Here is a 72,089-nt window from a genome sequence, read left to right on the forward strand (position 1 = left end):
TCAGAGATTCTGAGATTTAATCATAAAATTATAGAACACTTTTTACCCCTGATACTTGGCACCACACCAATAGAAAAATAGAGCCAGTAGAATACAGAATAGCAGCTGAGAGAGGAGCAAGACACATACTCTACTTAAGGAGTTCTTAGGGACATCCAAAGACAACAGGAGGAAAAACCAGTGCATAAAACCAGAAGACACTGAAGCACCTAAAACAAGCACAGCAAACATTAAAAACAGCCCTGTTCTTACCAAGACCAACATAAACCCTTTAACCAGAACCCTAAGTACCTCAGTTCCTATTACCCAATATGTCCTGTGTGGCTTTTAACCAAAAGCAAAGCAAAACAAAACAAAAAACAAAAAAACAAAAAAACAAAAACAGCAGTCTGAAGACTTAAAACAAGATCAGAACCAGACTCAGATTCGAGACAGATTTTGAAATTAGCAGAAAAGAAACTCAAATAACTGACCAATATATTAAGGGAGCTAATAGAAAAAGTAGAGAACATTTAAGAACAGATGGGTAACATAGAGAGATGGAAACTCAAAGAAAGAATTAAAATGGAGAGATCATAGCCAATGTACCAGAAACGATGACTGTGTTTGACAGGTTTATCCACAGAGTATACACCCCGTGAAAACCATCACGGCATGCCACGGGCACCTCCCAATGTGAAATGCAAAGGCAGAATGAATGAGGAGAAGAGCCAGAATATCCACAGCAGCGGGGCAAACAAAAAAGACACGAGTGAACACTGAGGTAATACCAGGAGGAAAGGAAGAGGGAAGGTCATTTAGTGCTGAGAGACTGGAAAATGGCACAGTCTTCTAACTGTAGATATAGAATGCTTTATACTTGTATGATGCTCATTTTAGAAGTCATTGCTTATATGTTACAATTTGAATTAGAAATTAATCTTTGGGATATTTATATATACATATCCAGCATTTGGGGAGTAGTTCAGTGTTCTAAAAAGTTAACAGTGTACAGGTTGGCCTTAAAATAAATGATAAAGGTGAGTTATTATTTGAAAAAATTTCAACATAAAAAAACAACTGGCACTAACTAACATTTTTCAGAGAAAAATAGGAAACTTGTGAATAATAGATGTTAATGTATTGAAGAGGAGAGGAAAAGAGAGTGAGTTACCGACTGATTGAGGTCAGCCACTTGGTGCTGGCAACTAGGAGAGACATTTTTGTGTTCTATTCTAGTTAAAGATCTTGTGTACCCTATCATGCTGTGTAAAATCACCATACCTGTGTGCACATTTTAGCTGCACCTAATTTAGCTCAATTGGAAATTCTTCCTATGTGAATACCTGTCCATTATTCCATCATAAATACCCTTAAATGTTGTCTTTGTACCTAAATTAACTCGCATCCCTTTACTATTATATCAAACTGTAATTTATTTTTCTCATTATGGAAGCTGTATTCTACAATTCGAAAAATACAGAAAAAGAAAAGAAACAATTTCTATACGTAGTTTTATTTCTCAGCACAATCCCAGTAGCTTGATATTTCACCTATTTTTAAATGAAATTGAAATGCATTTATTTATCTATTTATTTATTTTACTCCTAGAAGGCCTTCCTTGGTTCCTTGATTTAGACTCATTTCTACGTAGTTGTTTCTGAGTCATCTTGCAATTCCGTCTTCCAGGGCCTAAAGTATTTCTCTTTGAAGGTGTCTAATTTCCTACAATCAGCTTCTCATCTCTTCCCTCAACCTGATTGGGCTGTAAATTCTAGAAAAGCGAGGACTCTTTCTGTCTCAGCCTCTGCCTCATTTCTAGCAACTAACAAAGCACTAAACACACAGTAGGACTAATAAATATTTGTTCCATATGTAATGATTATAAAAGTGTATTTCCTCCTTTGGCAATTAACATAGTAGTCTAAGTATTTCTGTATATACAGTATTTACTCTTTAAGCATTTTTTTATGTGGTTTACCATCTGTTCATTTCATAAAAATTGATTTCAAGAGTGTTGGCTGCTTTGACTTAACATTTATCACCACCATAAACCAGGATTCTTAGCACTGTAATTGCCATCAATTACTACTATCGTATCCTATTTTCTCTTTACTTCTAAAAACTGTAGTTAAATCTTTGGAAAGATGACATAAGCCAAGTTCTAATTCAAAGACTAACGATCATGGTACTAAAACTTTCTCTGGGGTTCTTTTTGCCTGTTGGTTTTTTTTTGGTAATTTAATGACATCACAGCATATATTAAGAGACCCTCTGCCTTCTTTTTACAAAAACAGACTCTGCTATTCTAGTTAAATGAAAAAAAAAAAAAAAAAAAAAAAGATTTTCTGACTCTAATCACTGCATTTTACATAAATGTAATGAATAAGGCAGGAAGAAAGTTTCTATCTTTGAATTTGTTGTATTGGTCTTTTTAATACCTGGGGAGGAATATGTATATATTCACTAATATAATTAATATGATTAGCAATGGTAATCATATTACCACTGAGGTCCCTGTTTAGTGGCACAAGCAGCTGTGTAAACCAAAACTTATTACACACTTCAAGGGCATGATTATTAATAAAAACATGTAAAACATGGAAAGAGAAAACTTTTGTTTTCCCTATGTGGACTTTTATTTTAGAGAATATTACCTGAGAAGTTCTCCAACAGTTAGCTATGGTCTGAGACTTGGATGAAATTCAGTGATAGGTAAGGGGAGCTTTGTCCTATTTAAAAATAGTATTTATAGCTAAGCACATAGCAGTGACAAATCTCTACTTTTCTCAAAGTGATAAAAAGTATTTATGGAGTTCATTTTGTACAATGTTGATGAGGGATCATCCAAATTAACAATTAGAAATCATTACTCTTAATGTATTAAAAAGTCTGAAAACTAAGTTAATATATAGACAACTATCAAGTGTACAAATATATATAAACACTACCTCTTGACTCTTATTTTAAAAGCTGCTTGGAAGAGAAATAAATTGCGAGGTGATAATTGATTATATATCAAAAGGGGACTTCTCTTCACCTTAGGGAAGACTAAAGCCTGTATTTTCATTATTGTCTGGGAAACATGAATAAGTTTAAAAAACATGTTTTTCTATACTGGAGTGATGTATCTTTCATTTAGAAGTTCTGGGTCTTTTATGGAAATATTTTTACCTGAATTTATCTGAAATTTCCTTTTAGCCTCATCTTCAAAGTTAGGACAGATCAAAGTGTCAGGGTGCTAAATCAAAACAAGCAATGTCTTTTAAAAAACTCTTATTTTTGCTGTAGTTCAAAGCAAATTAATAAGTATTATCTCCTCAACATCATTATGAGAAAGCAAAATTTTAAAATTGGCTCTCTCATATGCTTACTCTGAAGAGCAAGAGAACTTCACAAAAAACAGAAAAGCAAGAGTCTGTACTGTTCTGTGCGGGGAAGAAAACAGCAAATGTACGTGCTTTAGAAAGTAATTCAGGGACCTAATGGAAAGGCTTAAGGCTGCCGGCTCACCTCTTCTTAGCACTCGCCACTTCACACAGGGATGGTACTCTGTGTTTTTTCCTTCCTGTCCCCTCCCCTAAAGGAAGGGACAATGACTCACTCATCCTTGTTTCATTAACACCTGGAACAAATATCCTCTACATAGTAGCTCCTTAATAAGTGCTTAAAGAAGCAAAATGATTTTCAAAAAGACTCTTAGCTAATAGAATGGTATGCTTTAGATATGAGGTACCCCTCAAAGCTCATGTGAGAGATGATAAAGTTCAGAGGTGAAGTGATTGGGTTATGAGAGCATAAACCTAATCAATGGATAAATCCACTGATATGGATTGACTGGGTGGTAACTGTAGGCAGTTAAGGAGTGACTGCTAGAAGTAGGTTACTGAGGGCGCGCCTTTGGGATTTATATTTTGTCCTTGGTGAGCAGAACTCTTTCTGCTTCCTGGTACCATGTCCGGAGCTGCTTTCCTCCACCATGTCCTTTCACCATGATGTTCTGTCTGGCCTCAGGCCCAGAGTCATGGAGTCCGCCATCTATGAAGTGAGATCTCTGAAGCTGTGAGACCCAAGAAAAAATTTCCTTCTCTATATTGTCAAGGCTTTTGGTCACTGCATCATAAAAGCTGACTAAAACATGGAGTGTTTTTGAGTCACCGTGCCATGGATAAGACAGAACGGTCCTGAGGCTCCGTTTGTTCCTTGGGAAGCCTAAATAACTTGTCCATGAACAATCGAATAACATTTACACTGTTTTATTTTTTTTCCTTCCATGCAAATAATTGCATATATTTTACTTCAGAATATCAAAACCATTCAAAGTGACACTGTCATATTAGAGACGTGAAGCTCACTTTAATCTTCCGTTTCCTTGGAAAACACAGTCAGATTTCACTACCAAGGCAGAATGCATAGACTGAATTAGCCATTTATCATATTCGAAGAAAACAACACAAAACTCTAAATAAAACTGAAGTCTTTGGATGAGTATTCTATTTTCACATAATCTGTAAAGAACTTAAACAATAGAGCTAGATAAGTGATACCACAGGGGGACCAGAATGTGTAGTTAGAAAAGTCGGTTCTTCATGGTCCCAAAGCTGCCAAGCGTTAACTGAGGGAAACAAACCAAAAAAAGGAAACAAACAAAACACACACACCAAAAAACCCCCATACTACCGACAGAAAGAACCACAATAAAACTGACACAAAAATGAGGTTGTCAAAATATACATTATGGTGTGTGCTCACTGATTGAAGTGGTGTCCAGTATCGTAGTATTCAAGATTAGTTCCAAATCCAGAAATTCCGCCATTTGGCATAACACAGGTGGCCCTGAAGGACACTGAAATGAGTGAAATAAGCCCAAACACAGAGGGAAAAATACTGTATGATCTCACTTACACGTGGAATCTAAAAATGTCAAGTATGTCAAAGCAGAGAGCAAAACAGTGGTTACCAGGGAGGGAGTTGAGCAAACTTGAGAAAGTTGTCTGCCACAGTGTACAAAGATGCAGTTATACAGGATGAGTAAGTCTAAGATCAGGTGAAGAGTTGTGTAATTAGGGTTAGTAATACTCTGTTTCATACTGCAAATTAACTAAATGAGATTTCAGGTTTTCAGTTCACGGCATGAACCTTCAGGTTCTCACCATGAAGGAAAAGAAAGAAACAGGGAGGAGAGGTGAGGAGAGGAGGAAGAAAGGAAGGAAAGAAGGAAGAGAAAGAAAGAGAACGGTAATTGTGAGGAGATGATATGTAATTCACTTGACCACACAACATATACACATGTTGCAGCCAGTTTTTCATTGCTGTGACCGAAAGACCTGACAAGAACAGTTTAGAGGAAGAAAAGTTTCTTTTGGCTCACTGTTTCAGAGGCTCAATTTGTAGACTGCTGACTGCATTGCTCTGGACCCAAGATGAGGCAGAACATCATGGTGGAAGTGTGTGGTAGAGGAAAGCAGCTCAGAACATAGAAATCAGGAAGCAGGGCTAGGAGATAGCTCAGTCGGTAGAGTGTTTGCCTCGCAAGCACAATGCCCTGGGTTCGATCCCCAGCACCGCAAAAAAAAAAAAAAAAAAGAAACCAGGAAGCAGAGAGAGAGTTCCCCTCATCAGGGACAAAATGCGAACACCAAAGGCATGCCCCCAATGACCCACCTCTTTCAGTCACACCCTACCTGCCCACAGTCACCCCCAATAAAGCTATTTCAGTGAATTAACACACTGGTTATAACTATAAAAATCTAATCATTTCACCTCTGACCATTCTTGAATTGTCTCACACGTGAGATTTTGGAGGACACCTAATATCTAAACCATAACAACATGTATATCAAAATATCATTGAAATCAAGCTGCACACCTTAAATATACAAAATTTTATTAAAAAATTTATAAAGAGAGACATGCAACGAGGATGATAGGCCAAGAGAAATATTAGCTCAGTGTTCCTAAACTATTATTCATTCATTGTTATATTCTCCAACTTAAAAGATCTGTGAGAAAGTTGGATCTTCGTGAATCTCTAAGCAAAAATGAAAAGTTGTAACATCTTTGTTCTGAGTTTACTGGGAATCCTGAGGAACAGAAGAGAATGTGGGCTTATGGGATTGAGCAAAAGACCTTAGATGGTCTTTTGCTTACTTAGTACCTACTGTGTACCTACTGTGAAGCATTAGTTGGAAAATTAGCTCTGTTTGTTATGGCATGATGCTCATGAGACCAAGGTCCCGTGCTCCCTCTTGACTTCAGGGTACGCTGGGTGTGCTCTGCACTGTCCTCTGACTACAAGAAGGGCTTGGTAGGGCTTTACCTGTGCAGAGGGTTTGCAGAAACTTCATGACCCATAATTTCTGCTGGATGCACACTCTCAAAACATACAGGTTCTGGTAGCTACGGCAGCATCATCTGAACAAATACATATACTTGGTGTGAACAAAAACCAAATTTCTTCTCTTCATGTTTGTTTTATTGACATTTCCTTCATGTCAGCATTAGAGAATGCTGGGTGGTACTTTAGAGAAGCATTTGATATTATGCGTAAGAAGTCATACAATTTTCATGTGCTCTAACTTGAGAGTTTCCTTTTTGAAAATTTAGCTTGGAAATAATTCAATAACTAACAAAGACCTATCTATAAAAATGAATTGTAGAGTTGTTTATGTTAGGCAAAAAATCAAATGCAAGCTGAATGAAATGTCCAATCATAACCGAATACCTTTCTCAATATTAGAACATTGTTGTATAGAATGTTAGGCATGAATAAAATAACATATAATTAGGCCAATTGAAGAAGAATATGGGGAAAATTTATGAGAGGATGTTAGAAGAAAGTAGCAGCATGAAAATGTTAAGTACATTATGAACACAGCTTTTGAATATTTTAATATTAATGTAACTATTTGAATACACACACAGAGAAACAAAAGGTAAGAATATAGTTAAGAAAGAGCAGCCAGGTTTGTGGGGCAGAGCGCTGTATAGAGCGGAGCTCAAACACAGTCTCCAAGGTCACGGAGGCCTGGCTTTGACTTTTGGTTCCTCCGTGGACTACCTATGTGATCATATGTGCGTTATTCCAACACATTGCACCTTGGTAGGCTTCTCTTTGATTATGGAGTCACAGTACTCCTGGCCCCAAAGGCAACAGAATGAAATGATGTACACAAAGGCCCTGGTCATACCCTGGAATCACTGTTACTAAACTATTATGGAAGTAATTATTTTACCCATTACTTCATACTTTCCCAGTTTTCCCAATGATAGACGTCACATGTAGATATTCACCCTTTGTCAGACGGGAGTTACAAGCTTAGACTTCAGAAATATGCTCGCCTGAGTTGACTGGCTCTTTTATTTCAGTAACGTCAGGGGATTTCTCCATCTTCTGTGTTTGTCTGCTCTTCTGTAAACAACCCACTCGTAGGATGTGGCACAGAATAATATAGGATGAGGTTTGTAAAGCACGTGGGGCCCTTTTAACTTGAACTTTGCCACAATTCCACAAGGTAATTACATATATGAGATCAAACATCTTACAGTTGGGAAAACGGAGGCCTAGGTCAGCGAGGCCTTCAAAGACTCACCACTAGTAAAAGGTGGAGTCTGGATGTTGACGCCTTTAGTCTGACTCTAAGACCACTTTCTTAATGGACTCAGCTCACCGAGGCTAATCCTGACTGTAATGGTTAATTTGAATTGTCAACTCGATTGGATTAAGAGATGCCCATGATTAAGAAAGAGGCTTCTGGGTGTGTCCATGAGGGCTTGTCTAGGAATGATTGGAATGTGGAATAGGAACTAAGGACCCTCCCTAAGCATGGGTAGTACTGCCAATAGGATGGTGGATTGGATGGAATAAAGGCTGGAAGAACAAGGAAGCTGTGGCAGATGCCAGCTCAGCTCTTCTTGAACGGGTTCCTGATCGCTGCTTTGATCCTCTGAGGATATCAGACTCTCATTTCTTCACTCACTCCTCCAGAGTGGACTCTGCCAGTGATTCTCCAGGTAGTTTCCAGAAGCGTTGGTCTTGGACTAGGGTAGTACTGTTGATCCCTCTTGTTCTGGGCCTTCCGCCTCTTGGACTGCGCAGCTGATGGTTCTTCCAGCTCTCCAGCTGCAGACGGCCATCGTGGACTCTCCACTTCGGGTCGTGTCAGCCAACCTCACAGATCCCTTTTAGAATCACACTTCCTGTGGATTTCGTTCCTCTAGAGACCCTGACTCATACACTGATTGTTTGTAGACAGCCTTTTTGTGCAACCACAGCAGCTTGAAGAAAAAATTGCAGGGTCTGGGAAGCAGGTGTTGCAGGCTTTATCATACTGGCCTGTAGGGGTGCTGCTGGGGGTGAGGGAGGAGTGGAAATCTCTGGGGTCTTCACGGGTGCTGGGTTGCCATCCTCTTTCTTCTCACCAGGGCTCCTGGGTCACCTCTGGCCTGGCTCTCCTGCTTGGTTACCCTGGCCATGATGTCCACCTACTTCTTCTCTGCACTTCCACTCACAAGCCATGCATGGGTGAGACACTCAGACTGAGCTGGCACTGAGCTGTGGCACTGGACAGCCCCAGCATCCCGCTGCTCCTCCCTCAGAGGAGAGACTCTGCGGCTCAGCCCCTTGTCTGCTTCCTCTCTCCCACGCTGCAGGCTGTGATCTCCTGAGGGTCTGGGCGGCAGGAGAAAGGGGTGCTGAGACACCCCACAGTCACTCATCCCTGCAGAAGGAGAGGCCTTTCACCAGGTGCTTCTGCAAGGTGACATTGTGCAAGGAAATGATAAGTAAACAGTCATCCCCAACGTGGCATTAAAAGGCACACGACATTTAAATCAAAACGTTGTTAGTGTCTTCGTTCAGAAAATGCTAAGCAGAAGTGCGGTCGTCACATGCTGGGAGATCACAAATGGCTTCCCTTTACACTCAGCCTTCCCTGCCTTTGCCGTCTGGAACCATGTCTGTCAGTCTCTCAGCTGAAGGCAGGAGGTGCTGACAGGTGAGCACCACGCAGTAGGTTTCTAGTTAGTTCACTATTTACTGCTCCAAATTTTGGACTGAATTATTTTATTTTAAAATGGAGAGCTAAAGCCTCATATTAATCTCTAAAGTGGTGGGACCCAGAAGGCTGGCAGTGAGTGGCTCTTGGGTCACAACCGCTTAGCTTGAGGAGAACTCTGTATCTTTTCTGTGGTGTGTGTGAGTGTGGGGGTGTGTCTGTGAGTGTGCACGTGCACGCGTGCCTGGGCTCTCCTGACCAACGTCTGTGTTTGTGAATAGTGCTTGGAATTCCCTTTCTTCCCATAATTTCATGAGCCAAAATGTGATGGTTTATCTTTTTCCTTGTTATCCCTGAAGCGTCTCTTTTTCTTGGCTTTCATTTTTTCCTTCTGCTTCTTGACTATTCGGTTCCGACTTCTGTTTCTAGATCATGAAGCTCTACTCTAAAGTTGGTAACTATAAAAATGCCCAAATTGTCATTCTTATCTTTGAATTATCCTTTAATAATCAATTTCTAATTGCCAAACTTATATTGGCTCTGAGCACCTCATTGTCATCTGAAGTTTAACATTGTTGGGACCAAACTCATTAATTTCCCTCCTCATCAACTTCCTTGATGTTTTCAGAGCATCGCAGTTCTACCCAGAGAAAAAAACAATGTGCATCTTCTAAATTCCTATTTCTTGCTTTTCTACATCATATGTTAAATCAAGTGCTGATTTTCATTTACTTGTAGTTTATAATGTCTTTGAGATTTCTATCTTTCTCCAACTAAGTGGACATTGGTATCAGACTTATATTTGAAGGATGAGACAGCCAGTCTCCAAGGTGATCCCTAAAGATCCTGCCCTCCTGAGACTCATGTCCTTGTGAATATTTTCCCATGTTTCTTAGCCTAATTCTATGTGATAAAAAGAATTCAGTAGAACTGATGGCACGTCACTCTAATATTCTGTTATAAAAACACCAGAGATTCCAACTTGGCCATGCCTCTTCTCTTGCCCCTTTCTCTTGATTCATTTCTGCCATGTCATGAGGAACTTTATAAAGTGGACTTTGTGGTCGAGAACTGTCCGTCAGTGAAGGATTGAGCCCTAACGCCAACAACCACATGTGTGAGCTTGGGAGTAGATTTCCTCAATCCCAGTCACACCTTTCAACAGCTTGAGCCTTTTCAGATAGCTTATTTGCAGCTTTAGAAGAAAGAGGTGCATCACTAGAGACCAACAGCCAAGCTTCTGACCTACAGAAGCTACTGGAGATAATGAGTCTTTGGTTGTCTGATGTTTGTTTTCACAATGCTGAGGGTTAAACTTGAGGCCTTGTGCATGCTAGACAAGCGTTCTCCAACTGAGTTACTGTTCTGAGTCAACAATAGATAAATAATACAATGACTGTCTAATACAAATGACATTTTTCTGATTAAATTTTCTTGAAAAATAAAAAGAATGGAGAGTGACCAGCAGATTCCTGTTGAAATCATTCATTTGTGGAGAGATAAGTGTGTCCCCGAGTGGAAGGGGCATAGCAGCCATGGGACCATGGAGAGTCTCTATCCATGAGAGTCCATTGGAAAACATACAGGATTGAGTCATGTGAGAGGTTAAGGGATACCTACGTTGACCTGTTCACCCAAAGCCACCATCTCCTCTGCAATCTTTGGACCAGCAATGGAAAGGATCTGAAAATAAGAGATTCATAAGGTCGTTTGGCAGCTGGAGGACTGAAGTCTAAGCTCAACCTTGCTGAGAGCGAGAGGGAGGAGGAAGTTGCTCCTTTCCCTTCTAACTTCCCAGTTATAAAACATTAATGGACAAGACTTTCCCTGTCCAGATGGCAAAACTGGCATTGCTACCGGCAGGACGTCTGGGGGAGTTGGTGTACCGGATGGTTTCCCTCTAAAACAAAGTATTCTTGCACTGTTTCATGTTCAAGAATATATTCATCAAACTCCAAGAGTTTTGGCCAGACTTCAGACAACAGGTAAGCTTCTAAAACAGAAGGCAAGAGTGCTCCATTGCTAAGCTGGCAGCATATGCTCAGGACCACACTGCCTGGCAGAATCAAGGGGAGCCCAAAGCAGCGGCCATCCTTGGAACTTTCAAGCAAGCCAACAGCATCAGCAGCGGTAGCTAATGGCCAGAGACTTCAGAAGTTATGCCAGTCCTATCTCTAGTTTTCTTTCCTTAGACATGTGAAGCATCCCAGAGTTGGTTCATCAGCAGGGTATGGAAGGCATGATTAATTTTGAGTTTAGGATTTTACTGCAACATGTCACAAGTTTCACACAAATGTTTACATTCTCTGACTTTCCATTTGGAGCTACCTCTATGACTGTTATAGGTCATGTATGTCTTACATGCTTTATAGATTTATATGTACTGAAAATGAAAACCACCATGACATTAATAAACTGGAACGCATGAGAAGAGTTTTCTCAAGGGCTCCCACTTTCCATGTTGAAGAGTTGGTGATATAAAATATGGTCCTCAGTGGATTTTATTTTTCTTACTATAAAGTACACCCTTCCCCACAAAAATAGTATCCTGGTTTTTGAGGCCGTTTTCCTCCATCTTCAGGACATGCTTGATGTAACTGTGTCCCAAAGCAGATGTGCTGAATTGCCAGGAGAACCAAATTAAAAGTTATTCAAAGTAACTAATTTCAGGTTTCAAAACTTTCCATTTCTACTTTAAGTATGATACATTTGTTAGAGAACTAATTGACAAGAGAAATTCGAGATTTTTCTTAAGATTCAGCACATACGATGGGAACTCTCATTGCATTCAGTTATAATTTTAACGAAAGTCCCTGCCTTGAGTGATTTGAAACATTCTCTTCCAAAGGGAGAAAAAACAAAAAGATTTAAAAGGAGAGGAGGCTAATTGATGAAAGGTTTACTTTCTCTATTTTTTAAAAACTTTCCAGTGATTGGTGACTGAATAAGAGAGCTTAGTTTTTGCAGGAGGCACACAACCTGAATAGTCTAAAATCAACTGCCGGTGTTCAAGACATGATGCTGGAGCCTAGCCAGGCCTCTCCAGATGCTAATATTGATCATTTCCTCTGGAATACAGGTACAGGCAATTACAAATTAATCAAAATGATTAACCTCTGCAATCCTTTAGCCTACGAATCACTTTAAAAGATATCAACGAACAGCCCTAGGAGACTATTTTAGGTAAGATTTTACTTAACGTTAAAAGTGCACAGAAAGTTAAGAAATAGCCAGATACTAACCTAAAACATTAACTAATTTTGAGTTAAATAGCATTGATGATATTCAAAGGTTTGTTTCATTTGTAAGAGGCACAAAGTTGCTACTAGAAGTAAAACTGGCAATTCTTACGTAAGAGTGGATGGAACCCTATGACTGCATTTCTTAAAATTTATTCTTTGGAGACATGAATATGGTTCCAATCAGCACAAGTTGATTTTTAGTAGTCAAATGTAAGTAATTTAAGATGAGAAATTAATGGACACATATCTAAACCAGTGATTCTCAAGTTTGATCTTTGCCTCAGTGAATACAAGGGACCTGGAATTGTTGGAAATATAAATTTATGGGTCCCTTGCCAGATCTACTGAACTGGAAGGTTATAGGTCTGGACCAGCGATATGGGCTTTCCAAATGTCTCCAATTGCTCAAAATAAAGAACTTCCTAAACAAATATCAGTGAGAGAGCTCTACTATTAATGTTAGCACTATCATGCTTCCAAATCTTTACATTGGAGAATCTTCCCATAAACCTAAAGTTTATAATACTCCCAAAGTAAGGGTTTTAATAGTTTATATTTTAAGCTCAGTGAAGTAACCAAATCTTGAATTTCACAACCTTCCAGGAAGCCAGTATTGTCTGTGTGTGGGAAGGGAAACACTATGGGACAGTGAAAAAAACAGTATAGATGATTGGTGATTAGTTCTTTGAAATATTATTCATTAGTGACTGAGAAATACCGTAGAGCAAAATGAGGCACTGACAATTTTAGAATTTCCCATTCGACTATAAAATATATATTAATAACACCACTGCCAAGAGTTATCCTTGTTTGAGTCCACAGACTCAACTTTCCACAGTTCACGGAGGTTATGAACTGCCCAATGTCAAAACAGTTGGAAGGTCTGTTAGGTTTGGGGATTCTTTAATTCCCACTAATCATGAACAAAAAGTAACAATACATGGGGCTTTTATGTCTTAACTATTACTCCAATTAATCAATTTAATGGTCTAATTTTCCTTTATATTCAAAATGGATTGCTGGTCTTTCATCTCTTTTTAACTTTTCTCTTTTATATGTTGTGCCTGTGTGATTTTTATTTGGGGGTGAGGGGTGGGAAAAAAGGAAGACTTTAAATTCTTCTAATTTGTTGCTGTATATGAAGAGAACTAAAGCTCTTATTTGTTATCCTCTGAATACCCACTTCCACCAATCTATTATGGTACTGTATACTATATAATAATCCATTAATATAATAAACTTTTTAAACATAAGTTTTTCAACTGAGTTTCTTCCTTTAAATTTATATTTGACAAATTTCAAAATAAACTACACTGTTATTTTTGGATATATGTGTGAGTATCTGTACAGCTTGAATATTTTGATTTTAGGTCAGTTATATAATTATTGAGAAAATAAAATTCTCATATAATATATATGGACATATTCTTCTGCAAGTGTAGCACAGTGACCTCTAATGAAGTTTTTCAGTAGTCCTTCCATATTCATGGTTTTGCTTTGTATGGTTTCAGTAACCCAGTCAATTGTGGTTCAGCAATATTAAATGAAATATTCCGGAAATAATAATTCGTGAGTTTTAAATTGCCTGACACTCCACGTAGCAAGATTAAATCAAGCGCTGGGCTTCTGGACTCTCCCAGGGTGTGACTCATTCCTTTGTCTGGTGACCCCATCCTGTTACTGACACTCACTTGGTTAGTGCTCTTGGTAGCCACCTTGGGTGTCAGATCTACTAAGCTGCTATTACAGTGCTGTATTCAAGAAAACCTTATTTTACTTAATAATGGCCCCAAAGAGCAAAAGTAGTGTGGCTGGCAATTTGGATATGCCAAAGTCATAAAGTGCTTTCTTCAAGTGAAAGGTGAATGTTCTCCATTTAATCAGGGGAAAAATTACATGCTGTGGTTGCTGAGATCCATAGTATAATAAAAAGTGAAAGACCATATTCTTATAACTTTTATTACATTAGAAGGTGTCATTGTTCCATTTTATGATTAATTATTGTTGTTAATCTCTACTGTGTCTAATTTGTAAATTAAACTTCATTACATTTATATATGTGTATGAAAAATCCTATTATATTGGGTTTGTTTCTATTCATGGTTTCAGGCATCTACTGGGGGTCTTGAAATATATCCATTATGGATAAAGGGGGACTACCATACATTTATCTTTCTCCATATATATGTGTGTGTGTGTGTATATACAGATTATATAGGTATATATAATATACAGAACATATAATATATATATATATTCTGAATTATATTTCATGTTACACATGCAATTGTATATACATAATTTCTTTCCTTATGTGTGTGTGTGTGTGTGTGTGTGTGTGTGTGTGTGTACGCACTTATATATATGAGACTAAATCTTGGAATATTTTCTGTCACCTTCTACTGTGATGGTTAATCTGATTTGTCAACTTGATTGAATTAAGAGATAGCTAGGATTAAGTGAGCTCTGTGTGTGTCTGTGAGGGTGTTTCCAGTGACACTGCATATGGGACAGAAAATTAAGAGGGGAGGTCCACCCTGAATGTGGGTAACACTTCGAACAGTTGGAAGCCCAGAAAACTGCAAGTTCCATTCTTCTTGAGTTGGTGTGTTCATTGCTGCTGCCATTGCCTGAGGACGCTGGATTCCATCTCCACCAATCTTCTAAATTGGAGTCTGCCCAGTGACTCTCCAGGGTGTTCCCCATCCTCTAGTTCTAGACGGGGGCTACATCATCGTTTCCTGTTTATTCTGAGACTGCAACTAAGGTTCTTCCAGCTCTGCGTGTGCAGACAGCCATTGTGGACAATTCAGCTTCTGATCATGTAAGTCAATGTAATAAATTCCCTTTTATAATCATACAAATACATATACTGCATATACTGTTGGTTCTTCTGTTCCTCTAGAGAACCCAGATTGATACACCTACCTAAATGTAATTAGTGTGTTCTTTCAAAAGAAAAAGAAACCTTTGAACATAAACCACTTTAAAATACAATATTTGATGACTTAAAGCTATCTAAAAAGGAATGTGATTTGTTAAACAAAACTATATAGCCTATGATCTCACCTAAACTTACATAGGTCTCAGTAAATAACTAATTGATTTATGTCAAGATATGAGTCTGGTGGTAAGCAGCTGCAGTCATTTTTAATTCATAATGTGGGGGATCCTTCAAAAGCACCTGAGGAATTTAAATACATACATATTCCTGGAACCCTATTTGAAGCTTCTAAAGATGAGTTTCCAACACATGAAGTTCAGAGCATTTTTCAATCCTTGCTAAGAAATTTTCATTTTAAAGCAAATAAACTGTATAATATATGGTCCACTGAAAATCCAAAGAAATAAAGAACATATGATAGGCTGCCATTTTTAGATTCCTGTCTTTTCTGAGTCTTGTGAGAATTCTCACAGTAGTAAGTAAACTGGCATCTTGATTTCCTCAATTCTCTCCCCACATATCCACTCTGCTTTCTGCTTTCCAAGTGCCCCCAGAAGGTCCTGTGGTTATTGCTGTAGTCTGAGCATCTGTGTCCCCCAAATTCACATGTTGACTCTTCATCCCCAGTGCGATGGTCTTGAGAGGCTCCATCTTTAGGGCTAAAGAGGCTTGAGGAAGTTGCTCTGCCCTGCTGTCACGTGGGGACTCATGGAGGTGCCATCTTTGAGGAAAGGCTCCCTAGACACCAGATCTGGCAACTTCATCTTGGATTTCCCAGCCTGCAGAACTGTGAGCAAGAACTGTCAGTTGTTTATAACATATGTGGCCTAAGGTGTTTTCTATAGCAACCTTAAAGGACCAAGGTCATTTCCCTTTTCCAACTTCAAGAAAGCTGATAGATTCATTTCTTCTTCTGTGGATTCTCTTTCTCCAGTTATCTGTTCTTCCATTGGCCCTGTTTGTGAAGAGGAGAAGAAACATGTGCTTATTCCATCATGTTTAACAAAATTAGAATTAGTCTGACAGATTCCATGTAACCATTTTAACCTAGAAAACCTTTTTCTTTTCTTGGAAGGAAGAAGATATTCTTGACATGTGAAGTTTGATTATTGCTTTTGTTTCAGTTGATCAGGTCAGGTAACAATGAACATAAATGATTTCTACTTTGGATTTATCTTGTTTGTCCTTTATAATATATTCTACTTCTGATTTTTTCTTTGACATTTTGTGTTCAAAAGTGGGTTTCCAGTTTGTTCTCCAGTTTCTGTCCTTTGTATCAGATCTGCCTCTCGCTGTCCTGCAGTGTAAATGGCTTCTGCTATTTTGCGTCTCTTGTTTTCCTCCTCATCACTCAGTCAAAATTCCTTTCTCTCCAGTCTATTTTTTAAAATGTTCTGGCCATGAGTACTAGAAATAGCACTGTCCTGTAACATTTAATTGGCGGTTCACTCTAATATTCTGTGGATTCTAATGGAAAATTATTTCCAGAAGTATGCCCATCACCAGGGTAATAGATTTTACTTCTATTCTTCATTTCCTTAAAAATATGCCTGTATTTTTGTCTATTTGCTATTTCAAGAGAGGGGATTCCATACCTGCCCTTTACCAACAAATATAATGACTAACTCATGGCAACACTCACAGTAGTCTTTGTCTTTTATCTACTTACCCTTCCAAATCTTTATTTTGAGGTCAGATTACCCTGGGTAATTCTCAGCTCAATGTACATAGTCCAACAGAAAATGGTGTAGTTATTTTTTTTAAGTTGGAGGTAGGATGGAAAACAAACAAACAAACAAAAAACCCAAAACACTACAACCAATAATACAAACACACAGAAAGCACAGTCTTGTTTTCTGACATTCTGAAATACTGGTTAATATAAAAAACTCTACCAAGGTCTCTGTTATCTTTCTCCCGACCTGTGATACTTTCACTGTTGAGGTTATGGTTTCCAAGATCCAGTGTACCCAACTTCTTTGTGTGGTGTTATGAGAACTGCTGCATTCACACTGATGAACAAGGGTATGAATGGGTGTTTGAAAATCATTAGGATGTGTGGAAATCACTGACCATCAGAAAAAAATAGCTACACAGCTGAGACAATAATACATTGACTTTTGGATCAGTGGAGTGACTGTGTGTGAATCAGAAGGCCGATGAGAGCATGATGTGGCCTATTCCTTTTTTTGGTTTGTTTTTTTGTTTTGTTTTGTTTTGTTTTTTGCAGTGCTGGAGATTGAACCCAGGGCCTTGTGCTTGCGAGGCAAGCACTCTACCAACTGAGCTATATCCTCAGCCCAGCCTGGCCTATTTTGATGGCTTTCAGAAGGTAAGCAAGTATCATAGTTTTGGTAGGAATGTTATATATTTGGAAGCAAGACTTGTAAACTCTGGATTGTCCTTTCTTTCATATCTATATCTATTATGGTTAAGAGAGTTTTTCTTTGAATTTGGAAACAGATAAACAGTTGCCTTAGTAGTTGATAACTTTGTGACATTTTGTCTTGGTGCCATCTTCATAAATCTAGGAAGAATTTGGGATTGGTTCTATGATAGAAAGAATCAGACATCATATTTGTAGGGTGTGTGTTAGAATTTATACATCAAAATACCCAGGGTTATGCCACATTAGTCAGTTGTTGCTAAAATGCCTAATATTTGGAGTAATTTGTTCTTTCTTTAGTGGGTGGCATTCAAGACTGCACTGCCTCAAATGTCTAGGTAGCCAAATATGTTACATCGGATGAATAATGTAGTTGGTGTAGTGAAAGATGGGATCTGGGTGCCAGAATATTTGCTAGGAGAGTTGTATTCTACAAGCACACAATAGAAATAACTTAAAAAAAAAAAAAAAAGAGGCCATTTCCATTTGGCTGCATAGTCTGCAGCTGGAATTTCCCTACTGCTGAGTTATTCCTTTCAAAGTAGGAAACTGCTCAGGGAGCTTTGGGAGATTTGGCACTGTTGGCCTGTTGGCTTTCTTGGTATGACTCTGCAAGCAAAGCACACATAGTTCTGCTGGGGGACTGTGTGCTCACTGTTCCTGAGCCTGGAAGGCTGCTTCTCTGGGAGTCCTGTCTCTCACTAACCTACGTCATCCAACTTATGTCAACATATTTGTTTCTCGGGCAGGTTTTCCAGGATGGCATGTTTAAAATTGTATTTTCCCAACTACCTTCCTGCCTGTCTTGATTAAATTTGTCTTTATAATGCTTATCATTTCTTACTTTTTCTTATATTTTGCTATTCTTGATCCTTACCCTAGATTACACAATTCAGATGAATGATATTCTCAGTTCTAGAATAGGGCCTGATTATTTATGAGAATAGGCACAAGATAGGTGTTTGGCCATATTTCCAGAATGGATGGACTCACTAGTGAATGCACTGAATGACTGACTGACGTGTTCACAGTACTTGAGTAGTCTAAGCAACACTGCCCCTCAGAGCAGAGCGCACAGTTTGGGTACAGCACTGCATGTTGAGTAGGGTAGGGACTATGGGAAAGCAGAGCTATATTCTCACAGTCCAATTTACAAATAGCTCGTCTTACAAAAGGTTAATTTTTAACCAGAATTTTGGGGCCCTGGGACACAAGGTTACAATAGAGACTTCTTTCCCAATTGACTCTTAGAAGTTTAAATCATATTATGCTGAATTATAGTGCTCACTTTCTCATTATTTTATGGTTACTATGGAGAACACTTCACCTGGAATCTCAGACCCTCTGTCCACATAAGTGCACCTAAGTGGACTGTGACCAGGATGGTTCTAAGATATATATTTGTCCACTCCAGAAGTGTGGGGGTCTGGATCTTCCAAATGTGGCTATTTATATGAATAAATAAAAGTCTCCTATGTCACCGGGACAAAGAACTTGGCCTCACTCTGCAATTTTAAGCCAGCCTGTCAAGCACTTGGAACCCCATGAAGAAAACCATGTAATCTTCAGTCTGCTTCATGCCCATAGCCCAAGACCCCTGACCCCTACGGGCTTGCTGCCCTTATGTCCATCCTCAGCCCATCCTCCACAGTTGCCTGCTGGTTCCTTTCCTGCACCAGTCTTTGGACTTCTTGAGGGACCGACCGTGTGTCCTCGGCTTAAGGTTCACTACTCTGACCCCTTGGTTCTCCCTGCTGCGGCTGCTGCCATACCTGCTCCACAAACCCAGATGCTGACAGCAGCTGAGCCTGCGAGTGCTGGTTTCATCCGAGATAAATGGAATCTGGACTGTGACAGGTGATCAGTGCACTAAAACTTTCTGAAACAGCCGGCAGGTTTGATTATTTATGTAACTAGTTATCTTTTAAAATGGCGTCTAACTCAACAGTCACTTGCTCCACTTCCTCTTTGAGCCTGTGGGGATTGCCTTCCCTGCAAGATGTCATTCATTTCTAGAAGACATTACTTCACTAGAGCCCACTTTGTTGGTTGAGGGAGAAAATCTGTTACTGTCTTAAACCAGTTATCCAAGGAATTTCTCAGTTCCCTTCTCGATCCAGCTCACCCCACCTGTGATGGGAGCAGGATCTACTGCTGCGGTGGATATATCCAGGAAGGATCTTAGCTGTGGTAACTTCAGGAAATTCTATTCATATGCAGGTGTCCACAGCTCGAGGAATTATTGAATGTCCGATGATGACGGTGTATGATTTTCATTTCTCATTAGTTATTCATGGCTTCAGTTTTCCAGAACACCAGCATAATACTCCATAAAGAACAGCTACAGCCCCTCTGTAGCGTGTGAATCAACAGGCAGTCGGGGCTCACATTTCTGCGGTGGTGGTTAGGGGACCGCAGGCCTTGGCTGGGCTCCTTCGCAGGTGGCACAGGCTGGATGGCAGCTGATGGAGGCTGCCCAGGGGCACAGATTCACACATCTGCAGTTCCCCTGACTCACTCATGAATCTGCAGATTGCCTCTGGTTCATGTGACTCATTTTTCTCCTAGGAACCTCAGGTCAGCCTAGGCTTATCTTTTTTATGACCTTGGCAGCTGGCAAGAGAAAATAAGCCCCAAACTTCAAGCTCACTGCAGGCCTCTGCTTGTATTTCCTCTGCTAAAACCTGGCTGACCAAAAGCAGAGCATGTGACTCATCAAGGGCCCAGTGGAAGGACCAACACATCACAGGGCAAAAACTCTGCAGATAGAAAGGGTGAGGAAGGGGGCCATTAGCGCAGGGGATGACCATATTCATTATACATCTGGGCAGAAGACATTTAAGAGGGTAGACGTTGCAAGTCCACAGAGTATAAAGAGTCAGAAAAATAATATTGTAATATTACCCTTTGGAACTTTTCTCTCAAGCATGAAGTCAAAACTGCTGAGTTCGGTGTGTGCGGAAGCATGTCAGAGAGAAACTGCCTCCTTCACTAATTATGTTCTATTAAGAAATGAACTTCATCCAAGTTTTCATTGGGGTCCTGTCCTCAGAAAAAGTGTGTGTGCTTTTTTAACTGCTAAAAATATTATGAACATACACTGTCAAGAGTACAGGGTTTCTTGCAGTTATGAAGATGTTCTGAGCACATAGTAGTAATGGTTACACTGTGAATATACTAAAAATCCCAGAACCGTACACTTTGAAGGGTCATTTTTATGGTACAAGAATTAACCTTAAGAAAGGTATTATCAAAATATTGAAAACTTTGGATGTCTTCAATGTAATTGTATTGCTAAAATATTATATGTGTATATATTTAATTTTCAGCTTTCCTTTCCTGTTTAAATTTATAAACAGTAAAAGAAAAAAGTTCTAGTCTATATTTTTCTATGTAGAATTTTAGAATGCTTTCTTAGAAATGATTTCGTTATAGTTCTCACTTAAATTTAAAGCCTTCAAAGTAAATTTAGAAAACTAAATGAGAGAAAATAAATCAAAATCCTAGTAAAATATAAAGTGCTATAAAAATGGATGTCATTATTATGGTATAGTCAAAGAGTATAAGTTTATAATTCACAGAGTATCACACATACTGTTAAAATATCTCTCAATTATCTATGCTTTTCCTCTCTGAATTCCATTTGCCATGAATCACTAAGAGCATAATCATTTTGACATAAAACATAATACGAAAACACTGTGCAGTGTCTATGTACTGTGAGGCCCAGGAACCGGGAGAAAGACTGGAGTACATTGGCTGGTCAGTCTTGCTTTCAAAATTAGAAAATTAAAGTTAATACCTAGATTTTTTTTTTTTTGCAGGGGGGAGAAGAACCAGGGATTGAACTCAGGGGTACTCGACCACTGAGCCACATTCGTAGCCCTATTTTGTATTTTATTTAGAGACAGGGTCTCACTGAGTTGCTTAGGGCTTCGCTTTTGCTGAGGCTGACTTTGAACTTGAGATCTTCCTGCCTTAGTCTCCCAATCTGCTAGAATTATTGACCTGCGCCACTGGGCCCAGTGATCCCTAGATTTTGATTGAAAGGTTGTTTCCTGAATTTATTTTTATTATTATCCTAAGTTCTTTTATCATGTGCTATTTAATAATAAAAAAGATTTTTTTTGTGGATTTGCAGATCGTATAGAATAAATAAATACCTGAATTATTAAATTTTCATGTTAGTATTATATATTAAATTTTGCAAAACAATTGCTGATGTGACAGTCTCATGGGGATCTTGTGCATACAGGACTTGAACACAACTTTTGTTACTTAAGGTTATGCTTCCATAGTCTGAGTCTTCCCTCAGTGAGGAGTGTATAGACTAAATGTGCTAAATTAAAGGAGGATTTATGTACACAACCTTTTTTAGAAGTGTGATAGTTATAAATTAGGCTGATAACTTGATTTATTCTCTTTCTATTTCTTTTTCTTTATTTTTGTTTTAGTAAAAATAAAGACACCCACATACCAGATTGAATCAGAAGATATTATATAAAGACCCAAATTGGTTGATAATAATTTTTATCATGCTTAAATCTTTTTGATGACTGAATCCTAGACAGAATTAGTATTTTTAGTCTGCTAATCTCTGTGGTTTTTGTTGCTAATGATAATACAGGGGTTTCATTTTTTTTTTTCATAAAGACAATTTATTTACTGAAATCAAAACCTGTGCCATTTTCAAAGGTTTTTGCTGGATTACTATCTAATCCACCTTCACATTCCCTCTAAAAAATTAATCTAAACCTGAAAAGGTTTGGGAAAATACACTGAGCTCAGGCTATTGTCCTTAATATAAAGACGTATCATGGGAATTCTGTTTCAGTGACAATCTTTGAAAGGCCTGAAAGCATCATTGAAATTTATCAAGCTTTGGAGTCGACCACTAGCTGACAAGCTGATTTGAGAGAAGGGCTTCTGTTAATAATGTTAGTACGAGTATTTTAATTTCTTTCTGCATTAGTTTGATACATTGAATTATGTATTTTCTATTATAGTTTACAAAACCCAAAATGAGAATCTGATAGTCAAAATATGTATGCTTCATTTACTTTCACAAATTATAAGAAAGGGTAGTTTCAAAACCCAGCCTGTGCAGTCAGATTTATAGCAAGTCACTATTACATATTGCCAGGCGAACAAGAATCCCCAGATGCTTGAGAAGACCTCTAACATGAAGAGAAATCTTACAAAGAGGACAAAGGAAATCAAAGAAACAGACGATTTAGAAAACAGAAATCTCAGAAAATATCCTTATGTGAAAGTGAGTGTGTGTGTGTAAAAGACAAAATTGGTGAAAAATCCCAGAAATCTAAGAGTTAAAGACAGGGACATATATTACAGAAGAGAAAATATATCAAAATTAGAGAGTCCATCCACCCAGGAGTATCAGTTTCAAGTAAAAAAAAAAAAAAAAAAAAATCCAGAAAAATAAAACAAGAGCTGGAAAGTGAAATTCTATTTAAAAATCATGTACACTTCTCATAACCAAAAAGAGTTTCCAGAAAAGTTCAAAGAGTACTTTAAACAATGATTTTAAAATTCATGTATACCAAAATCATTCATATTAAAATTTCTTGATAATGGATATAAAGCAAGAATTTAAAATTCTTAGGGAGAAAAAAGACACCTACTATAAGGTCACCCCCCTCCCCCCACTTAGGTGTCAACATGGTGCTGGCCGAACTTTTCTTCCTGATTTTACTCCTCATAACTTCTTTTTGCAGGTGCAAACTCGCACCCAATCAATGCTGGACACCCTGCCCAGACCCCTAGCAACAAGGCTCACCCAATCAACCATCTCCACGACCCCCAGCAACAAGGCTCTCCCAATCAACTCTCACCCTGTTTCATGCCCCAACCAATCAGCCTCTTCCTGGCCCTATATAAGTGTGTGCATTTTAAAAATAGAACGGAACATCTCCGGTGATTTGCTTTGACTGTGGCTTCTGTGCTTCTTTCACCTACAAAGGACAATGACACAGAATGCCCCCAGACTGCCCACCGGAAGCTGGCAGCACAGGGAGTGGCAGCCTCAAAATGCCCAGACAAGGTGGGTGTGTCCATCCGGACAACCAACTGCATCTGAAAGTCAAAGAAAAGATCTCAGGCATCGGAGGTCTTGAAGCACACGTGCAGAAGCTTCCGCAGGAACAAAGAGAAGGCACGGGAACCATGGAGCAGGAAAGAAGAGAGAGAAAGGCCGGGAGTCCTGAAAGGGGTTTCCCGCCAAAGAGGAGGGCAGGACTTCTCACGCCGAGGGTGAGAAGGGAGAGGAAGCCTCAGCGCGAGCAAACGGCAAGACATCTAGACAGCAGGGTTCCTGCTGGGACTGGAGGACAGAGGACCCCGGGAGAAGTGCCTCCAAGAGGAAGCCAGACTGATTAACGTGGATGAGTTTGATTCATTAAGAAGACCTGTCAAGATGGAGCATGAGTTAATGAGGGTCACACTGGAAAGAGAACAAATGGAAAATTACCTCCAGATGAGCAGAGTTGAGCAAAACAGGAAATGTAAAGACAATACACTGTGTGAAATTTTCCACATGACCTGGCTATAAATAATACTCCCTTAGTCACAAAAATGCCAATATTTACTATTAGTTTCTTGATTATAAAAGTCTACTGGAAGAATGTGTGTGCTTGTGTGTGTGCATGTGCATGTGTGTGTGCATGTGTGTATGTGTGTGTGTGTGTGTGTGCCTAAGCGGGTCTTTATGAATGCGTGCTTTGACAGTTGGACATGAAGAGGGAAGAACAAGAAGGCCCAGTCCTCTCCTGTTTTCTGCTTGGGGAGTTCTGTAGATATCAAGAGGGAATAATCAAGAACAAAATACTCATGTCATTTAGAAAACATAGAAGTGAGTGACAGAAGAAACAGTTAAAAGTGTTGAATATTGTAATTCTGGGATTGAGAATTTGGGGTATGGAAGAGTAGAATAAGACACTGCTGCAAGATTCAAGGAATTATTGAAATTTTTCAAGAATTGCAATATAATTTTGATAAAAGTAATTTGAAAAGAAAAAGTCAGTAGGTAGAATATTTCTGAAAACAAAACACAGCTCTTATTTGACATCTTTCAAAGAAAAGGAGCAAGCCACTGTGGAAAAACAGTCTTGTGTTTCATTTATCAGTTTTTTGTATATGTAAAAGAAGTGTGTCATGTCCTTTTGAAAATGACTAATATGATATGCAAAGGAAAAAAAAAAGAGAGAGAGAGAGAAGGACTAACACCAGTCAGCCCCTCTGCAAATATGTAGTTTTAATGAAATGGCACCTGGAATTTATGACACAAAATGTACATTAAATATGTATGAAATACCTTGAAGAAAATAATGTATAATGAAGTTCTCTTCTTCCATATCGATGTCACTTACTCACTAATAAGTAGTTTGAAATTAAAAATAAATATTGAAATTAATACCTTCAAAACTTTTACTGAAAACTGCATATCTGTTTTCTATTAAATAAAAACAAATGATACTTCAAGTAAACGTTTATAAAATTGATTATTCTAAAAATTAACATTTAGCATTTGGATATTTTATACAATAAAGGCATTACATTTTTAAACATTATTTGTATTCTACTGGGGGAGTACGTAAATAGAACAAGTATCTATCCCAGGACAAAAACTACCTAGTAAACAGGTCCAGATGTTTAAGATAACAACTTTCCACCTGCATATCTTTAGGACTCCTTTGCCTTCCCTCTCTCTACCTCCCACCAACTTCCCTTCTGTCTTATTTTATTTAATACAGCAGATGTGGATTAACTGGAAGCACACAGCAGCTTTTTAGAAATGGAACAATCACAAGTTTTATCAGCTTGGTAATAAAAAGTTATCATGCCTTTCAAACTCAGAAGCCCTTTAGGTGTGGGAAAACATTTAAATCAGGCTATGGTTTTCACATTAAGATTTGCTAGTTTTTCAATGAATAGTTCATAAGACAGTTATACAGAACTTTGGCGATGAGGATACCTTCTATCTAAACATAGGTGCAAGGAACTTGTCTTTGGGGTAACCTGCCTTGTCTAGTGAAAGCAACTCCAGCGATACCTTGAGTGTGTCCAAGGCTGATCTGTGGTTATGCAGACGCCATAACCTTGGTTCTGTGTGGCCGGCACCCTTCCATGCAGGCTGCTGGCTCCTGTGCCCAGCCACTGAGGGAAGGAAAACTGATTACCCTATATGTCCAATTGATTTTCCCTCTCTTGTGGAGTGTGTCAAATAAATTGCATTTTTCCTGAGCCCATTTAGATGGAGTATTATCCTGCTGTGTTCCTTTGGATCCTGTACAGATTTCTGATTGCTGAATTGTAACACTAATCATAATAATTATCTATGTAATAAGTTCACAATATGAATTGTTACAGATGGTCACATTTTCTATCACAGAGCAATCAAGCCTATTTGTACAATCTACTTGCTCCTAGATAAAACAAAAGGCAACATGTAAGTTTCTGTATGTTCATCACACATCATAAGTGGCAATTTAGGTCTAGCACATCCAAGAAAATGAGAGATGATAAGCGAGAGTGCTAAAGAACTTTTCAATAAAATCATATTTGGATTTTGCTATTAGTTTTACAGATATTATCATTATATAGCCAATTAAATACTAAAGATCTGTTGTTTTTTCACAGCAAGTAATTTCTTTTTGTCCATCTAAAATCCAAAATTCATTTTTGACAATGGAGGACTTGCAAATGAATTATAATGCAAACATAACAGCAATGTAGGTTATTGGAATAGAATGTGAAGCCTCTTTACGACCTTCACAAACATGGTTCTCTGGCGTTGACATTGACTGCCACTGGAAGCAGTTCACCTTCTCTCTCCCTTCAACAGTTGACGTGTGGGTTTAGTTAATGAGCTTAATCTGGTCACCATATATTGGTGGTCTCTGAACTGAGGTACTGATTTCTCCTCGCTGATTCTGAAAATTGGCCCAATTTTTCTTACCAATGTTTTCTACTAATATACCAAAGGAAAAAAATAAAAAATCATTGCAACAAAGGGAAAATTGCTTCTTCTCCAACTTTTATTTAATATTTCATCTGAATCAAAGCAGACTTTTGCTTTCTGAGGGTAAATGCATAGAAGAACATTCTTGAAAAGGCTACAACTCTAGTTGATTATCTTACTTTATCTTGTGTCTATTTATGACCAAATAGCATATATTATAATATACATCTATTGTCTATGCATATCTACCTAGATATCTGTGTATATCTGCATATATATATATCCTCTATGTATATATACTTAAAATTATATTTGTCTATAAATAAGATCATATCATATTTCTCTCTCTCTCTCTCGATTTGTTTTTGTAGTGCCTGGAATCAAGGCCCTCACACATTCTAGGCAGGATCTCAGAGACTTCTTTCTAGTTTTATTATTGCTTTAATTTTTAGGGACTAAAAATTTACACTGGTCTTTGCTGAAATAAAACCAAGCTGGTCTTTCTATATATTTTACTCTTTGTCTTGCTTTCTCAACTATTATTTATTACAAGTGTTAGTAGTATAATTGTTCAACATTAATTAAATACACATATATGAGTTAATAAATTTTAACCTGAATGCTAAAAATTGATTTGAATCAACATAAAACAGCTACATTATCTGAGAAATGAAGGATTCAAATACACGTCAGAAAATAAAGATGTGGAGTTTTTAATTTATTTTTAAATTTTTTTTGGTGCTGGGGATTGAACTCAGGGGCACTCCCTCCACCATAGAGCCACATCCCCAACTTTTTGCTGAGACCAGCTTTGAGCTTGAGATCCTCCTGCCTCCGCCTCCTGAGCCACTGGGATTACAGGCCTGAGTTGCTGTGCCATGCTGTGGACCTTTATTTTTAGGTCTATTTGATAGTTTATTGGCTTCCCATTAAAAGCCACATGACAAGTTTCCTAAAGCAAATACAATTTTTAGCTGTTTTTCTTTTTTTGGGGGGGGTACTATTCTGATTTGTTTATACATTCTACGGACATGTTTCTTCCTTTTCGTAAATAATGCATCTTTTAAATTCCCAGCTTTCTAACTTGCAAACCAAAGGAAAGAAGGCACTCTTCTGGGACGGTCAGAAAGCATTCACTAATTCATTTAATCTCCAGTAGAAAATAACAAAGGTAATGGATATCAATTTCTTTTGATTCCTGGACACTAGTTAACTGAACGATGTAAAAATGTTAAAATACAATAAATAATTCACATTTGATTTTATTTTTATTAGATATCAAAGGGTGTACAGTTCAGCAATAAACATAAACATTGCACAGAGATTTCCAAAACAATGTGCTTTGTTTTTCTCTGACTCCAAAGATGTCTGACCAACCAGTAGAAACTGTATCTTTGAGGTTACATTTTACAATGCATATTTTATTTACATTCTTTGTAGACAATAAAAAGTGAATGTGTAACTTTCAAAACCTAAGTCCTTCATTAATAGTCAAAGTCGAACAAAGGTGCGTTTCCTAGATGATGACATAGTCCTGAGTGATCTCCCAGACAATGTCCCTGCACCCTCTTGACCTTTTTTGCATGTTTCAGTGCTATTTCTTTTCACAATTAGAGTCCTAATCCATGACTCCTTGCTTGGGGCTTGATGTCACTCATCCTGAGCTTCCTGCTCACGCAGTCTGTTCACTAAACCCTCTCCCTCTGCTATCCTGCAATTTCCCTATAAATATGAAATGTGAGTTTTTCATTGTTATTCCTCTTTGGCATCACAAGAGCACTTTCAAACTGAGACATCTCTTGTAAAAATAAATAAAAATGGCTTCTTAGAAGTTTATATGCATTGTTTCTTTGAATATTTATTACTCTTCATTTTTATTTATTACATTTTTTAAATAAACATTTCATCCAGATATTAACATGTTGGTTTCTTAGTCTCCCTATGAGCTGAACATTTAATCTTATACATTTTGTTATGTTGTTTTTAGAGAAATTTCCCTCATGTGATTTTGATTTGCTAATACATTCCTCATCTGTATCCATGCAATCTAATTCCATTTGCTTTTCTTCAACTGTTATGCATATCTATATTTATAATATTTTGTAATATAATATATTATATGTGCACATATATTTTCCATATATATTATATAATATTTGTGTACTATATTTTATTTTGTGTGTGTGCCTTTCCTTGTTTTATCTTTACAATATTGTCCCTTTTCTCTTTCAGTGTTTTATTTAGCTAATTTTAAATCTTGATAAACATGATCCAATATTTCTGTTTCTGACAGAATCTGTAGCATTGCTTCTCAGGTGTCTCGTTATTTGCCCCTATGAGTTCATTCTCTCTTGTGAATATAAGCTATTCTATCAATACATATGCAGAAATGATTAATTATAAGTGCCAATTCCAATGTGTCAAAGCAATTTTAGGAGTTGGGGGATGGATGAACCCCGTAATAGAAAATGCCAGTCGCCAACAAACACTTCACACTGACTAACCCCATTAAACAATTCCTTAGGTAAATTATTTCACCCATTGACTACCTGAGAGAATCAGCCTTAGTACAGAAAATCTCTACAATCCATCCTAATTCTCCAACCCAGGAAGTCTGGAGAGGTGTGAGGAGGTCGTTGCTGGAGTTTGCTTCCTACCTCTTCTTCCTGGGTGTGGGTTTTCAGGGTGGACTCTGAGTGGTCATGGCGTGGGGCAAGCACCCTCAATCTGGGGTTTCTGGGAGCAACTGAACGGAGCTCCTGAAGACCCTCCCATCTTTACTCTCACAGGCTTCCTGCGCAAGCAAACCACACCCCACACTCACCTCTTCAAACTTTCTCTGCCGTCACAAGATTTTCTAACGTTATTTTTCCAGTTGTTTGAATTGTTCTAAAATTTTTCTTTTGTTAAGTTATATAAAATCTGAAATAACAGTTGTTAAATTCAAAATACACAAGTTTGTATTCTTGATGATTGTCATTCTGACTGGAGTGAGATGAATGTTAGAGTAGTTTTGATTTGCATTTCTCTAATTGCTAGAGATGAGGAACATTTTTTTCATATGTTTTTGACCATTCGTATTTTACTTCTGTGAAGTGTCTCTTCAGTTCCTTAGTTCACTTATTGATTGGGTTATTTGGTTTTTTGGTTTTTTGTGTTCTTTATATATCTTGGAGATTAGTGCTCTATTTGAGGTGCATGTGGTAAAGATTTTCTCCCAATCTGTAGGATCTCTGTTCATGTTATTGATTGTTCCCTTTGCTGAGAAGAAACTCTTAGTTTGAATCCATTGCATTTATTGAATCTTGATTTTACTTCTTGTGCTATAGGAGTCTTGTCAAGGAAGTCAGGTCCTAAGCTGACATGACTATTAGGTGCAGGGTCTCTGTTACAGTGCCTAAGTCTTTGATCCACTTTGAGTTAATTGTCATGCAGGGTGAGTGACACAAGTTTAATTTTATTTTGTTACATATGGATTTCCAGTTTTCCCAGCACCATTTGTTGAATAGGTTATCTTTTCTCCAATGTATGTTTTTGGGACCTTTGTCTAATAGGAGATAACCGTATGTATATGGTTTTGTTTCTTTGTCTTCTATTTTGTGCCATAGGTCTACATGTCTATTTTGGTGTCAATACTATGCCATTTTTGTTACTGTTGCTCTATAGTATAGTTTAAGGTCTGGTATTGTGATGCCTCCTGCTTCACTCTTCTTCCTAAGGATTGCCTTGGCTATTCTGGGTCCCTTATATTTCCAAATGAATTTCATGCTTGCTTTTCCTAGTTCCATGAAGAAAGTCATTGGGGTTTTAATAGGAATTGCATTGAATCTGCATAACACTTTTGGTAGTGTGGCCATTTTGACAATATTAATTCTGCCTATTCAAGAACATGGGAGATCTTTCCATTTTCTGCGGTCTTCTTTAATTTCTTTCTTTGGCATTCTGTAGTTTTCATTATAGAGGTCTTTCATCTCCTTTGTTAGATTGATTCCCAAGTTGTTTTTTTTTTTTTTTGAGTCTATTGTGAATGGGGTACTTTTCCTAATTTCTCTTGCAGTGGATTCATTGTTTAAGTGTAGAAATATATGTGATTTATGGGTATTGATTTTATATCCTGCTACTTTGCTGAATTCATCTATGAGTTCTATAAGTTTTCTGGTGGAATTTTTTGGGTCTTCTAAATATAGAATCATGTGGTTGGCAAATAGTGATAGTTTGAGTTCTTCTTTTCCTATTCATATCCCTTTAATGTCTTTCATCTGTTCAATTGATCTGGCTAGAGTTTCAAGGATGATGTTGAATAGAAGTGGTGAAAGAGGGCATCACCCGTTGCAGTTTTTAGAGGGAATGTTTTCAATTTTTCTCCATTTAGCATGATGTTAACCTTGGGCTTAGCATAGATAGCTTTTACAATGTTGAGGTATTTTCCTACTATCCCTAGTTTTTCTAGTGTTTTGAACATAAAGAGGTGTGGTATTTTGTCAATTGCTTTTTCTGCATCTATTAAGAAAAATCATATGATTCTTGTCTTTAGCTTATTGATGTGATGTGCACTATCTTTTTAATATGTTTTTATGTGATTTACTAAAATTTCATTGAGAAATTTTGCATTTATGTTGATCGGGGATATTGGTCTGAAGTTTTCTTTCCTTGATGTGGTTTTGTCTGGTTTTGGTATCAGGGTGATACTACCCTCATATAATGAGTTTGTAAGAGTTCCCTCCTTTTCTACTTTATGGAATGATTTGAGGAGTATTGGTGTTAATTCTTTGAATGTCTTGTAGAGCTCAGTTCAGAATCTATCTGATCCTGGACTTTTCTTGGTTGGTAGGCTTTTGAAGACGTCTTCTATTTCCTTGCTTGAAATTGATCTATTTAAATTGTGTAGGTCCTCCTGCTTCAGTTTGGGTAGGTCATATGTCTCTAGAAATTTGTCAATGTCTTTGAGATTTTCTATGTTATTTGAGTATAAATTTTCAAAATGCTTTCTAATTTTCTTCTGTATTTCAGTAGTTTACATTGTGACATTTCCTTTATCATCACAGATTTTAGTTATTTGAGTTTTCTCTCTCTCTCTTTATTTGTGTGTCTAAGGGTTTATCAATTTTATTTGTTCACCATTTGTTGAAGAGGCTATCTTTTCTCCAATGAATATTTTTGGCACCTTTGTCTCATAGGAGGAGATAACTGTATTTATGTGGGTTTGTCTCTGTGTCTTCAATTCTGTGTCATTGGCTTATGTTTCTGTTGTGCTGCCAGTGCATGCCATTTTTGTTACTATGGCTCTGTAGTGTAGTTTAAGATCTGGTATTGTAATCCTTCTTCACTTTTCTTGCTGAAGATTGCTTTGGCTATTCTGGTCTCTTATTTTTCTACATGAATTTCAAGATTGTCAGAATGGCAAATAATAAAAATACAAGCAACAATAAATGTTGGCAAGGATGTGGGGAAAAGGTACACTCATACATTGCTGGTAGGAATGCAAATTGGTGCAACAAATATGGAAAACAGTATGAAGATTCCTCAGAAAACTTGGAATGGAGCCACAATTTGAACCAGCTATCCCACTCCTTGGTTTATACCCAAAGGACTTAAAATCAGCATAATGCAGTGTTACAGCCACATCAATATTTATAGCAGCTCAATTCACAATATCCAAAGTATGGAACTAAAGTAGATGCCTTTAAACAGATGAATGGATAAAGAAAAAATGGTAAATATACACAATGGAATATTACTAAGCCTTAAAGAAGAATGGAATTATGGCATTTTCAGGTATATGAATGGAGCTGGAGACTATCATGCTAAGCTAAATAAGCCAATCTCAAAAACCCAAAGACCAAATATTTTCTCTGATGTACAGATGCTAATTCACATAAAGGGGTTGGGGCTAGGGAAAAATAAGGGGTACTTTGAACTAGGCAGAGAGGAGTGAAGGGAGGGGAGGGTGTATAGGGACAGGAAGGATAGCAGAATGAATTGAACATTGTTACCCTATGTACATATATGACTACACAACCAGTGTGATTCTACAACATGTACAACCAGAAGAATGAGAAGGTATACTCCATTTATGTATGATGTGTCAAAGTCCATTCTACTGTCATGTGTAACTAATTAGAACAAATTAAATTTTTTTTTTTTTAAATGACAGGAGAGAGACTTGTGGGACCAGGCACAGTGGTTCACATCTGTGATCCTAGTATTAAAAATTGCAAATAAATAAACAGATGGCTTATAATACAATGTTCATGCTACACAAATAGTTATTGTGTTATATCGTTTGGGGAATATGACAAGAAAAAGTCAGCACATGCTCCATACAGGTACGAATCCCCCCAAAATAGATACACAAGTTTATGACATCAAGCAAGCAATAGGGGTGAATACAAATATTTCACTATCAAGTTTCTATGAAGTGAAATGACAATTCTAGTAATGGAAATATTCCATATTCTATGGACATTTCTTGGCAGTTTTTAAAATGTTCTTGCCTTGAAGGAAAAGAAAAATCCAAATATCCTTGTATCTTGATTTTTTTATAGCAGCTATGATTGAATTATACCTTGGAAATGCAGCAAGAATCATTAACATTAATTTAGACCTAGTTGAAAGGTAGTCTTTCATATCTTCCTGAATGATTTCTTATTCAAACCCTGCTGGAGCTCTAACAGCAGAGTGCTCTGCTTTCCTGGGTCTCCAGTCAAGGGATCCTTTAATTCACTCTGTTTCATAATAAATCTAGAGAGAACCAGTTATGACAGAGCACGTGACTGAGTGCCCTACTTGAAGACAGCATGGCTTTGGATTCTGCAATAACGTATGTTCCCCGCTCACTGATTTCATGAAAAAACATGTAAAACGATGGGCTAATGATATGTTCCCTGAATTAACTTCAAATACATTTAAGCTATTCTACACAATTTTCTGGTCAGCAGTTCCTTGCCATTTATATGGTTTATAAACATCTGTGCTGCTTGGTTATTGTTACACAGAGTTCATAATTCGGGTTTTGTGTATTAATTACTTTGCAAGCTATTACTTTAGCCAAAAGTTTATATATTCTGCTTCCCTTTTTTTTTTGTTTACATTTTACAATAAATCACAGCATGTGGTTATGTGAAAAAAAATATATAAACATTCATGACCTTTATCTTATGGAAACATAATACACAAAGGCTAAATATTAGAGAAATTCCATATCATGGCAGAAAGATCAATCAAAAACATGGTCATATGGAAATAAGCAGGAACGTGGCTTGTATTTGATGTGAGATGATTACTGTGAACTCTGGGAAGACTTGATTCGTTCCCTCCATAGGATGTCCATCACTGTTTATCAAGATGCTGTGCATCAGAGCTGCTAGTTCATTGCAAGTGCTGATGTAAATTCTCCATCTATGCATGACGGCAGTAGATGTTTTTCTTACATCGACTCTGGCAGAGGCAAAAAAAAAAAAAAAAGAAAGAAAGAAAGAAAAAGAAAAAGAAAGTTCCAGATGAAAGGATGGGAAAGAAAAAATGGTTTATGCACAGGTGCTTTAGTGACTATTGTACTTGGTGTTTCAGGTTATAATGCATGTCCTTAACACAAATTCCATTTTTCACATAACGCAATAACAACTGCTGTTATATAGTGATTGGTATTATAAAATGTGCTGTGAGATAAATGCTGTTATTATGAAAATCCTATTAGCAAGTCCCTGTGTACTGTACATGCAGGGCAGATTTATTAACATTCCCTCTTAGTCACTTTCCTGAAAACAGTTTTACCAGCTATGAAATACTATACAATAATGCCATTAATAAATGTATCTAATTGCAGTATATAAAAGTGAAACATTGAATAGCTTGAAACGACTTCTGTGAATGGAGAGATTATTTCAAGTAGGTGCACTGAGCATGGATACACATTCTGTTCCCCCTTTTTTATACGGCCACATGTCAAGTAATACATCATGTAAGTGCATAGTCAGACAGTTAGGCTAATGAGAAAATGCTGGTTCTTTTATCAAAAACTGTCAGTAGATGGCAATGTGACTGTTTTATAAGGCATTTTTATTCCATACGGAACTGAAAACTTGAGATCATTCACATTTGCTACCTAAATTACTGTAATTTCCCCCCAAAAAAGAGCTCCAAGAGCCCTTTTAAACTATTCTTTAAATAATTGATAGTTACAAATGAAAAGCCAAGCCTAGAATTTCCAAAGTGATCAAAGTTGTTTTAATTTTCCATTGGTTGGGGTTGAATAAAAATAATGTTACAAACTATACCATTGATAACCAGGGATTGCAGAACTTCCACTTCAAACTTAAGCCTTTTTAGCAAATCCATGTGATATCCTCTCTTTGGCAGTGCAGCCAGCTCTGGCCCATGGGTGCCCTGTTTATTATAGGACCTGGAGGATGGTGACACGTTGAAAGTCATTCTGAGAGATTCATCTTTTCTTCTTAACCCAACATTCTTGACATTCTCCTAACCCAAATCAATGACTCACAAGTTGTATTTTATATAAATACACAATCTATCTGCCACATATGCGAGTGTGTGTGTGTGTGTGTGTTTGTATACATATGATAACACAGAGAATTAAATATGCCTGAAATCTCAAAGCACACTTGGCAGATGGCATATGCTTTAAGAGGCCATGACTTCTGATCTCATTGCAGGTTATTCAAAGCAAGGAAGAAAAATATATTCTGGACAGAAGTCCCAGAAGTTGAGTATTGGCTATTAGAACTTGTGGAAATTCTAAAATTGAGAAAAACATGTTAAGATTCTTAATTCTAGTAGATATACCAAAAAATCAATTCTATAGATCTATTTAATTTTGCTGAACCTTAAACTTGTGATTTATTTTTAGGGTGTGTGAGAGGTAAAGATAGAAGTCAATTATTTGGCATGGGATCCTATGAATTGGCAGTAAGGCAAAAAAAGGAAACACTGATCAGTTAAGAAATGTGAGGCTAGTCATAGTTTGAAATATGGAACATCAACTAAATCATCTGGGTTGCCTTTTTATCTGCAAGATGATATACATACTTTACGAATATATACTATTTCTTCTGCTTTGATTAACAACTGAGGATCTTTGTTCATTTTGATCAGATAAGGTGCAGCAAGATGGCACAAATCCTGAGGATGCAATCCATCCAGGATCCTTGAAACTTAACGGCAGTCCATCCAAAATGAACTGAAACTAAGCAGTTCAGATCTCATAAAGTGAAATTATAAGGGATGGGCTCTATCTTTATGTAACTTCTTAGAAGTCCTCTTTCATGGTGGTGGTTTACAGAAATCACAAGGGATCTTTGGATATGTATTTAAATACCTAACAATATTGGCAGTGTTTAAAAGTAAGGATAGCATACCTTTCCTTATAGACATATACAGTTTCAAATCTACAGATATTAAATAACTAAAGGAGATATCAAACTTATTTTGAAATTTTGATTTTAAAACTTAAAAATAATCAGTAGTTCTTTTGAAATATTGATTTTAAATAAATCTGGGTGGTAGTTTGTATGGTAAATACAAATACAAATTAAAAATAAGAGACTTCACAGTTCCTATTTGAAAATGGGGGAAGAGATTTCTCTCTTCTCCTTTTTCTTAGAGAATTTAAGCTTAGAAAACTTGTAATTATAAGTATTTTCTCATCTCTTTGAAATGTATATAAATCCTTTTGAAGAGAAGATAGGCCATTGTCAGAGACCTTTGGAGTCAGCTTTATGACTCAGGAATCTTTTTTAAAAAATTTGGGAGTCAACTCTTTGAAATGCAAACATCAAGGGAAACAGTATCTCTGTCTACCAGTTTCTAGGGGAGGGTAGGGGGAGTGTAACTTCCCTGTGGGTCACCTTACCACAAGTTGCAGAACTGTTTTCTGTTGTAAAAAGCAAAGACCCTCAGTCTTAATCAAAGCTTGCATTTGGTGTCGATAAAGCTATATAATAGCTGACATAGATGGCCATTCCAATTGCCAGGCAAAGTTAGGATGGTGCATGTCACAAATGATATTTTCAAGTTTCCTATCGCTACTCACTTTGTGTAGAGGCTTTCTGGGAAGAGGGGTAAGATTTTTATTTTTCATCTGATTATGTGTACTCAACAATATTTAACCCAAGTTTTAATTTGACTCTTCTGCTTTGGATTTTCTTCCTATGACTGAATTCAACTTTAACTATAGCCCTAGGCAAAAAGAATCAGCATCACAAAAAACAAACAAACAAACAAACAAAAAGAATCAGATTCCTATGCTGCTTAACAATTTCTGATGAGGACAGGTGCAATCTATCTTCGTGTCTTTAATTTTTAGTAACTGTACTCCTTATACTGTGCCACAACATTCTTGCAAATAAAGCAATCAAACACTAAGAAGGATGTGAGCTATTAAGGGAATCTCACTACTTTTAAAATAAGAAAGCAAACACTTTAGATGAATTTCCATTAAAAAAAAATTCTTGAAGTTCTTTGGAAGAAGATATTCTAGTCAATTGCAATAGTTTTCTTTGTCAACGTCCCTGGATAAAACCATCTTAAAAGAAATGAAAAGCTTATACAATACTAGTCAGCATCCCATCATTGTATTTGTGAAGACAAGGCCCTTAATCATTAAAATAAAATTTATGTACATTGGTGATTAAAATGGAACTTTCTCTTCAAGTGAAACATGTGGAGGCAAAGACTTGAATTTCTTTCAGATATAGATATTAAAACCATGGAGATCTATATATTTTAAAGTATCTCCCTTCAAACACCCTTGCAGTTGCTCTGTAATCCATAGTTTTGTTAGACATTTCTCCATCTGCCATCATCACATGCAAATGCAAGTGAGAAAAGCCCGTTCTGTGAAGTGATACTTTAATAATTATTTTTAAATCAAGTGTCTAGATGGAAGGTTATAAATCTTCAGTCCTGCACATTTTCTTGAAGAACAATTAAAACACCGAAATATATTTTCCTTTATAAATGGCAGTAGTTCCACCTTTTAAAAACATAGATGCTTGTTTTGCTACATTTGATTTGGAATGACCATAAAACATTCATCATGCTTTCCACAAGTTTTATCATTCTTGCTATGCTTTTGCTATAAAATGCTACGCAGAAACATAAAACTAAGTTCATTGACCCATCCTTAGTTTCCTTATAGAGTTTGATCATATGTTTTAAAGTATAAATTTGATTTTTCAAGAAGAGAGAGGTAAAAAATAGCATCTATAACTTGGGTATTCTTAATATCCAACCTCTACACCATGTAGGCCTCTTACATGACTAAGTGTTGAAGGTTAGATTGAATGTCATTCAAAAAACAATTTTATTTGGACTGGCAAATGATATCATAGACTGTCCCAATCCTCAAAGTCTGCCTGTTTTAAGGAGAGATGTTATTTTATAAACATATCTGAAGTTAAAGGAGAGGAAAACTTGCATCTGTATTTTTGACTTCCCTTACTTAAGTAATATAGCATGTTTTCTATGGACTTATTCGTTCTGGAAATTTCCATGATATCTCAATTATAAAACTTACTACTTTTTGGAGATTGACATTTAAGCCCTGAGTTAGACCTAGTATTTTTTTCTGCATGTAATCAAACTTCATTGTTGTCTCTATTATTCTAAACATCATGCCAGATACTATTTAGTTACTAAATAAAAAAGTCTATTAGGTTGTGCTATTGTAAATTAAAGCTTCTTGACTTCTCAATGTACTTGTTCTGATTTACTTGCTCAAATTTTGAGATGTAGCTTTCTTATGTCACTGAGGAATAAATACCTGAAGGCTGACAAAAAGATCAGTTGGTTTCTTCTTTTGGTCACAACAGGCATTATCTCAGATAGACAAACTCACTCGTGTAATATTTTGAAGAACAACAATCAGTTTTAATGTGTAGAAATCCTGAATCTAAGGAAACCGGTCACATAACCAAAGCTGTTACTTAAGTAAATATTTTTAATTTTTTTTTTGATGGAGTGAGATTTACAAAAAGCTTCTTTGATAGTATGTAAGATAGTTAATAAATTGTAATTCTCAATCTGACTTTTCTACTTAAATGAATAATTTTTATTTTATATGATTTTTACCTTTTCGGTGGTAAATATGTTTATTTTTGAAGACCCATATATTTTAAAATAATATCTTGATTTCTAATTCACGTTCAGGTATATATATATACATATTGGATTTGTAGGAAAGATACTTTAAAATTTTAATTTAGTTTTACTCTGATTTGAGTCTTTTTTCTAAAAAAAATATAAAATTAGTATTTGTCTCATTAGTCAGAAAAATAAATTATACCCAAGTTTATATATATATATATTTAACTTCTCTAAATCAAGATAGTCTTTGAGAGTAATTTTTATTTAATAAGTTAAATCTACTTACATAATAACCAAGACTTTTAAATTCATAATTATTGTGACCTCAGATATTTATTATTCTTAAACCTATTGTATTCAGTTCAAAGATAAAAATTTCTTTGTCTTTAACATCTTTGACTAGATTTTATGTTCTGTTCCTATTACTGTTTGGAGGCAAACTTTGTGTTGTATGTCATCAAGATGTGATAAATGGTAAAATAATTGTTTATTTAGGATTGGCTTACTTCCATAGCAGCCATGGCAAAATAAACATAAAATTAGAATTTTCACACTAAAAGAATGATTAGTGTGTTGATATGCTGTGAACTCCAAAGAACCATTGTGGATGTGACAGATCCAATAGTATTTGCTCCTGAGTTTGTGGTGAATCATTGGTTATCCCATAATGAAGTCTTTTAAATATTTCTTTTAAGAAAATAGTTTTGTTTTTTATGTTCTTAAAATAATAATTGGTGTCTGTTATCAGTGACCAGGTTTCTATTATGCTCAAAGTTTAGGAGGACTCAGGTATGACCTTATCCTTCTCTAAGTTGGAAAAGAAAGTTCTCATATACAGGTATTCCTACTTGTGGAGAGTAACTGATTCACAATGGGCAAGGTAATAGTTGTATAGCTACTTGGCAAACAAGAAAGTGCTGGGAAGGCACACTCTAAATATGAAAGGAACACAATATGGGTTTGCAAATTTTTCTATTTCTACATCTGAAATGAGCATGAATTCTTAAATACATGTGCAAGTATAAATATCATAACAATATTGGTATGCATAACTAAACCAGATATGCATTCCACACATATTATTTACATTATGATTTGATTATTACTTTTAAAGGTCATAGTGTGTGGATTGTAAGATATTTTCATAACTTCTGCATTTGCTAATGGATGTTTATATAGAAGAATAGAAAATATTCTCTCTTACTGGTCCCAATTGTAACATTTATACTGTAAAATTTGAAAAAATTAACCTCTATTTTGCCCAGAACTATTGTCCCATTAACTCCTCTATCATGAATTTACAACACTACAGGTATACAATCCATCATCCATAATTTGGAAATCCCAAACAATCAAAATCACAAATCTTTTGGGAAAATGATTTTGTAACAAAACCTACCCTGAACTTATTTATTGCTAGTTATAGTGTTTACCTATCTTTGAGTGGATATGCATGCATTTCATTGCATGCATATTAAAATTTGATTACTATGTGAAGTGCAGACCCTACCATGAGAATTACACAATACCCAATATATGCATCAAATTAACCTTATAAAACTTGACAAATTTTGAGTTATGAAATACACCTAGTCCCAAGTGTTTTGGATAAAGAATTGGGACTTGTGTTATTCAAACCAAGGTGAGATCTTAAATCTCTCTGTTCAGAAGTTGCATATATCAAATTATTTTTGTACCATCTATTTTCTATGAAGGTCAACTAGATAAACAAAATAACTGTAAGTCACTTAGAAGTCATCCAGTTTAATACCCTCTATTTTAGTCAAGGAATCTGATAGTCAAGGAAACAAATTACTTCCTTTAAAGGCATACAGCTCACGAGTAATCAATGTGGGAACTGAAACAACTCTGTGATATTTCCACTTTGCTTGTAACAAAATGTCCATGAGTACTTAGGAGGTATTCTTCCAGAGATGGTAGATGACACCTTGAACTCAGCATGTACACAATGTGACCTACGGCATCTCCACCAGTTCCTAAAACTTTCCTTGCATACTGCATGCTGGTTGAAGGCATCATTGCCTTATTGGATACTCATTTTTGAAACTTCACTATTGCCTTGTCCTCTTTGCTCTTTTCAGGTCCATATTCATGCAGCTAATGAGTACACTCAATTTTATCTTCATCTCTTTTGCCCATTTCATTTGAGTCTTGTAGGTGTTCCCTTCCTGAAGTCAAGGCTGAGGAGTTTATTGTCTAGGTTGCTGCAAGACTGTAAGTGCTAACTCTGAAGATTCCTGTCTACTACCTCTTCTATATTTTCCCATCACTAACACCTCACACTGCTAACTCAGAGAGCAGCATGCGGGCAATGGATCCTCCTTTGTGAAATAAGCGGTCATTAAAATCCTAGGAAAGCAAAGCAGGATTTCACATATTGGTAGGCATTCAAAGATAAGAAGGTCACAGTTTATGTCCTTACCAGAACTACCTTTGCATCCCTCAGCAAAACCACTGGCCTGAACCAGCACCTAAATAAACAAATAAATAGCTCTCCAAGATGCAGAACTTGTAAAGTTGTGAAAGTGAGAACTATTGTTTAATCAACTCCTATGTCCTGAATTTACAATGCTACAGTTACACAATCCATCATCCTTAATTTAGAAATCCCAAAATAATCAAAATTACAAATCTTACCTGTGGGTTGCTTAAATGGAAAAATAGTGGATATTTATACGGTTGCATTCCTATGTCCAATAGAAAATCCTGTCTGAGAAGTTAAAATGACCCTAAAAAATTAACAATGTTTTAAAATATTTGTATAGCTAAGATTTTTTAAAAAACAATAGATATTTCTGTAATGTTTTGCTTTGTATATATTTCCATGTACTTAAAATCCTGATGTGAAAACAGAAAGATGAATGGAAATAAACTGATGTTAATAATAATTATTACTATTATAAAAAATAAAGTCATACTTCTATCATGGGTAGGAGAAATCAGGTAAATTACATTGCAGTTGGAAAATAATTTATGTCTTTTGTTTTTAAAAAAGACATTAAATATGTAGTAATTATGAGGGTATAGAAAAAAGGGAGCTCTTATACCCTGTTGGTGGGAGCGTAGATTGATGAATTCAATGTGGAGAACATTGTGGAGGTTCCTAAAGAAATTAAAATTAAAATTACCATATGAATCAGCAATCCATCTCATACTTGGAGGAAATTAAATCAATACTTCATACAGATACCACACCCCCATGTTCACTGCAGAACTATTTACAATAACCAAGAGGAGAAAACAACCAAAGCGCCATGAAAAGATAAAGTGTGGATTAATGGTTTATTATTCTGCCTTAAGAAAGCAGAATATCTGCCACTTAGGACAACCAATGAAACTGAGGACAGTATGCTAAGTGAAATAAACCAGACCCAGAAAGAAAAATACTGCATCATCTGACTGTATTTGGGGTATAATTTTAAAATAAAATCTGTAGTTAATATTGCGTGTATGCTAGTAATTTGTAAAAAGAATATATTTTAGATGCCCTTCCTCTTAGAAAAGAAGGGTAACAATATGAATGATGAGTGTGTGGATTTGCTTTAATATAGTCATGACTTTGTAGGTGTGAACTGAGCGTACCCAACATCATAATGCACACCTTAAATATACATAATAAAAAAACAAGTTAAATATTTTTCTTTGCCATGAGGTGTCATAGTCCTCTCCTGGGGACTGTATTTGTCCTTTAGAGAAGTACGTGTGCCACACGTGTGTGCTTATTTCTCCTACCTCACTCTTACAGTGCAGAAGAAATGATGAACCTGCTGGCTGCTTCCACTCTGGCAGAGAAAGTACCACGAGGTCTGAACTTGTGGGGCTTAAGCTAACTAACTTAGAATAAGCCACATGGTATACACTGCTGTCTCCAAAAGCTCATATGTGAGACAGTGCAAGAAGGTTCAGAGGTGAAATGATGGGTTTTGAGTTGAGGGGTGACTGTTCGCAGGTGGGGTGTGGCTGGGGAGGTGGTGGTGGGGGACGTGCCTTTTGGGAATATATTGGGGAGCGGAGCTTAGTTTCTCTCTGCTTTCTGATCGTCATGTCCTGAGCAGCTGTCCTACACCCCACACTTCCACCATGATGTTCTGCCTCTTCTCAGGCCTTGAAGAATGGAGTCAGCCTTCTGTGGACTGAGAAATCTGAAACCCTAAGCCCTAAAATAAACTTTTCCTCCTCTAAAATTGTTCTTGTCAGGTCTTCAGTCACAGCAGACAAAAAACTGACTAAACCAGTGACCTTGAAGTATATCAACCCTAGGAGTTTCCTTAAAAAAGGTGAAAATTGAAAATGAATGAATTTTGAAAAAAGGCAGTATTTCATTTCCCTAGGTAATACAATTAAAGACCTTAGAAAGACAGGCACCGGAATTAATGCATCCAAGAGCAGATCTGCTCTACAGGTGACCTATTTTTTGCCTTTCAATCATTCCATGAAGATAGTCGTTCATGTTTGTTTATATTAACATTGTGTTCATTTTCAGTCAGCATTTTATTTCTCAGTTGCTCTATTAGTCTGACACAGTCACACAATCTTTGAGTTTGGCATTTTGGGGAATAAATGAGCAATAGCAAAGTTTGTGCCAATGAGAAAGATAAGGGTACAAGACAGAGATAAAAATATGCATGGAAGTGCCTTGGCTATGGAAGGCCTTCCTTAAAGTCTTGTGTTTGAATTATCTGGATTATGCTTCACACATTGATGTCCCCCACTCTGTCTACGCTTCCTGATTTAGCAATTTACTCAGAGAGATGTAAGAATTTGAGATCTACTACTAGAAAAAGAAAAGCAAACAATGGATTATAAGTGGGGTAAAGCTTGCTATGGCAGCAGCAGAAGAAAAATAGTGATCCTATAGTTCAATGGGGAAAATGGCCTTTCTCAATAAATGATGCTGGAGCAAATGGAGAAACACACACACACACACACACACACACACAGGCACGCCCATGCACACTTACCTCACACCATAAACAGAAATCAATTGATGATAATGCATGATCCTAAATGAGAAAACTACACTAATAAAGTTTTAAGAGGAAGAGAGGAAGACGTAGTAGGATGTCTTACCATAGATTCAGATTTCTTAAGTAAGATACAAAAGCACTAGCCCTAGAAAGATAGCAGTGTGATGACTTGGACTTATAAAAGAAAAAAAAAAAAAAGAACTTTTGAAGAAGAGAAGATCATGGATTCTGTAAACAGAGTTCAGAGGAGTGGTCACCCTGGAGGTCATGCAGCCTGAGAAGGACCCAAGGGGACTTGTGGGGTAATGGAAATATTCTACTCTGAGCAGGGTGGAAATAAAGTGTGTGTGCCTGTGTGTGTGTGAGAAAGATTTAAAATTAGTCACAAAACACTGTATCGATGATATATCAAAATAAAAAGTTTAAAAAATGTAGTGGAACTAAATTCATTTAAGTGGTAGAATACAATTCAGAGAGGAAAGGGTTCTTGAACTAAGAATTCTTTCACTAAATAGCCATGATTACGAAGAATACCTAGAAGGCTTAGATGCAGCTTTACCCTGAAGGAGTTCAATCTGGTGGTGATGAGTTGGGAAGAGGGAGATGGTTCTGAACTGGAAAAGTGAAACATGGAAGGGCTGGAATTATTTAAGTAATGAAAAAGAGCTCAACTTGAGAGAGTGCTTTTTACAATTATAACATTATGATCCTCAGACGATTTTTCTACCTCGTCTAGAATATTTTCTTTTCCTTTTTTGACTTTGTTTCCTCTTCTTCTCTCCTTCTTCTCTTCCTCTCCGCTTCTTTCCTTCTCATTGTTGTTCTTTCCTTTTTATAACTTCTTCAAATAAGCCTTCATTGAACCTCAACTCAACAAAATTTATGTATTCTAATGGGATCATTAAGTTAGATGTGACACCAAGAAGAGAGAAATTTAGACAGAATCCTAAATCCCTAAATACAGGCGGCCTCAAGCTGTTGAGTGGGTTTAAATAACGACATGCATAGGTATTATGGGACCTCTTTAAAGGGACGTCCCTGAGCTCTGATGAAACAGGTATCCCCGGTGAACCCATCTGGGGTGGACGGAAGATGTACCATGGTGACTCTAAGACGTGGCTAGAGGGGTTCGGTCTCACTGCCCCAAGAAGTATGTCCTGATGGGGGAAAAGGTACTCTATGTCCAGTGACTGGCCTCCCTGTGCAGGAAAAGCTCTGCAGCCACTGAGCAACATGGCTCCTGGGTTGTTATCACTGTTCTGAAGATGGGGAGACTGGATTCAGAGAACCCTTCCGCAAGTAGTTCCACTTCCTTGACCTTCAGTTTCTCTTTTTATAGATTAAGAAATACAAAGGACTTCCCATAAACGCATTTCTCAAAGTATTCTTCAGATTATAACAAGGACATTATTTTCATTACCTTAAAGATATGAAAATTAAAACACAGGTTCAGTAAGTTGCCCAAAGTTATATCCATTTTAAGTGACTTAAAAGTCTGCTTTTGAAACTAGTCTGGGCCCAGAGCCCACGTTTGCATTAATACTGTGAAATACTGCTTTATAGTAACTATGAAAATAACAGTAGTACTTAACTCATAGGATTGTTATAAATACACATTAAACTAATGTATGTAAAGTCTGCAGAACATTCCTGGCGTGGAGAATTCAACAAGGGTTAGTAGTTTTTATTATTTTTAAGTTATAATAATAATACCATCATTTTCTAATGAGTTTTAAATAAAACTTAGTGATGCATACAAATTACTTGGGACATTAAACATGCTTATATTTTCTTATTATTTTATCGTTATGACTATCAGCTATTAAGAACAGTATTTAAAAACAAGGAAAAGAAATTAACATAAATCTGCTTTATATTATCAGTATTACCTAGTAAATTTAAATAATTTCACTAAATATTGTATATTTTGCTGAAGTTAAATAAAAAAAAAATTCCTGAGTTTGAGTAGTTCAGTTTATTTTTCTCAAATGAAAACCTGACAGTGCCAAATTAAGTGAGAATATCATGGGAGACTAAGTCAGAAGCATCTGCTGGGAAACGTCTTTGTTGGTAGATTCTTTAGTATTTTTGGAACATTTAAGGCTAAATATTGATCTATAACGTGTAGATTTTTATTTCAAAGTTTCAGACTCATTCAATATCAGAAGAATTGACAAGCCACACAGAGCAAAGAAATTCATGATCATCTTTATAATTAAACCTTTATGAAATAAATTTAAAAAGATATTTCTAGACCTTCCGAAAAAACTTAAGTGTAATTTATTTCAAGTCTTCAACTAGTCAACCCATTGTTAAAAGTGAAAATAAAAATAAACAAAAATGCCTTTCCTTTTAGTCTTAATGCCTTGCCTTGGTAAATGTTACCACCATTGACCAACTCAACCAAACCAGAATCGAGGACACCCTTTCCCTTCCTTCTATCAAAGGCATCTTGCAAAATGCCTAGTTTGAAATATATACTTGCTATTTCCTAAAAGAATGAGTAGATAAATGAGTGAATAGAAAGCTATGCAGAATTGTTATGGATATTAGATAAAACTAGAGAAGTAGTTTACCATTAAAAAAAACTCAAGAGTTTGAAAGTAAGTGGATCCATAAGAAAGTACTTTCTTCTTCAGGTTAGTAATTAAAGCAGGTAATTGGGTAAAGCGATGGACACCATGTGCCCACTACGTTCTGGGTCACCTTCTCTTTCTTCCCTTTCCACACCCCTCCTAACAGAGGACAGTAGAACCAAGATGATGTAGAGCTCTCTGGAAGATGGGCAGTAACATACAAAAGGCTCCAGGCAGGCCCAGACGCACAGCGTGGGGCAGGAGAGGAGCTTAGCTCTTCCACAGAATGCACCCTGCTCTGTCCTAGAAAGGCCCTGATTAAATGATACATCTCCAGGTAACTCTTTGGAGAGCAAAATTTTAAGAATTTTAACAAAATTCATTCAACAACAATTGATTCATATTTTTTGTTTAATTAGAAGGTAATTCTGACATATCAAAACCAAAGTTCTCATTAAATACTGGCAATAAAAACTTTAATGTCAATCATGTAGAATCAAAGTGGATGTGAAGGAGTCATTCTAATTATCATATAAACATTTTAAAAGCACAATTCCATGGTCAAGAAATTCAAATCATGTGAACCAATTTATACTACATAAACCATTGTAGGAATTACATTAAAAATCAAATATGACCAAAATTATTTTTATTAACAAAGTTACTTGCTTACACAGAAACTAAACAATTATATTTTCTTTTTATTCTACTGCATATTTATTATTGTCCATACATAGTAATGAGTTATTTTCTATCGTTTTAAACTTTCCGTTAAGTTGTATGGTGTTTATCTAAAATTTAATAAAAAATGATTTTTTAAAGACATATCTAAAGAGAAAAGTGGCTAGCCATAGAATTCAGATTTTAATGAATTTTTCTGTGTAGAAAACATTATGGAGTGAAATAATTTACATTGTCAGAAATACCTTCTTTTGTGTGTTCAATTAATCAGAACATTTGTGACCCCTTAATCCAATCTTGAGTTACTTTCCTAATTAAATGTATATAGTTTAAGAAGTCTAAGGTTTTCCAGTGGCTATTTCAAACCTATACTTCGTGGACTGTGAAGTGATCTATTTACATGAATAAAAAATTAATATATCAATATTGTGAGTCATACATTTGTGAAGTCCTATTTATAAAAGATTAACATTCTTTCAACAAACTTTCAGAACCCTTAATATAGTTCAGATTGAAGAGATAAGAAGAGGATTTTCTGTAGAAAGAGTTCCTCTTTCCAAAGACTGCCTTCTTTAGACTTAATAGTAAATTTCTATTTCTGATTGTTTCTGCTTTTCAAAACAACAAACAAATGAAACCTATTATTTTTAGTGATGTACATTGACTCAGTTTTGGAAACTATTACCTATAATCCAATTAGATGCTTTGAGAAGTTATTTTAGCTTTTGGTTATTTCAAAGCATTTTAAAATACAAGATTTCCCTCTTCTTCTTGTATTTGGCTTGCAATGCAAAGAGGAGTAAAATTTTGATAAATAGAGATCAGAATAAAATTCTGGTTCTTTTGTAAGAAAAGCATATGTTGCATTTTAGTTTGAGAATTTGGATAATTTTAAACTGTGAAAAACATCAAACATCAAGATATGATTTGGAGCTATGCACAACAGTGCCAACTCTTGTATACAAAACACTTCAAAGCATGTATTCTGTTTTTAAGAAACTTGGCTCATTGAATTCTAGAAATGTGCAAATACAACCACAATTTTCCAAGATTAGGGAGTAATTTAGATGTTGGTATCATTACTTTTTAAAACCATTACCTAATAAGATCATCTGTTTACTATATTGTATTCAAACAAGTCAAAATAAAAAGGAAATAAAGATCAAACTTAACCAAAAAAGGCATTCAGATACTTCTCACAGAAATACAAGTGACTATAGAACCAGCACAATGAAATTCATAGTGCTATTTAGTTTTCCCAAAATATTGAGCTCTGTAGCCAAATTCCTTGTTTAGTGGAGAAACAGAAATTTCTGTTAACTTTAGTTTCTGAAGAACACAGCTCCTGGCTGCCATTTGATTTTATTGCAATCTAGAAAGAAGGTTTCCTGTTGACTTTCCCATTATCCTTATATTGGCTTCCTGATCTCTCATAGAATTAACACCAAAGATGGGTGAAAAATTGGTGGTGACAGCTTGTCCAGAAGAATTGTTAATGGCTTTATTGAACTCTGTCATTCACCTTTTATTTATTTGCAGGTCCCAGGGATTGATTTTGAGGCATATGCCAGTTAGCTGTGTTTTCTCTGTGGTGCAACCTAAAAGAGATGCCATGCCTGAAAACATAATACCGGTTTTAATGTGGCTTATACAAGACAGTGGGGATGGAACTAGACATGCCACTCGCTATTATGAGAAAAAAAATAGCCTGAATGTCATACCCTGCAGTTCAGGGATTATTACCAAATGCTAAGGTTTTATGTCGGGTTCCCAGCAGGAAATGGATTACATTGTCATGTTGGGAATTGGATGAGGGTTCAGTGGAGTATTGATAAAGATGTAGCAAAACTTAGCAAAATCAAAGGCATTGTGTCATAGTATGATGCACTATTAGCCTTAAGCCTGAAAAATCAGACGAAGTTACAGGATTCAATAAAGATACCGTGCAGAGACCTGTGACCTTTACTCGAGGGACATACCTGTGCTTGAAAAAATCCTTAGAGAAAGAGCCGGGTTCATGGGTAGCCTGCTCCTTTTCCCTGTTCCCAATTTCCTGCAGATTGCTTTCAAAAGAACACAAATAGTAGCTAGACAGAAAAGAAGTTTGTTCATGTATTGCCATTGGACATAGGCAGGGCTTGGAAGATTGGGAAAGCTGAGTCTCATAAGGAAATATCTAACTTGGTGTGTCTACAGTGATTTACAGTGGTGGAAAATTTGGATGGCTAAATAATTTTTCTATAGTAAAAATTGTTTCTATTCTTTCACTAGTTTACATAACCTTCAAGGCAAATATACTATATTTTGATATAAAAGACAACTTAAAATATATTGTGATATTAATTAGTTCCTAAAACTTTCTCTGGAGTAGAAGTCAGGTAATGTTGACCTTATTTTACAGATGATCAAACAGGGTAGCAGAGAATAGGTAGCTGGGAAGTGGTAGAACTTGGAGTCAACCTGATTCTGTACTTTTTCAGTTTAGTGTTATTGCTATTACTTCACAGTTATTGGAAATACTTGGGGTATTGAGTTTCTTTTCACAATAAGTAGTAAATGTAGTGTTGGTCATAATACTTAAGGTACCTGACATGGAGTAAGGTAGAACCCGTCATGAGGTTGTGTTGAGAATTTAGTGAAAGAGATGCCTTACGATTACGGGCTGTCCTTGGTTAAACTATGTTTAGGTCATCATCGTCCAAGCCTAAGGTGTCTCCCTCATGTGACATTGTGGACAGAGTTCTAGGTTCCAGATGAGCACTGGATCTGGTTTCAACTCTGGTATTAACCAATTAAGAATGTCTGAGCTTCACAACCTCCAGCACTTTCTTCTTGAAAAATCTGGCATGGAGTTTCATCTTCTGAAATTGATCTACAAGCGTTCTTTTATTGCAGATTTCTTTGTTTGAGTAAAAACCAAATAATTTCATGTAAAGATGGCAAGGGATCCTTGTGTGTTAAGAACAAATAAAATAAAAGTTAGTCCTAGTCCCTGCAATGAGAATTGGGTCTAATAGTAATTAGTTTCTTTGTTCTGTATTAATTAAAATGTAGGCTTTTGTTGGCAGCAGTTGTATAAAGGACTACTAATTTAGTTTCTATTTTTTATTAACTTTAAGATTATATTTACATGGAAGAAAAACTATGCAGTAGCAAAGTAACTGTCTCATATTTCACTTTGATGCAAGTAAATACTGTATATGCAACTCTGTATTTCTTGGTAATTTAGAATAAATGTATTAGGTTTCACATAATCAAAAAGATTGTAGTACTATTGCAGAGTGGTCTTGACGGGTTAATTCGAATACTAACTAACATTTATTGTGTTAATTTTAATAAAGCACAGAAGTAGCATTAATTATTTAAAAATATATTCCATTGCTTATGGAACTACTTAAGCACTTTTAAATTATATTTCTAGTAGAGCATTGACCAAGAAATCATTCTCTAAACACTTCTTAAAGAAAAAAAAATTTCTTATTATCTGACATATATTTGTGTTAAAAATTTCTGGTTTTCTTAAAGTGGAAAATTCAGTTGCACATAAATCTATTAAATATCAACTGTAATGAATTTAGTTTGCATCTAGGCTAGGTCACTCTGTAGTTAGTATCCATGTGTGTATTAGGGAGATGGCAGAGCATCTGAAGTCAAACAGGGAAAGTGAGCGACCCATCCTGTTCCCTGCTGCCTGCAGGACATCTTGTCCAAGGGAGAAGGGGCCCTCCTGGCTGGTCACACTGACCATTTCTCAGTTGATTGTTATGTTTATGGAAAAATCTCATCCTGCATCTGGTATTCCTTCTGCCCAGAGCCCATGTTGCTCCCCTGTTCCCCCCTAAAGTCCTGGCTCCGTCTCTGTCTTCCACTTTCTGCTCTGTTTGCCTACTCAGGCCCTAATCATCAGGGGACTGCCCTACCATTGTCAGAATCACCCCATGAGGACGCCGAGTTTTGTCAGATTCGCAGCACTCAGAACCGTTTTCAACACTGACTGAAAATTTTTATATGAATGTGTTTGTCCTTTTTTTCAATTCTCTGCAGAGATACTTCCTTTTACATTGTCTTATGCTTGGGGGTTTAGAAAAACACTAAACTAAACTAAAACTAAGTACGGAACTGAACTAAACTAAAAATACTAACTCTAAGTTTGACACTTTTATATTGACCAGAAATAAATTTTTCCTGAGGATATTTAAGATCATGGAAGATATGGACTAGCAATAAACCTGTAACCATATTTCTATTTTAAAAAAATATGTGTTCAGGAATTCCACAGATTACACTGTAGTTCTGAGGAGACGATTGTCTTATTTCTAATTACCATTTTTAAATTCTCCAAATTCAAAATGCATGCTTAATCCACCTGTGTAATGCCTTGAGTTTACAGATGGAATGCTTGCTACAGCATTTATTATTTTTTCATAGATTTCATGCCCTTGCAATTAAAGAAAAAGACCATCTAGGAAGAAACCTAAGTCATTTTATTTATTTAACTTTGAATGTCTCTGCTTTAGAATTATAAATCAGACACTTATTGTCACTTTAATGCAGAAAGTGTTCTTTTGTGTTCATAATATAGATCAAGATGTGATTTAAGTCAAATCTTGTCAAAGTAACTCCTTTTTAAATTATGAGAAGAGAGTTGGCTGGAGCCCAAAATTAATGGGAGTCATATTTTATAATAAAAAGCAATATGTTAGTCATAGAAACTTTGCTACTTCTTGCAATCACCACTAGTACAGATTTTTGTCAGTTTTCACAGCTAATGTATTTTTTTGTCACATCATAAGCACTTTAAAAAAGTCTCTACTTAGTATTGTGGAAGGCAGAAATTCTAATTTTCCAAAGGAAGCAGTGAAAATAGAGATCTTAGCCTGGAGGAGTAGATAGAAGATGCCTGACTATCAAAGGAATCCCATTTTGAAAAGAAAGACCATCAGAAAGTAGAGTAGTGTGAATATGAAACTGAACGAACCTTCAAATTGAACATAAAGGGGTGTCATAATGCCTCCCTTTCCTCTTCCTCACATTTTATAAAGGGATCTTTCAACGGATCAAATGTAAAAAGATGACAAGAGGTAATTTATATTGTTCATATCTACTATTTAATGACTTGTGAGAAATGAAAGCTAATTTTTCTCCCGTGTTTGCATACACTGCAGGCTTGTCTCACGGTGCGTGGGTCTCCTGGAAGGCTATTTGTCTATAATGTGAAGTTTGATATGGAAGTGCAACTGTAGCAAAAGTTTCGGGAAGGCTAGTTTCTTAAGCTTTCAAAGTTTGTGGTTTTCAGTGTGTGAAACTTAAAAGTATGCACATTATTAAAAAACCCCATGGTGAGAGCCCAGGAGTCAAAGCTGTTTCCTCGCCCAGTCCTGTCTCTTCCAACATGACTTGTCCTTCTCCGAGGACCTCCAGGCTGATGGGGTGGCCATGGGCGACTCCAAGACCAAGGGAGCACACACTGAGCAGGTCAAGCTGCTCCTGCAGCACGCCAGCAAGTAAGTCAGCAGGCATTCTAGTCTGCCTGGTTCCTGTCCCCAAAGAGCAGGGAGTCCTGTCCTTCTGTCATGACAAAATCTGGCCAGTGTCATCAGGTAGTTCCCCACCCAGGCTCTCAACTTGACCTTCAAAGGTAAAAACAAGCAGCTCTTCCTGGGTGGTGTGGACCAGAGGACCCAGTTTTGGTGCTGCTTTCCAGGGAACCTGGCATCAGGTGGTGCCCCTGGGGTCACGTCCTTTTGTTTTGTGTTCCTCTTGATTTTGCCCGAACCTGTCTAGCAGCTCATGTGGGGAAAAGCAGAGCTGAAAGGAAATCCAAAGGCCTCCGTGGCCGCCTGGTTAAGACCTACAAATCTCCGAGATTAAGAGCCTGCACAGAGGCTTTCCTGTTCTCTGCAGGGCTGCATCCCCTGCTGAGCTGAGCTGCCTGCTTTGGTGTCTCTGACGCTCCAGATCCCAAGAAAACTCAGATCTCCATCCGCTGGGGGATCACAGCGCTGGGTTGGCTTCCTTTCCATTTGATACGGTTCACCTCCGCGCGATGTAGCCAGGGTCCAAAGGAACAGACACTATGTATGCAGCCACTTCACTGCCGGAGGAAGATGCTCCACTGCTCCTGTGAAGGAAGCCCAGCTTCTCTCAAGGGTGCATGGCCCAGTGTTCGCAGAGGCACGGGGGATGCTTCTGTGCTGGTCTTGTAAATGAATCAACAAGTGCAGAGCAATGACTTCCTAGGCTTTGTCCCCGTGAGCAGACATGCTGCATTTTATAGCACATCTTGAGTATTCTGGACAGACTCCTGGCTGTTTATCAACAGCAACTACTTACTGGTTGAAAACAGGAAGCAATGGTATTCATCTGACCAATTGTTTCAAAGCCATTTCCAGAATGATGATAATCATGGGACTCAAATATATGCCTTATTTCAGTCACTCTTGATAAATAATAAATAAAAGTATCCAAACACAAACCAAACATACTCTTGTGGTCAATGAATGGTCAAGTAGGGGAATTCACTTCAAAATTAGTGATCACATTAAAAATCATCTTCCTAGAAAAGCAAGCCAATATTACATATGACTTTTAAGAAAAAGGAATGCTAATTCAACTTACAGACTTAACTTAGAGAAACTCAGTTGATTTTCAAACCATGAGTAATATGTGAGCTATCGTTTGCCTAAAATGGGTTTTCAAAGGGATTCAATATTTCAAAGACACTCATGTAGCTTTTGATATTTTTCTAAATTATGCAAATCTACCCTACTCCATTATTGTGACTGTCTTCATGTTGTCCTCCTTCAGGAGGCCGCCAGCCAGGGAAGTGAATGGTATCTTTGATGTGTGTCTTTCTTCTAGAATTATCAGTGGCTTAGTAGCTGTGACCTTTCCCCTTACTCTCAAGTGCTCTGGAATACATTTCTTATGCTGCTAGTGTCTTTCCTTTTATTTTCTCCTTGAATTGTATGATTATACTGCTCTTTATTTACATGACCTAATTTAAAATATCTATTAAAGCCTCCTTGGGCATTGTAATAAAATCTATCACTTACCTTGTCTCCTTTTCTTTTTCACAAATTGGTTTGTAAGGCACCTGAAATATTTTTATACTATGTTCAGGTCGAAAACATTGAAGATCACAAAATTTAGGTGAAAAGTATTGTTAGGATATAAATTTGGGCTCTTTAGTGAGTTTTTCTCTGCTCACAAAGTAGCTTCCACATTATGTTGAAGACAAAATGATCAACATTTCTTAGGATCATACTCTCAGTATCTAACAGATCTCTAATATTAGGAAGAACAGTGAAGACCAGTGTAACAGGCAGATAGTTAATTGCTATGCAGATGTGTGCAAGTGCCTTGGTAAAGGAGATATCAAAACAGACACCACTAAAATACAGACAATAACCAGAAACTACTTTGAAATAGACTCTAGTAAAATAGAAAATCTCAAAGACATTGACAAATTTCTGGAGATATATGACATACCCAAACTGGATCAGGAGAACATAGAAAATTTAAACAGATCAATTCCAAGCAATGAAATTGAAGATGCAATCAAAAGTCTACCAACAAATATATGAAAAAATTGTTCAACATCTCTAGCAATTAGAGAAATGCAAATCAAAACTACTCTAAGATTTCACCTCACTCCAATCAGAATGGCAATTATCAAGAACACAAGCACACAACAATAAATGTTGGCGAGGATGTGATGGGGGAAAAGGTACACTCATACATGACTGGTAGGAATGTGAAAAGGTGTAACCATTATGGAAAGCAGTATGGAGATTCCTCAGAAAACTTGGAATGGAACCACCATTTGACCCAGCTATTTCACTCCTTGTTTTATAGCCAAAGGATTAAATATCAGCATACAATAGTGACATAGCCCCATCGATATTTATAGCGGCTCAACTCACAATAGCTAAACTGTGGAACCATCTTAGGTGTCCCTTACCAAATAAATGGATAAAGAAAATATGATATTGTTGCCGCCCGCAGCAACAACCCCGTGGGAATTTATCGGAGGTGGACTGGGGATGAACTACTTCTATTATCTTTCTTTAGTGGGCTGCTTTCTTACTTGCTTACTTGTTCTCTAGTTTATAGAGGAAGAGAGTCTTTGCTTAGAGGAAGAGAGGCTTGGCTTAGAGGAAGAGGGACTTTGCTTAATTTTAGAGGTGCTACGCTTTCAGAGAAGCTATTTCTTAGAGGTCTGCTTCTTAGAGTTCTGCTGCTTCTTCTTAGAGGTGCGTCCTGCATCCTGCGACCTAGAGGTGTGTGCTAGTGGTGCGTCCTGTGTCCTGCGTCCTTCATTCTGTGATCTGCGACCTAGAGGTGTGTTATTAGTCCCACGTTCTGCGAACTGTTCCCAGGTGAAGAGAATGTCTTATATACCCTAAGGCAGCCAATCAGCTTAGGATTAAGTAGCACGGTTGGAGCATGTGCCACGGTACCAATCAAGAAAGAATGAGGAACATCTGTTGACCACTAGCGTAGAGGAGACATTAACTAATTGGGCAAAAGGTCATAAGAGATAGCGCCGTATTAACACCAATTATGCGCCACCTCTTGGCTCAACGCCAGCAGCCATCTTAGAGCTGCTTAAACATGTCTCTGCATCATACATATATATATATATATATATATATATGAATGATATATGTATTTGATGGAATATTACTAAGTTTTAAAGAAGAATTAAATTATGGCATTTGCTGGTAAATAAATGAAGTTGGAGAATATCATGCTAAGTGAAATAAGTCAATTCCCAAAAACCAAAGGCCAAATAGAGTTACTTTATATTAGGTAGAGGGGAGTGAAATGAGGGGAAGCGGTATGGGGTAGACAGGATAGTAGAGTGAAACAGACACAGAATAGCTAAAGCAATCCTTAGCAGGAAGAGTGAAGTAGGGGGTATCACAATACCAGATCTTCAACCATACTACGAAGCAATAGTAACAAAAACAGCATGGTATTGGCACCAAAATAGACAGGTGGATCAATGGTCCAGAATAGAGGACATGGACAAAACCCAAATAAATACAATTTTCTCATACTAGACAAAGGCGCCAAAAATATGCAATGGACAAAAGATAGATTCTTCAACAAATCGTGCTGGGAAAACTGGAAATCCATATGCAGCAGAATGAAACTAAACCCTTATCTCTCACCCTGCAAAAAACTCAACTCAAAATGGATCAAGGACCTTGAAATCAGACCAGAGACCCTGCATCTTATAGAAGAAAAAGTAGGTTGAAATCTTCAACTTGTTGGCTTAGGATCAGACTTCCTTAACAGGACAACAATAGCACAAGAAATAAAAGCAAGAATCAACAACTGGGATAGATTCAAACTAAATAGCTTTCTCTCAGCAAAGAAAACTATCAGCAATGTGAGGAGAGAACCTACAGAGTGGGAGAATATCTTTGCCACTCATACTTCAGATAGAACACTAATCTCCAGAATATGTAAAGAACTCAAAAAACTCTACACGAAGAACACAAATAACCCAATCAACAAATGGGCTAAGGTTATGAACAGACACTTCACAGAAGATCTACAAGCAATCAACAGATATATGAAAAAATGTTCAACATCTTTAGTAATAAGAGAAATGCAAATCAAAACTACCCTAAGATTCCATCTCACCCCAATTAGAATGGTGATTATCAAGAATACAAGCAACAATAGGTGTTGGAGAGGCTGTGGGGAAAAAGGTACACTCATACATTGCTGGTGGGGCTGCAAATTAGTGCAGCCACTATGGAAAGCGGTGTGGAGATTAGAAAACTTGGAATGGACCCACCATTTGACCCAGCTATCCCACTCCTTGGCCTATACCCAAAGGACTTAAAATCAGCATGCTACAGAGATACAGCCACAACAGTGTTCATAGCTGCTCAATTCACAATAGCCAGATTGTGGAACCAACCTAGATGCCCTTCAATGGATGAATGGATAAAGAAACTGTGGTAGGTATATATATATATATATATATATATATATACACACACACACACATATATATATACATATATATATATATAGACACACACAATGGAATATTACTCAGCCATAAAAATAATAAAATTATGGCATTTGCAGGCAAATGGATGAAATTGGAGAATATCATGCTAGGTGAGATAAGCCAATCTCAAAAAACTGAAGGACAAATGATCTCACTGATAAGCGGATGATGACACATAATGGGGGAGTGGGAGGGGAACAAGAATGGAGGAATGAGGGACTGTATAGAGGGATAAGAGGGGTGGGAGGGAATAAAAAATAATAACAGAATGAATCAAGAACTATTACCCTAGGTAAATGTATGATTACAAAAACGGTATGCCTCTACTTCATGTACAAACAGAGAAACAAGATGTATCCCATTTGTTTACAATAAAAATGAATTAAAAAAAGAGAAAACTTTAGACCAATATCCCTGATGAACACAGATGCAAAAATTCTTAATAAAATACTGGCAAATCGCATACAAGGTCACATTAAAAAGATAGTGCACCATGATCGAATGGGGTTCATCCTAGGAATGCAAGGTTGGTTCAACATATGGAAATCAATAGATGTAATTCATCACATCAATAGACCTAAAGATAAGAATCATATGATTTTTCTTAACAGGTGCAGAAAAAGCATTTGACAAAATACTTCACCTATTTATGTTCAAAACACTAGAAAAACTAGGGATAGTAGGAATATACTACAACATTGTAAAAGCTATATATGCTAAAACCAAGGCCAACATCATTCTAAGTGGAGAAAAATTGAAAGTATTCCCTCTAAAAACTTGAACAAGACAAGGATGGCCTCTTTTACCACTTCTATTCAACATGGTCCTGGAAATTCTAGCCAGAGCAATTAGAAGAAAGAAATTAAAAGGATATGAATAGAAAAATAAGAACTCAAATTAACTCTATTTGCCAATGACATGATTCCATATTTAGAAGATCCAAAAACACTCTACCAGAAAACTTCTAGAACTCATAAATGAATTCAACAAAGTAACAAGGTGTAAAATTAACACCCATAAATTAATTGCATTCCTATACATTAGTGATGAATGAACTGAAAGAGAAATTAGGGTAAGTATCCCATTCACAATAGCCTAAAGAAAATAAAATATTTGGGAATCAATCTAACAAAAGAGGTGAAAAACTTCTACAGTGAAAACTACAGAACACTAAACAAAGAAATCGAAGCCCTCAAAAGATGGAAAGATCTCCCGTTATCTTTGATAGAGAAAATTAATATTGTTAATACAGCCATACTACCAAAAGCACTACACAGATATAATGCAATTCCTATTAAAACCCCAATGATGTTCTTCACAAAAATGTAAAAAGCAGTCTTGAAATTCATTTGGAAAAATAAGAGGCCCAGAATAGCCAAAGAAATCCTTAGTGAGAAAAGTGAAGCAGGACACATCACAATACCAGATCTTAAATTATACTACAAAACTACAGTAACAAAAATAGCATGGCATTGGCACCAAAACAGACATGAAAATTGCATGTATAGGAATGCAATTAATTTATGGGTGTTAATTTTACACCTTGTTACTTTGTTGAATTCATTTATGAGTTCTAGAAGTTTTCTGGTAGAGTGTTTTTGGATCTTCTAAATATGGAATCATGTCATTGGCAAATAGAGTTAATTTGAGTTCTTATTTTTCTATTCATATCCTTTTAATTTCTTTCTTCTAATTGCTCTGGCTAGAATTTCCAGGACCATGTTGAATAGAAGTGGTAATATAGTACAAAATAGAAGACACAGAGACAAGTCCACATAAATATAGTTAATCTCATACTAGACAAAGGTGCCATAAATCTTACAATGGAGAAAAGATAGCCTCTTTGACAAATGGTGCTGGGAAAATTGGAAATCCACATGTAATCAAATGAAATTAGACCCCTATCTCTCACTCTGCACACAACTCAATTCACCAGTGAATCAAGGACCTAGGCATTACACCAGAGACCCTGCACCTACTAGAAGAAAAAGTAGACCAAATCTCCATGATGTCGGCTTAGGAACTGAATTCCTCAACAAGACTCCTAAAGCACAAGAAGTAAAATCAAGAATAAATTAGTGGAATGGAATCAAACTACAAAGCTTCTTCACAGCAAAGGAAACAGTCAAGAATAATGAATACAGAACCTACAGAATGGGAGAAAATCTTTGCCACTTGCACTTCATATAGAGCATTAATCTCCAGGATATATAAAGAACTCAAAAGACTTCTAACACAAAAAAAAAAAAAAAAAAAAAAAAAAAACAAATAATCCAATCAATAAATGGATAGAGGAACTGAACAGACACTTCATGGAAGAAGAAATAAGATTCGCCAACAAATATGTGAAATAATGTTCAACATCTCTAGCAATTAGAGTAATGCAAATTAAAACTACACTGAGATTTCATCTCACTCCAGGCAGAATGGCAATTATCAAGAATATAAGTAACGATAAATATTGATGAGGATGTGGGAAAAAAGGTACACTCATACATTGCTGGTGGGAATGTAAAATGGTGTAATTATTATGGACAGCTGTATGGAGATTCCTCAGAAAACTTGGAATGGAACCACCATTTGACCCAGTTATCCTACTCCTTGGCATATACCCAAAGGACATAATAGCAGCATACTACAGTGACAGGATCACATCAATGTTTATAGTAGCTCAATTCTCAATAGCTAAGCTCTGGAACCAAACTAGGTGCCCTTCAACAGATAAATGGATAATGAAAATGTGGTACATCTACACAATGGAATATTACTCAGTCACAAATAAGAATGAAATTATGGCATTTGCTGTAAATGAATGGAACTGGAGACTATCATGCAAAGTGAAAAAAGCCAATCCTCCAAAACCAAAGGCTAAATATTTTCTCTGATATGTGGATGCTAACTCACAATAAGGGAGTTGGGAATAGAAGTTCATTGAATTAGACAAAGGAGAATGAAGGGAGGGGGTGGGAATAGGAAAGACAGTAGAATAAATTGAACATAACTCTTCTATGTTCTTATATGAATACACAACCAGTGTAACTTCACATGTACAAACACAAAAATGGGAAGTTATACTCCATGTACGTATGATATGTCGAAATGCATTCTACTCTCATGTGTAACTAAAAAGAACAAATAAAAAAAAAGAAAATATGTTCTTATTGTTAGTTTCCTGCCTTAAGAATGACTGTGCTCCATCAAGCATTTCAATAAAACCTGAAACTTGGCTTTAAATTTTCATCTTACCTTTGCTTCAGCACCTCTAAATAATCACATGAAAAATAGAAATTATTTTTATTCAAAGATTCTTTAGCTTATAATCTACAAGACACACTTCATATTATTAACAAAATAGTCTGGTACATATTCTATCATATTGATATTCCTAGAATATTCAATGTTTTATTCAGGGTATTTCTATTGGAAGTAATTTGTTATATTACTATGTAATTTAAAATCAATTATTATGTCTTATAACTTCTTAGACTTTTTAGAATTAACTGCTTTTTTTCCTTGAGATCAATACTTATTATTAAAAAATCATTACTTTTTTAGAAAAGTAAATTTTTTTTCATCTGAGGTGTGTCCTAAAAATGGGTGAATCCCTTCATTTAGACAGTAAAGTGAAAGAATATCATTCACCTTATTCCCTATCATTTCAACCTGTTTTATTATGTATTTGTTGCCCACTAATGTTCTTTCTATATAGTCTTCTCCTTTTCATAAATTCAGTCACCAGGTGACCAGAGATAGCCTGGGGACTCTTGAATTTCTGTATCCAATCTAGAACTTGTCCTGAGCTAGAAGCTGCATACCCCAGGCCTGATCAGAAAGCTCCTTCCGTGTCTTAGAGGCAAGTGAAATGCCTGGTTTGCAGCCCTTCCCTACCATCCCAACTGGACTCTTCTCTGATGATTTCAGTCTCATTAAATGCTAGTAATATGCCCCATGTGGCCACACTCCTCAGCTTTGAAATCATCCTCTACCACTTCCTATCCCTCTCTTTTCCTCTGCCAAACTTCATCATTTTTACTGATAAATGTCCTACTATTTATCCACCAGATCTATTGGTCCCGCCCCTTGCATTCTGGAAGCTTCCTTTTCCTGCTGGCCATTGCAACCACCAGACAGTAGCTGCCCTTCATTACATGGAGTCCCTTGGCCTTTCTTAGTGGCTCAGATTCAACTCTCTGTTTTATAGAGTGATAATACACAAATACAAATCTGATTAGATCATTGCCTTACCAAAACCTTTAATAGTTGTCTATTGTCATATTTCAAAAGTTCCAAGTGCTTACTACGGATAAATAAGCCCTCTAAAGCTTGGTCTCTGCTCACCTCCTGAAGTTCATCTCACTCCTCTCTATGCCGTGACTGCTTGTACTTTGGACAAATGGGACTTATTTCAATTCATTCTACATATATACTTACTGTTTTCATATCGAGACATTAAAGTGGGGAATTAATTCTTCCTGGATCTCCTATTCCTCAACACTACACCTTCACACAAATGTGTTTATTTTATACTTTATGTGTTAACTAAGCTCTCACTTCCTCTTGGTAATTGATCTCTATGCATCTCCTTTAGTGGCATTCATCAAAATTGCAATTATATTTTTATAGTCTTTCTCCCTAGAATTTAAATTCTATTAGGGCATAGATCACATCATACTCTCTGTGGAATTCTTTGTCTCTATCAGAGGACCCAGAACAAGGAGAGCATGCAATGAGATTATGAGTGTTTATTGAATGCCATTTTGATTCCTGAAAACTTGTCCAGTATACTACCTATCTCTTGGAACATCATACCATCTACTTTGTAGACAAATATGCATTAACACATTTATATTCAAGCACTTTATCTTGGAGTAGTAGGATTAATTTTTGGGTGTGTGTGTGTACCAGGGATTGAACTCAGGGGCACTGAACCACTGAGCCACATCCCCCAGTCCTATTTTGTATTTTATTTAGAGACAGGGACTCACTGAATTACTTAGTACCTCACCATTGCTGAGGGCTGGCTTTGAACTCACGATCTTCCTGCCTCAGCCTCCTCAGTCACTGGGCATGTGCCAGGGCACCTGACTAGTATAAATGTTTGAACCTGGTATCTAGTCAGCTGTAGATTGTGATTTTCAGGAACTGAGACCCTTCTCAAGTATGAAATTTTTATTTCCTTGGTAGTTTAGTTTAAGCTTTTAAAAATCATTTGTTGAATAATATTAAAATTCATTAAAAAAGAATTAAACAAGGCATACAAATATAAAACCTAAAGATTTCACAAGCCAAAGTACAAATTTCCTTATAAATCTCATAGGTTGAAACTGAGTCATAATAACTCATGCTTATTACACTTTTTTTTTTTATAACAGCACATCTAGGGAAGACTCTTGTATCCAGAGCAAGACAGAATGATTACATGTGAAAGTTTTAATTGTACTTATGAGGATGTTAATCTGGTGTGAATTAAACAAGAAAGTTAATTTCCTGATTATGGGACTATGATTTGACATTTTCTATGATCTCATCAAATTTACCCTGTGTTCTCATTTCCATTCTTTCACCAATATTCAGTCCACCACTAAGTATAAACCATCTGGAGATCTTCGATCGCCACATAATATTGAGACAGGAGAATGCCGCTGAAGTTTCCCTCTCAGATATGTTTGTGGCATCGCCGTGAGTCCTGCTATCACCGGTCTGAAGAGCACAGGCAATGAACCGGAGCCCATAACTGCCTGGACTCTGAGGAAGCAGGAGGCCACAGGAGAGAGAGGGTCCTCACCTGAAGGAGCTTACACACTGCTGTTTGAAAATAGTAGGTATTGGAGGAGGTCTCAACTTCAGGATGCCCGTGGCCTTCCCTTTCAAATTGCAAAGTGTTGGAGAGGATATGGAGATTTCCCACTATTGAAATGAATGTAAATAATGAGGCCATTATAGAAAACAGTGTGGGGTTCATTTAAAATAAAACAGAACCACTACTCGATTCTGCAGTCCCACTGTGGGTTTGCTGCAGTTTGGACCTGGTGTATACCTCAAAGGCCCTTGTGCTGGAGGACTGGTCCTCTGCTTGTGGCACTATTGGGAGGTGGTGGGACCTTCAGGAGGTGAGGTCTAGGGGAAGGGAGCCAGAGTGTGGGGGCTGTGACCTCAAAGGGGATACTAGGACTCAGTCCCTTTGTTTCTCCCTTTTAGTACCTTGAGGCCAGCTGCTTCCTTTCTCACATGCTCTTGCCTGATGCCTGCATTGCCAGAGGCCCCAGCACAATGGAACCAAGTGACCACGGAGTGCAACCCCTCTAACAGTGACCCAGAATAAGCCTTTCCCTGTTTTAAGTTGATTCTCCCAGATGTTTTTTACAATGATATAAATCTGACTAACGCAGGGGTGCATATCCAGAGGTAATGAAATCGGTATCCTGACAACATGTCTGTTCATCGCAGCATAGTATACAATACCCACATGCGAAAACACCCTAAGTGTCCTTGGAGAGATGGAGGGATAAAGAAAAGGTGACATGCATACACACAGTACGATGATCAGCCACAACAGAAAAGGAAACCCTGCCATTTTTGACATCATGAGTGAAGCTGAGACATTATGTTAGATGAATAAGTCAGACACCTAGGAATAAATATCATACCTATTAGTCAGATTTTCATCATTGGGGCCAAAATACCCAACAAGAACCACTTAGAGGAGGAAAAATTTATTTCAGCTCATGATTTTAGAGGTTCGGTTCATGGTCAGCTGACTCTATGGCTTTTGGCCCGAGATGAACCAGAACATCATGGCAGAAGGGCATGGCAGAGGAAAGAGCTCAGTTCATGGCAGCAAGGAAACAGGGAGAGAAAGAAGGAGGGGTTGGAAACGATTAACCCTTGCAGAGCACACCTCAGTAACATGCTTCCTCCAACAAGGTCCCACCTCGAGTATTCCATTCAGTTATCAATAGATGAATCCATCAAATCTGTTAACTCGCTGATTGTTCAGATTCCTAATTGTTGCCTCAAAGCCCCGCCTATGAACCACGTTTCTAATACATGACCTTTTGGGGACATTCCAGATCCAAACCATAACACCACACCTAGATGTAGAAAGTAAGAAAACAAAACAAAGCAAAGTCTAATCATGAAGTGGAAAGACGAGTGTGATTATCAGGCACCAGGCGATGTGGGAACTAATCAGGGGCATGTTGCTTAAAGTATGCAGAGTTCCAGCTGGATAGGAGGATGACTTCAAGAGGCAGACTGTGCAATATGGTAACTACAGATGATAACAGTGTTATTATAGTCGTGAACATTATGAAGAGAGCGTATTCTAGTGTTCTGAATGCAAAAGAATGAAAAGTATGTGAGGCCATGCATATTTTCATTAGCTCAAATTTGCCATTCTACGTGTATACATATTAAAGCTGCACGTTGTACACAAAAAGTGTACAGATTTTTGTCAACTTAAAAAATACATTGGGAAATAAAAATGAAAATATATTGACATGGCAAAACCTACTACCTTTTCCCTGTGTCCATTCCACATTATTCCTCCTACACTTGACTGAGTAGGGTCCACAGGTCCATGGGAGTCCACTTGGAGACTGCATTTCCCAGCTTCCCTTGTTGGTTTGCACATGACTGAGTTCTCACTGATGGGAAATAAGCATCTGTCAGATAGACAAGCCCCATGCCAGTGGCCTAAGAGAAGGCCACTTCCTCTCCATTACTTATCTTCTTCCTTTCTTGAGGTCGATGGAAAGAACCAGCTTCAAACAGGTGGATGGGACAATTAGTTGTTGGAGTAAAGAAGAAACTTTGGTCCATGGAACATCTCTGGAGACAATGGGTCACATGGACTGGGACAGAATCATGAGAATATGATTTTTTTATGCTTTCTATATTAGTGTTTTCATTTATTAAATAATGCAATTAAACTATAATAAATACACACATATATCTATGTATGTATACCTATATAAGTAAATGCATATATAAATATTTTAAGATCTGCTGACATGTAGTTAAAATAATGTCTTTTGTGTCAAATTAATGGTAGAATAAATCCTTGAAACTGTTATATAATTAGAAAGGGATTATAGGGAAAGTAGACTTGAAAATTTTTAAACTACTTACATATTTATTTCCCCTTTTCAGCAGGAAATGTTTGAATACAGTCTACTGTGTTTTAGAAAGCATAGATTTTAAAATTGCTTCCACCACAGACATGTTGAGTGGTCTCTCTCTGTGCACATTGCTGCCCAGCCCTCAACTTGGAAAAAAGAAGTCCATCTCTCTCTGTGAGCCAGTGCGTGAGGAATTTATCTTCACGCCCTGTGTAGAATCTGAATAAAACTTTATTCTAAAACATGAAAATAAAATATATGCTTGAAAATGGCTTAGTAACCTGAATTGGTAATTAACAACCTGAATTCTAGCTGTAACTCTGGATCTCCAAAGAAGCAAAAGCAATATTTAACGCCTAAATATCTTGAGGACTTATTTAATTTCCTTTTCTTTATGTTTTTGAAATTTCTTTGTGGTCGTTATAAAGAAGTCAGAATTAAGGACAGGCAGTTGGTGTAGAGAGATGATCTGGTTGGATGGAGAAAATGGAGACCAATTTGGATCCTGAAAGTTGGAGACCACCCCTGGGAGATTGGGACGTCAGTGTCTCCAGAGTCCTTTGATTACCAAGATTACCTGTCTATGCTACCGCTCCCAAAAGGTTGCAGACAGGGAGTTGTTAATTATGGCCCCCCAGGGGCTGCTTCCTGCCTGGATCACTGCATGTGGCCCCTCCCCCTGCCCATCTGCCTCCCACCTTTTGGCCATCCCACCAGCATCTCCTGGGCCTGGTCATGCAGGCAGGAAGGAGAGAGGTAAGTGTGAGAAAGCAGGAGAACAAAGAAAATCTAAAACATATAAAAGGGGCAGGACACTCTCACTTCTGGGGATACCAGAATACCACCCCCTGTGCCCTCCCGTGAGAAGTCAGCGACGCTACTTTTTAATAAAGCCTGCTCTGTATGTTTGCCTCGGTGTGCTTCTCTAATGTCCAAACTTCAGGATTTGAAGAAGCAGAACTCGTCACCTGTAACCAGCAGTATCAATTCATGCTGACTTTTGGATAGAGCTAATGTCAACGACCATTCCTAGTACACGATACTCAATAGCAATGTCTTCATCCCACAGTGTTCCTTAGTGTCCTGAGCTTCCCCTGTCACTCCTGTCCTTTGTCTTCACGTGCAGCTTCAGTCTGTGGGTTTCCAAAGCATCAAATGTGTGTATGTATCATCTAAGAAAAGCTGTTATTTCAAGGGTCTCAGAGGTACTTCAGAAGGTCCTAGGTCTACAATCTAGAAGGCAAAATTTAAATTCTGATTTTCATAGAGGTAATGAGAGCACAATGATCTAAATTCAAATTAACATATTACCAGAAAGCCTGACTGCCCACGAGATGGGAGGGTGACAAAGCGATTGTGTTCAGACACTTTCCAAAATAGGTGCCGCCTTTGGAAACTTTGGCCGAGGGAGATTGACACAGGCCTCTCAGGGAACAGGGAGGAAACAGAAGGCAGATCAGATTTGGGCTGCCAGGCCTTGACAGGCTGGCTTTAACTTTCTCTCCCTGAAGTTCTTTGTCTTTTATTCTCTCTTGACTGAAATTGTGACACCAAGGTTATGACAAGCATGTGAAAGTAGCTAGTGACTCACTAACGTGCGCTGTGATTGGAGCGTCACGGCAGCACAGGGTGGCTTCAGTCATTGCCTTCCCCGCCTCTCTCTATGGAGGCCAACCTCCACCGTTGTCCAGGAGTGTCAGATTCCTCCAGTGAAACAAGATCAGCACTTCCACCTACTCCCCCACCTCCAGGCTCCTGGACGCCTGTCACATGAATTCTGTGCTTAAACCAACTTTCCCTGAAGAGAAGAATGCAAATCACTCACTATCTGGGACCCCACTGCTGACTTTTGCCCCAATATTCAATTTACATCTATATTCACATAAAGGACATGCTCAACAGAGTGATCACTTCTGTATTTGCATCCAAATGCAATCGAAAAGGCAGCACCGAACAGGGTCATGGTTAACCTCTTTCATTCAGTTCTGAACGCCTCCCCCAAAAAACCTCTCTTCAGCTTTGGGAGAGGATTCCCTTCATACTCTCAACTGTTTTATTTTGTGCTAATAAGACAGCCATTTTTACTCTGGCTTCAATTTCAGTCCGCACGCCTGAAGGTTGCTTTTGTACAGTTACAGCTTTTTGGTTTTTCCAAAAGAAGTTTAGAACATGATATTGTCAATAATAATAGTAACGATAATGCACACTTTGGTGGGGCAAACCCACTCTGGCACATATTGATGTTTTTGGACTTAGAAGATGGAAGGAATGATTGTGAGGAACATTTCTTGTTTACCTTTGGAGGAAATGGAAGACGTCTGATGAATAACTTCTTCCTCACCTTTCCTCTTCATTCCTGGTTTTGTTCCTCACCATTCTTTCAAAAATATGTCATCTGCTTGACACAAGCATATTTGCCATTTCTTTCTATCCTCCCTATTCTTCCTAAAATAAATATTTTTTATCCAATATTGCAACTTTTTTTCTATCTATAGTCCTATGATAGATATTTGTTGTGACTGCAGATGAAGAGAGACAATAATTTGTCCAAGGTTTACATTTCATGGAAGTTGTAGTAAAACAAGCTGAGCTTATTAGGCTTCCTACGTCGTTATTGATGAGCGTGGTAGACGTTTCTAGATTACAGCTCTTTTCCCACATGGAGACATTGTCCTAAGCACTTCTATGTATTTCAGGCTGGCCTCACAGTAAGCTCCAGCAGAGGTTTCACTATTCCGATTTTGCAGATGAGGAAACTGATTCTTTCAGAGATCTCATAACTTGCTTAGGGTATAAAATAGCTAACAGATAGGCGGCTAAGAATCCCATCATACAGAATACAGAAGTTGTGATTTTATTTATGCCTACTGTGTTCTCATGTTGACTCACAAGCAAGTGAAGATTTCATTGTCACTTAAATCTCATACCATGTAATTCTGATGACTGCATGATTTAGGTCTAGCAAATAGAATCAATTTGACTTAAGTAAGTAAATATGCACTAATATTCACTTCTTGTCTTTGTAAAGTTCTGTATTTTGACCGAATATCTTCCGTTCATATAACCAATGACATTTTCAACTGCTGCTGATGAAATTAGATAATACTTTTCTAACTATATCCTGTGAACTTCCCAGTCAGCATAAGAACTAGGAAGGACAAAAATACAGAGAGAGACACACACGAGGTTATGATGAGGAAACTGAAGCTTTGAGAGACTGGGTTGATCTGTTCCTTCCCCTTCCCTTCCCCCTCCCTTTCCCCCTCCTCCTTCTCCTCCTTTTCCTCTTCTTCCTCCTCCTCCTCCTTCTCCTTCTCTTTTCTTTCCTTCTTTCCCTCTCCCTCTTCCTGAGGATCGAATGCAGAGTCCTGTACGTACCAAGCACATACTCAGGCACTGAGCTGTACCCACAGCGCTGGGTTGCTCGATTCTTATGTCTAAGTGCCTTGGTTTATTATTTCCTTTACACATTCATTTTTTAAAATTTGAAACATTAAACAACTGCAGTCTTTTGTGCTAGATGTATCTAGGAAGTAATCTTGTTCCAATTTTTAACTTTACAGAGAAATAATTAATACCCATAAAAAGAATGTGACCTGCTCAAAGTTGGGATTTCCTATTGTTCCTCTCATCGCCCATGTTCTCTGTTTGAATTTGTGTATATGCAGCACTGAGATTAGCTGGCTCATCCCAATTCTAGGTGAACACAGAATTTATGTGCAGATGCCTCAATATACAGAGATACGAAAGTCACTGGACTTCTGAGTTCATGCTGAACATTTCTGCAGTGGAGGACCTCAGATTAATATCTTATCTACAAACTGGACTATTAGCACATCACTTAGTGTGATGTTTAATGGTAATGTTTAATTTACACAGAATTACAGAGGAGTAATTAGCTTTTAACTGTTTCTAAAATGTTTGCTTAGCTTTGAATGTGAATTGAGTTCCTTTGTCCTCTACATAAAATCTGTTCCACGGAATGAGTGTTCACCTTCTGCACTTTCTATTTAACCTGTGTTGTGAGTTATTTGAGCCACGCCCACACATGGAGGATCATTTCTTTTCTAAATCAGAGTCGTGTGTCCAGATCCTGGGGCCAGCCACTAAAGTACATGTGTGGTGCACAGTTTCTTGATCACCTGATTAAAGTGCTGGAGAAAAAAACGAGTATGTGTTGAGAGACCTAGAAGTGAGGTTCCAATGAAACTTCTCTCTCTCTGACAGGCACACACAAACACACTTGGACACCCACATGTGCAAGACTAACCCTGTGCATGGAAATCATATGCACTCAATAAGTGTTATCTCTGTGGTTTTTCTCATGAAAAAGTTTGCATATAAAAGCTACATTCTCTAGGTACTTCTGTTATTGAGAAAAATATTAAATTTTGTTATAGTTTGTTGTATTGTTTTATTCTATACAAGACAAAAATATCTTTCCATTGATATATGAACTGGAAACTATTATTTCAGGAAATTAAACAGATTAAAGAGAAGGTATAAACATTCCGAAGGCATACCAGAAATAAGGGTGGCATGGATTTAGCTTTACTCTCCTACTCCTGCATGAATCATTAACGTTTTTCCATGAAAGTTAAAATGTACAGACCAAGGGATCCCCAACACTGATTTCCAGTCATTTCAACACCCATGGTCACTTTCCTCTCTGACCAGAAGGCATTTGTGAAAATATTTGCCATGTGGTCATCATGTAGCCATAGTCTGCATAAACGCAAGATTTCCACTGGTCTAGAAATATCGAAAATATTTCTCTTTTGTTATTTCCAGGATTGTCTAGAATTATTTCTTAGAAACCTTTTCCCAAAGTTTTTAACCTTTGTTATGCTTGTATATGCCTGTAGTGCATAAAAATATTCAGTGAACTCTAGCAAAGGTGACGTAATTTAACCTTTTTATAAAATGTGATACTAACCAACGTTCATTAACTAGCGTGAGGAAATGCAGTCAGATCTTGCTAACAAGGGCTAGAACAAGTCCTAACACTTTCTGGCTTCGAATTCTTTGTATTTTAGCTCTACCTTGCTACCTCCTAAAAGAACTTAAGAATGCAAATGAAATACGCAATGGCCACGTGTTTATAAGTTTAGGGTGTTTATAAGACAAAAACAGAGGATTTGATTTATGACTCAATTCTTTGATAGTTCTTTATTGCATTTTAAGTGATCACTGTCCTATTGTCAGATAACATATAACAAGAAATCTCACTTCAGTTAGCCAGATGGTGCAGCCAGGAGACAGAGGGAAGACCCAAGTAAATTAGGAATGGAGCTAGAGGCAGACATATGATCAGAATGCGAAGCCCCATCCTCCACCTATGATGCTGGTGCTGGGTTGCTCTCTCCAAATGTTCTACACAGTTGCCAAAAAATCTGCATAGAAATAATATTCATTTGTGCTTGCAGCACTCATTAGTTACCCTGAATTTTCTCTGAATATCAAATGCATGCCCAAGTGAGATGAGATATAAAAGCAGCAGGCAAAGCAATCTAATTATCCACGGAGTAGCCCTGGTCCTCAGCACGGCGGTATGTGTGGCTGAACCTCAGCTCTCACACGTGCACATCTGATGATTCTATTTTGGAGTTTGGGTTGGTCCTTACCTGAAAAGAACCTACCAGGTTGCCTATAACACTTTGCCTTTTTAAAACTCTCACATGCATTTGGGTTTTAAACATAAACCTCATCAATCTAGGTCCAAAAGTCTGCACCACAACACTTCTCTGCTCACATGGCCTGTGATCCCCTGCTCCTGACCTCATACTGAATCTTTCACATGGCGCTTCTCATATTTTCATCTCCCGTTCTCTTCCTGCTGCAATTCTAGCCAACTTGCATTATTTCCTAAGTGACAGCATGTCTCAACATATTTTTCGTTGTTTACTGATTCATTTGTTCAGCTGAGCTACCGGGTGTGGGTGAACTGACTGCAAGATGACACGCCATGCTGGCAGGCACGTCGTGGGAAACATCCAGGGAATACGGGCGGGCATTCCAGATTGTTCAGTTGAGGGGATCTATGTTCCCCAATCAATATTCTTTGCTTTATAATTGTCCCTGGATTTATACAGAGTGACACTATCCAGAGCTGTATATTTCCATCTGTGCTTATAATTGCAATTTTGATTTTTATTTGGATCATAAACCTCTCCCTGCTGGGCTTTCTTGTGTGGCTTCATCTTCTGGATGTCAGAAATGAGATCTATTTAATATCATAAGCATATTGCAGTATAAAAAGTACTTTTTTGCACTCTATCGTAGGACAGGTGTTTCATTTACATTTTAAAATCAAGGAATTTGAGGTTATTGATTATTATTTGGCAGGCATGGGATCATTTGATTCCATGTACTGCAAATCCCAGCACTTCCTCAACAGGTAGTTTAAGGCTGTTGAGATGATGCCTGTTTAAAATTATTGACCTCACCTTTGTTTCTAGCAAAACTCTTCTTCACTTAGTGACTATTTTCTGGGAAGCTTCTAAGTACCCAGCTCTGTGCCAGCTACCGAATAAATCCATGTGTCCAAGATGCCCTTGCCGACAGCAGTACTTAATTTATACTTGGACAGTCACTAGTGACAATTTCCAAATGGTCCAGTTCTTTTGGGTGGATGTCAGAATCCCACTTCCTGTCTCCCTGACTTTGTCTGATATACTGACATGCTCAGTTCAATAAGTTGTAAGCACATGTGTCACATTGGGTTAAGTGTCATTGGAGCCTGTTCAGCATCCAGGTAGGGGCTATTTCATCAGCCTGGCCCAGAGAGCAAAGACGGTGACAGCAGAAAGAAGAGTCCACGTTGTGCACACAGTGAGCATTAGGTGTGAGAAGGGATAACATTTTGTTTCCCTGCATTACTGGGATGTGGAGGATTGTTGGTTACTTCTCCAGATCTCTGTTATCACGACTGATAAGAGATTCTGAAAATTGAATTCCAAATTTTATGTGAAAGGCTCTTCATTATGCCTGGAAGAATATATTTTATGTATATTGTGTAATGTATCAGACATTAAGCATTAGACACTCATATATTAAATGATC

General features: G+C 37.2%; 1 pseudogene; it reads left to right on the forward strand.

Annotated features, from left to right (window-relative positions):
• The first annotated feature begins 23,541 nt into the window (after positions 1–23,541).
• On the forward strand, positions 23,542–52,798 carry LOC124994846 (ADP/ATP translocase 2-like; annotated as a pseudogene).
• The last annotated feature ends 19,291 nt before the right edge of the window (positions 52,799–72,089 follow it).

The sequence above is a fragment of the Sciurus carolinensis genome, chromosome 10, assembly GCF_902686445.1.
Source record: "Sciurus carolinensis chromosome 10, mSciCar1.2, whole genome shotgun sequence".
In the NCBI taxonomy this organism is placed as follows: Eukaryota; Metazoa; Chordata; class Mammalia; order Rodentia; family Sciuridae; genus Sciurus; species Sciurus carolinensis.